Source organism: Zingiber officinale, chromosome 5A (genome assembly GCF_018446385.1).
Source record: "Zingiber officinale cultivar Zhangliang chromosome 5A, Zo_v1.1, whole genome shotgun sequence".
NCBI classification, from domain to species: domain Eukaryota; kingdom Viridiplantae; phylum Streptophyta; class Magnoliopsida; order Zingiberales; family Zingiberaceae; genus Zingiber; species Zingiber officinale.
In genome coordinates, this window is record NC_055994.1 from 72,985,027 (window position 1) to 73,057,115 (window position 72,089).

The 72,089-nt window shown below is 41.0% G+C and overlaps 1 pseudogene; it reads left to right on the forward strand.

Moving 5' to 3' along the window:
- The first annotated feature begins 38,915 nt into the window (after positions 1 to 38,915).
- Positions 38,916 to 47,184, forward strand: LOC121979634 (annotated as a pseudogene).
- The last annotated feature ends 24,905 nt before the right edge of the window (positions 47,185 to 72,089 follow it).

Here is a 72,089-nt window from a genome sequence, read left to right on the forward strand (position 1 = left end):
ATGTTGATCTAGGGTCTGGATCTACCCTCATGTAGGTCGGATCTATCAGATCATCACTGGATGGCCCAGATCGGCCCAGTCTTCATTGAACGACCCAGATTAAGTCGGGCTGGATCAATGGCTAGATGAACTCCGATCTGGATCAAAACTTTTGGATCTTCATCAATGGCTCAGATCTGATCCCCATTAGGTTGGATCGGCCAGATCTTCAACAGATGGTTCAGATCTCTCCTATTCTTGATGAACGACCCAAATCAACCCAAAGCTTGATCTTCTCGTTTAAATTCCGATTCGAGCCCAATTTCGGTCCAAATAGATCTAAATCTAAGATCCTTTGATGCCTACAAAATAAGAACCAAATATTAGCATCAAATAGCACAAAAATAAGATAATTTGCAATTAAGTCCAAAAATACACACTATGCACAAAGTGTGATGTAACCATGATTTAAACCTATAAAATCAACATCAAACCATGCATATATGAATCAAAATAATGCAGTAAAATCATGGTTATCACACATCTGCACCCAAGGATCAAAGAACTCATTACTAGACTCACAAATCTCAGATAAAGGTAACGAACTGAGATTCATTAAGGTATGCTTTAAATGCATTCCCTAGGACACCTGAGTGGACCTCTATAGTCAACTCATTTTATATATCTAAGGACCTAGAAGTTAGTTCATTAGAAAATCTTTTTCCCACCTTTGAACTTCACGAATCTAGATGTGTAGAAATGAAAAGGAAGCCTAGTCAGAACACTGCCCTGAAGGCAAGAACGGACAATCCAGACTCAGAAGCATCAATCGACGAAGATGATTTGACGCTATTAGTAAGAAAATTTAATAAATTTCTTAAATATAATAAATTTAAATAGCAGACGAGAAAGCATTATCGAGATAAAAGGAAGGTTCGATGTTACAACTGCAATGAAGAAGGGCACATCAAGGATGACTACCTAAAATTGAAGAACATGGACAAGGAGAAGATCAAGAAGCCAGTCTGGTCAAGCATAATCTAAAGGGGATGTGGGACGACACGTAATCCAAATCTGAAATCAAAGCCTACGTTGGACTAGCCCTAATGACAGACCATCAAAAAGAAGACGAAAGCAGCTCAGAGATGATCATCAATGAAGGGGGAGGATCATTAGAGGAAAGCTATGATAAAGAGGGAGCATCAGAATATGAGGTAAGTCAGGTACGTGCCTTATCTCCTGAAAAGTCATTTCAATTTATGAAGATACTTTCCAAGGATTTAGTAAAATTAGAAAAAAAAAATATAGACTTGAAAAGATAATTAGCCAATGCATGCCCCTTAGATTTGTTTGATAATTTAATAATAGAAAATAATAAATTGAAAAGAGAAATAGAATATTTAAAAAATCATGCATGCTCAAATAATCAAAATATTAAGAGATATACTAATTTAAATTAGTATTTTAAATACTATAATGGCCAAATTGGGAAAATATCATATAAATACATTCTTAAGAAATTTCTGATTAATTCTGTAGGGAAAAACCTATTTTGGGTTCCAAAATCATATCGATTAATTATTTTCTTAGGGCTTTTAGAACGAAAGTTAAATGTTTGGATTCTTTAAGAGCCTTTGTCTAAAAGTCGTTGATGATTCAATGACCAAGAAGACCTAGTATCTCGTTATCGCCTAGAAGTCAATTACTGATCGATCGGCTCGATCGATCGGCTGTTCGATTGAACTGAATCAATCGATCTGCTAATCGATCCTGAGACCTTCTGTTTGCGTATAACAGCTACCCAATCGATCAACCGATCGATTGGGAAGCCTCCAATCGATCGACTGATCGATTGGGGGTTTCTGATTTCGCAGCTGAGCTCTGATTTCAGCACTGATTCGTTCCTAAATCACATACATCAACTCTATAAGCATGAGATAAAACTACTAGGCATGACATTACTCTTGGAGTACTATCTAATATCAAACTGAATGCATACTACACAAACAGTCTAAAAGGTAGAGAAGTAACTAAAATTAGAAATGCTAAGTTTCAAGTTCGCTAGTTTCCAAGCATCTTTATTCCAAGTTCCTTATTCCACACACATCTTCATTGCATTGTCCTCTAGCCTCCGCTAGTCCATCTTTCCTTTACCCTTATCTGCAGTATAAGGAAAAGAAGTATCTGTAAGCTTTCGCTTAGTAAGAAACCATCTACCTCACAAAACATGCATACGATGGAATCATGCTTTTAAAACATGCTATTTGAAATACATGCTGACATGCTGAATATAAATACTGAAGTTATTAGTCATGTACACTAAAACATGGCATCAAAACTAGTCATGGAACATCAAGAGCTAAGCATGAAACTATCACATGTATCAATGGAAAGAAACTAAACTGATATAACACTGAGCTGAACTGAACTAAGATAATACTGAATTTAAATCATGTTCACATAACTGATTGTGAAATTTTGAAAACTATTTATAATAATAGATCAAAATACTAATCATGCTGCTGATGGAACCGGCAACTGTACTTGCTGTGCGCGCATTCCTAACTAGACCCGAGGTAGCAAATCCCAAATCTAGTAGGGTTACTAGGTTATCTAAACCTAGGGACGACTATGGGAGCCCAACCCAATGGAAATCTAGTCCAGCACAGTGCCACTGCTGAAAATAAAATACTGGTTATAACTGAATTTTTCTTATCTTGCTATTTCTAGGTTATCTGAACCTAGAGCTAGGTTATCTGAACCTAGAGGCGACTGTGGGAGCCCACCCATTGGACCGTAGTCCCATATAAGCTGTAATAAAACTGCATGTACTGAATAAATGCTTCTATTGCATTTAGCTAAGCTATTAAAATGCCCGTGGTAGCATTTAACTGAGCTACACATTTTATCAAACATATGGTGTGTACTAGTTCACACCCTACATACTAAAATTCTGCACTAGTAAACTAATCGAAACCTACCTACTACTGCAGGTGAGGGGTTTCTTACCTCGCTGCTAGATTCTTATGATTCTCGTCGCTAGTTTTATGGTGGAGAAGATCCCTTATGGCCATCTTGCCGTGCTTCTTCTCACGGAGAGCTCAGATCCTTGATCCAGGATATCGACTACCTTCCGGCGGGGCGCGGCCGGGACCGGACGAACAAATCGATAATTACCTATCGGTTTGATGACTAGCCACAGCACCACGAGGTCCTTCGGCTTTGTTTGTCACTCCTCGCACTCTGGAACTTCTCGTGAGGTCACCCATCCATCCAGTTCTCGGCCCCTGGCTTTGGAGTTCTTAAGTTTGGACTTCGAAAAGAAGGTGCACTTTGGTGATATGGATAGTACCATCTAACCTTTTAAGTCGTAACTTAACTCGAATCTCAGGGTATTACAATCACCCCTACTTAAAGACAGTCTGCTGTGTTGTAATAAAATCACCACAAACAAATCCTTCAATCTCCTCGCTAGGTGGTGCCTGGTGCTCCTACCACAGAGCGCACTCCGGTCAAGGTCGCCCGATACCATCTCGCCTGTGCGTGGCCCGGACGAACCGACCGGCAGACTACAGACCGACCTATCGGTTTGATGATCTAGCTACTCACAACCACCGGAGGTCCTTTCACGGCTTTGCTTTGTCCTCACTCGCACGCACCACGAAAACTTCGAGGTCACCCATCCTCAGTTCCGCCAAGCCAACACGCTTTGGGTCTTTGGACTTGACAGAAGGGAAGGTGCACCTTGGTGATATGGATAGTGCCATCTAACCTTTTAAGTCATACTTAACCAAAATCTCAGAACCGAGGTATTACACCTACGCTCCTCAAGATGGAACCCTAGGTCTCCTTGAGGTTGGCGCCGAGAGATGAGGGAGAAAGAGAGAGGGTCGGCGGGTGAGGTTTGAGGGAAAAGCTTTCTCGTTTAAGAAAAATAACAATTCCTCACTTAAATTCCCTATTTATATTAAGTGGGTAATCCGGCCCAACTCAAATATAAATATAATTGTTCCCCTTTCCTTTCAGCACGGCCCTGCTGGGTTCACTTGGTTACTAAATCTATCTAAAGGTTACCGGACTCGATAGGTCCCGGGTTTGATTCCCGCTTAAGCCATTTTACGTTTCTATTTATTTTTGCTACTTCCGCTACTCTAAAAATTCTGTAAAAATATCCTAAAATTCCAAAAAAATCATAGAAGATTTCTAATATAATTTTGAGAATTTTTCGGGAGTTACAAAATAAAATATTTAAAAAATCGTGCATGCTCAAATAATCAAAATATTAGGAGATATAATAATTTAAACTAGTATTTTAAACACCATAAGGGTAAAATTAAGAAAATATCATAAAATTATATTCCTAAGAAATTTCTAATTAATCATATAGGAAGGAACTTATTTTGGGTTCCAAAATTATATTTAAATTAATTACTTTCTTAGGGCTTTCAGAAAGAAAGTTAAATATTTAAATTCTTTAAGAGACTTTATCTAGAACTAGTTGATGCTCCAATAACCAAGAAGGCCTAGTGCCTCACCATAGCCTAAAAATCAATTATTGAATTGAATATTTAATTGACTTACTGTGAAGTATTCAACTAATGCTTTAAATTTTTGCTAGAAAAAATTATTTAAAAAGGTCTAATCATTAAAATTTGTTCAAGTTAATCTAAACAATCTTTTGAAATTTTTTTCTCGTTAGAAATTTTTATAAATTAGTGATCAAAATGTAAATTTTTTAATTTTGCCAAAAATTCAACTTTTTGTGAAATTTTTTCTATTCAACCTTCATTAAAGTTTTTATTATTAAAGGATTTTTTTTTAAATAAAAGTTTTTTTAACTCTTTATATTTTTTTTTGTTTTTTTCCTTAGACTTTTTAGACCTTCTAAGTAATATGTTTAACGTAGCCCATTTTCAATGTGATCAAAAGGGGGAGTAGTAAAGATTAAGTCTTGGGGGAGGTAGTAAAATTTTAATCTTTTTTTATTTTTGTACTTAATTTCTGTACTTGTAATTTTTTTTGCAAAAATTATAACTATTTGTTTATGGTTTACCACCCTAACTTAACTTGGATTTGATCACATCAAAAAGGGAGAGATTGTTAGTACCCCAAGGTAGTTTTGATGTGATCAACTAAATCAGGTTAGGTCCTGTTGGTATTTAACCCCTGTGTCTAAGTGTACAGAAACTTAGGAGCACAGGAAGTCGAGCGAAAGACGCAGTTAGCGAGAAGGACAATATGGAAGAGAGCCGACGGGCTTGGTGCGTCTGAGGGATGAGGTGCTGCAGAAGAGTACGCGGGCAGACGAGAAGGAGGCGCGTGACATTTCTGAGGGACGAGAAGCTGGAGTAGAAGATTGCTCAAAGGCCAGAAGTTGGGTTCAGGTGAGTTCTATTTCGGATGGTCGAGATCACCCAAGCAAGCGAAGCCAGAGCAGAAGATCCTAATAGGGGTATAAATAAACTAAGCCGCTCATAAGATATTCGAAACTCAATTCGATAAAAGTTCATTTAAGCTCGTTTAATGAGGCTTGTTAAGATAAATAACCCAAGCTCAAGCTTCCCAATACTCGGCTCGTTAGCTCGTGAACATGTTCGTTAGTAAGCTCATGAATAACTTTTAAATGAAAAAAATAATAGTTTTGATATTAAATTTATAGATTTTAAAATTTACTTATGAAAAATATAGACAAATATATTAAATTTATTTATTAAAATAAAATTATAAAATTTAATAAGAATATTATAATTTTTTATAAATATATAATTTAATTTTTTATGAATATTTAAATTTATAATTTATAATTATTAAGTTTATTTAGGCTCGATAAAAGTTTGAATAAGCTCATGAGTCATGAATATATTCGTTAAATAAAGCTCGAGCTCGGTTCGATTATAAACGACTCAAACTCAAACATTCAAGAGTTCGGCTCAGCTCGGTTCAATTACACCCCTAGATCCGGATCAATACGAGCGGGACCGGAGCGGAAGACCTGGACCAAAAAGTCAACTAGAAGTTGACTTTTTGGTCTAGGCGCCTGGAGTCCGGGCACCCAGAATCAAAAGTTATTTGGAACATGATGTGGCACATTATGTTGCAATGGGGATAAAAGTTTATCCCCTTCTAGACACTCGGATCCCTTCTAGGCACCCCGACTAGGGCTATAAATACAACCCTAGTCCCAGAAGCTTACATAGAACACTTGTAAATGATTTCTTTTGTTGAGCTTTCTAGTTGTGAGATCTAATTGCTATAAGAGGCTTCTTTATCCAGAGGATAATTTTAGTGTGCCTTACATCTTCCTTGGATTAACAACCTCCCAGATTGTAATCAAGTAATTTCTTCATGCCTCATCTTTTTTAGTCTTTTAATTATTTTATGCAAGTGATGATATTTATTAAGGTATAAACTTCGAGGAAGGTTCTTTTTACTTGTAGGGCTATTCACCCTCCCTCTAGCCGACCGCTAAGGATCCTACAAGATCACACTATACCTAACTTTAATTCATTTGTCATTCATCAAAATTAGATTTGACCATTGGTATCAATTTGTAAAGACCCGCCTTCTACCACTAGGCTGTAAGGCTGATCGTCACATTATGCTGTGCTAAACTATTCCCTGACCATTTAGTAAGTCTAGATGCGGAAGCTGTACTAATTAAAATTTCACTAAAACACTGACATTTCTTGGTTCTATACATGCTAAGGAAGGTAACTAACTACTCATAACATGTCTCACCTTCCCCATGGCCAAGGAACTGGACTTAGACACTTCCCTGCGATACGGACCTCCCAATCGATCCACGGATCGATTGGAATAGTCGGATCGATCCAGGGATCGATCCAGACGTCTACTGTATGCGGGACATAAGTTGGATCGATCGGCTGATCGATCCAGGATGATCAATCGATCCAGTGATCGATCCCAGAGCTCTCTGTTCACGACGGAAATGGCTGGATCGATCGGCTGATCGATCCAAAGGCCTACTGTTCGCGGAGCAGATTGCCCAATCGATCACCGATCGATTGAACCCTCGAATCGATCACCGATCGATTCGAGTTACTGATTTCGTGCCAAATGTCTGATTTTAGCATTTCGTGCCAAATGTCTGTTTCAGCACTGTTTCGTGCCTCAACCACATTACAAGTACCAAAATGACTAAGAAACACTCTAATGACAACAACTAACATTCTAACAACATAAAAGAGGTGTTCTAAGCATAATAAAGTGCATGGTTAACTAATTCGTAATGAATAACATACTAAAGTGCAAGATGATAAAAAGAAACACTGAAAAGTTCTAATGTTTGAAATAAAGCTTGCTAAGGTTCCCTAAGATCTTCTTCCAGGTTCCATCCACACACATCCTTATCAATGCATTGACCTCCAGCCTCCGCTAGTCCATCTTTCCTTTACCTTTATCTGCAGTATAAGGAAAAATAGAATCTGTAAGCTTAAAGCTTAGTAAGAAACCATCTACCTCACAAAATCATGCATTCGATGCAGTATGCTTTTAAATCATGCTATTTGAAAATATGCACTGAACTTACTAAGACATGGTATACTGAAATCATAAGGCATAACATATAAGCATGGCATAAGCACTGAATCATGGCAAAGCAACCCAAAGAACACTGAACTGAATATAGGCTAAATCTGTAACTGGAAACAAACTCAACTAGCATAACTGATTTTGAGTTTTGAAATCTAATACATAATAAGTGAAAATACTAAACATGCTGTTGGGCCCGGCAACTGTACTTGCTGTGCGCGCATCCCTACTAGACCCGGGGTTGCAAGTCCCGAATTTAGCAGGGTTGTCTAGGCTATCTGAACCTAGGGACGACTGTGGGAGTCCAACCCAATGGATATCTAATCCAGTACAGTGCCACTGAAAATAAAATACTGATATCTATAGCTAACTGATATAACATGCTGTTTCTAGGTTATCTGAACCTAGAGCTAGGTTATCTGAACCTAGAGGCGACTGTGGGAGCCCACCCATTGGACCGTAGTCCCATAAAACTGAACTAAACTAATGTGCTGGTTTAAATGCCTCTAATGCCTTTAATTGAGCTATTAAACATAACTGAGGTGGTATTTAGCTACACTAACATTTTACCGAACACTTGGTGTGCTTCAACTCTCTCCTCTAATAGGGAGATCACCTCTAGGCACCCGACAACGTCTAGAATCTCCAACTAAAGGAGAACGACGTGTCCGGCCCGTCCAGAGGTGTTCAACTAAATCCCTAAATCCTCGAGGAGGGTTTAACATACCCTATGTGCCGGAAAAACCTGCATATAGCTAAAACTAATGCATAGGAAACCAACCGGAGCTATTATACTGCAGGTGAGGGGTTTCTTACCTCGTATGCTAATTTTCTTACAATTCCCTTCGCTAGAATTCCGGTGGAGATGACCTTCTCGACGATCCGATCACGTCTTCGCGTTCCTCTCGCGGAGAAGAACCTCTTTCGTGTTGGAGTGGTCGCCGGAAGATGACTCGATGGTCCTTGGGCTTGGGCGCCGAGAGAGGAGGAAGAGGAGGTGTGGGCGGCGGTGAAGTTTTGGAAGAGGAATAGGTCACGGTGAAAATAAAACCCAATAACTCTTCACCCTATTAATCTTCTTATTTAAATCAAGTGATTAATTCAGCCAACCCAACTATAAATGTACCTGATTCCCTTTCCTTTCAGCACGGCCCTGCTGGGTTCAACCGGTTACTGACATTATCCCGAAACCATAGGTCTCGGGTTCGATTCCCGCCTAAGCTATTTTGCGGTTCTAATTATTTTTGTTACTTCCACTACTCGGAAAATTTCGGAAAAATATCTAAAAATTCCAGAAAAATCATACTATATTTCTAAAACAGTTTTGAGAATTTTCGGGCTTTACAATCCCCCATACCTTATAAAAAGTTCATCCCCGAACTTAAAACAATTATGGGTACTTCTGTCTCATGCTGGCCTCTGTCTCCCAAGTCGCCTCTGCTGCTGTGTGATTTTGCCAGCTGACCTTGACTAATGGTACTTCCTTGTTCCGTAATTTCTTTTTTCGGTCTATTATGAATAGGCCGGATCATAGCTGAGATCATCACGGACTGTACCAGGGGCTCAATCACACCGGTGGCGTGCGGGATATGCTTCTTCAAGATGGAGACATGAAATACGTTGTGGACGGTGGCGTCTCCGAGGTAGCTCTAGCTCATATGCTACCTTGCCCACTCTCTTCGTGATAGGGTATGGTCCCACATATTTGGGAGCTAGCTTGCCCTTCTTCCCAAAACGCACCCTCATGGGAGCTACTATGAGGAAATATCCCCAACTGAAAACTCTAGGGGTCTGCGTCGTGTAGCATGACGGCTCTGAGCTGTCTCTATCCTCTGGCGAATCGACATGTCACTGTGGTATCCGCCACTAGATCCGTCTCAAGTTCTAGCTCCTACATTCACCACTCTCATACAGAGTTGGTGATTTGCACCTCCGCCCATAGAGTGCCTCATAAGGTGCCATGCCGATGGCTACGATAACTGTTGTTGTATGCAAATTCCGCTAAGCTCGGATATTTGCACCAACTTCCTTGAAGTCTAAGGCTCGGAGCATATCTTCGAGTACCGATTTACTCGCTTCATCTCAGTCTGAGGATGGAAGGCTCTGTTGAATTTCAATTTGGTGCCCAATGCTGACTGTACACACTCCCGAAGTGTGATATGAATCTCTCTGTCTGAAATGATGGTTCGTGGGACTCCATGTAGTCGGACGATCTCCTAAGATACAACCGAGCTAGCTTCTCCATGGAGTAGGATATCTTGATAGCTAAAAGTGGGCTGATTTAATCTGTCGACTATTACCCGGATGGCATCAAAACCATTTGTGGTTCGGTAGCCCCACTATAAAGTCCATCGAGATATCCTCCCACTTCCATTCCGGAATCAGTATAGGCAGAACACTCCTCCTGGTCGCCGATGTTCCGCCTTGACCCTCGACAGGTGAGGCGGATGCTAACATATCTGGCGATGTCTCGCTTCATCCGGGCCACCAAAAGCGTTTCTTCGTGTCTTGATACATTTTGGTGGAGCTGGATGCATCGCATAAGAGTCTGTGAGCCTCATCTAAAATCTCTCCGTAGCTCCTCCCGATCCGGGACCTGAGTCTATCACCAAAATACAACACCCATCTCGGACACTCAATTATCTACTCGATTCTGTTAGCCCTTGCTTGATTTTCTGAATTTCAGGGTCCCGCACCTGAGCCGATGAATATCACCAAGCAAGGTAGACTCTAAGGTCATAGTAGAGAGCTGTCCGACGATGAGTTCGAGACCAAAATCCGTGATCTCCTTCTGTAGGGGTGGTGACATGGCTGCTAGAGATAATAAGGTGCCGATTTCCGCCAAGTGCATGCTACCCTATTGGCTTTCACAGGTGGTAGAGGATGTCTATGTCATAATCTTTGACTAGCTCTAGCCCACTGCCGCAATATTCAGATCCTTACGGTGAAGAAGTACTCAGACTGATGATCAGATACACTCTGCGAGCTCCATACAAATAATGTCTCCAAATTTTGAGAGCGAACACTACTGTTGCAAGCTCAAGATCATGAGTGGGTAGTTCTTCTCATAATCCTTGAGTTGTCTGGAGGCATAGGCGATTACCTTGCCATCTTGCATCACCACTGCTCCTAATCCCAATTTAGAGGCGTCACTATATATATCAAGCTCTGTATTTTCTGGAAGGTCGAATAGGTGCACTAGTCAATCTCCTCTTGAGTTCGCTGAAGCTGTTCTCGCATCCTCATCCTCTCCGAAATTTCTTGTTCTTCCCGGTGAGAGGTCATGGGGAGGCTATCTGGAGAAGTCCTCTAAACTTTTCTCAATATCCTGCTAATCCCGAGCTCCCAGATCATTCGGCGTTCCTAGGTCTCCTCCATTTACCGCTTCTATCTTCTTGGGATCTACCACAATACCATCCTTTGAGATTACGTGACCCGGAAGGACACACGTTAGCCAAACTCACATTTCGTGAACTTGGCGGTATAACCGGATTCTCAGCTGCCAATACTAGTTTCAGTGCTGAGTGTTCTTCCCGAGTTCTGAGTAGATAAGAATGTCATCGATAAACACAATAACAAACTTATCTAAATACTCCCATACACCTGCTCATGAGATCCATGAATGTAGTGGAGCATTTGTCACGCCAAAAGGCATGACTACGAACTCGTAATGTCCATATCTGGTCCTGAATGTTGTCTTCGATATATCACCCTCCTTGACTCGACTTGGTGGTATCCCTGATCGAGGTCAATTTTGAGAACACTGCTCCCTTTAATTGGTGAACAGGTCATCTATTGCGGAAGGGATACTGCTTGATCGTGACCGATTCGATTTGCTCTCAGTAGTCTATACATAGTCGCATGCTTCCATCCTTCTTCTTCACGAATAGCAAGCGCTCCCCATGGTGAGTGACTAGGCGTATGAAGCCTTGTCAAGTAGCTCTCGTAGCTACTCATGAAGTTCCTTCATTCTGCTGGAGCCATGCGGTAGGGCGCTTTGGATATAGGATTGGTGCCGGAAAGAGCTCTATCTCAAATTCAATCTCTCTGACGGTGCTAGGCCTGGTAACTCTTGAAGAACTGGTAGTCACATACAACTCGGACCTCTGCTAGCTGTTGGTCCTCGTCATGGCTGGTATTGACTACATGTGCTAGGTACCCGCATCCGAATCCATCAACCTCTGTGCCTTCATAGGAGAGAAATTTTCGGATTTTCTCTTGGTTCTCTACTCGAGTATCAGCGCTTACGCTTTGGTTGGAATCGACTTCTCGGCGACTCTATGGAAGCACCGTGTTTGATCGTAAAGTCCATCCCAAGGATGACGTCGTGAGTCATCATTTCGGCGAGGATCGGATCACGTAAGAGTTCCTGTCGCTATAATGGTAGCCTGCCTCCGAGCCAGTGCGTGGATGCCATGACCTCTCCTGAAGGTAGTGCCGTCAAAAAACCGACCACCGAGTACCTCGGGGTATTTCTAATTTCTCGGAGAACACGGCTATATATGAATGGGTTGCCCCAATGATCAGAATAGAGCACTATGTCAAAAATGCTAATCGACTGTGTCCGAGGCATTTGCTCGTCCTCCCGGTGAGTGAGTAGATCCTCGTTCGCCATAGGCGGAGGGCTTCTAATCGCCCCGGTGATAAGTGGACCTTCTAGAGATGGCGATGTATGATGTATGACCTGCGTATATTGGATCTCTGTGGTGAGGAAGACCGGTCTTGTTCTGGCACTGCTTGGCCATGTGCCCTTCTTGTCCACATTCAAGCATCCTCGTGTGCCCTTGCGACAAACCCCGGTGGAATTTCCCACAAGTGGCACACTTTGGATAACTAGGACGCTTGCTAGATGGTCCTCCTTTGAGTCACTCCACGATTTACGCTTGCTGTTGGAGTTCTTCCGATTAGAGCTGTGGCCTTGCTGTTTTTGAGTGTGAGAGTTCCTTGGCCCTTGGACTCGAGGAGGCTTGCCTCGCCGCTTCATGCTGTCGTAATGCTCGTGGTCAAGGCACCGCTCACTAACTCCTCGTGGTTTGTGGCCTATGTATGCCACCACCGCCACGTTCACTGCTATCTCCGGCCTCGGCATCTTGAGCATCAACCCTGATCCGTTCCTTTTCGTGACTAACTCGGGCACAGACGAGCCAAACTGTTGAATTTCTTCACGGCTTCCTCAGCCGATAGGTTGCCCGAAACTCGGTGAACTCGTCATAGTGGCGGTTTGTAACCCGCATATGAAAGAATTCCTCGAAGAACTCCTTCTCGAGTTAGCCCATGTCATCTGGTTCCTTCGGGCGCCGTTCGATTCTTTCCACCACATGCGTGCGTCTCCTATCGTCGAGGAGGCACACTTCACCTTCTCGTGTTCCGCGGAGCTCCATCGTGCTCCATCGTCTCCAGGTTTTTGAACTGTGCTTGTGCATCCCATGGTTCACTAGCCTGAAGTTCTCCTTGACTCGACGCCGCACCAGATAAACTTTCTTGGCTCACTTTGGGGCTCACCGTCTGTGTCAGTGCCGTGTTTAATTAGTGGTGGAACCTCTAAGACTGAGGTCGTCTGGATTCTCGATTGGACTACTCGTGTGATTACCTTTAAGGTGGCTATTCTTGTCTTTATTCGCTGCATGGCTCGTTCTACTTATGCTGCTGTTGTAAAGGACGGAGGAGGCAGGAACGCGCCTTCGGGCTCGATAGCTAGTGCCCTCTTTCTGGTCGTGCCATTTCTAAAGACATAGAGAACATAACACTATCACGGTTATCTAACTACTGATATCATGGTTAAACTATCACATGCTAACAAGCAGTAGGTATATAAACATGAGCTGTAATAATAACCAAGAAGCATAAATAAAGTAGAGGTGTTCTTACTTGGAAGCTGTAGGTACAATGCTGATGTGTGTGTAGGAAGTATGGAACACCGCTCGATACCACTCTGTAAAGACCCGCCTTCTACCACTAGGCTGTAAGGCTGATCGTCACATTATGCTGTGCTAATCCCGACCATTTAGTAAGTCTAGATGCGGAAGCTGTACTAATTAAAATTTCACTAAAACACTGACATTTCTTGGTTCTATACATGCTAAGGAAGGTAACTAACTACTCATAACATGTCTCACCTTCCCCATGGCCAAGGAACTGGACTTAGACACTTCCATGCTGATACCAATCGATCCACGGATCGATTGGAATAATCGGATCGATCCAGTGATCGCTACTATATGCGGGACATAAGTTGGATCGATCCGATGATCGATCCGGCATGCTTCGGGGCGCTAATTGGATCGATCGGTGATCGATCCAGGTGATCAATCGATCGATGGATCGATCGGGAGGTCTGTTATCAGCGGGAAAATGTACAGCAGCCCAATCGATCGGTGATCGATTGAAACCCTCCAATCGATCGGTGATCGATTGATCGTGCCAAATGCACTGTTTCGTGCCTCAACCACATTACAAGTACCAAAATGACTAAGAAACACTCTAATGACAACAACTAACATTCTAACAACATAAAAGAGGTGTTCTAAGCATAATAAAGTGCATGGTTAACTAATTCGTAATGAATAACATACTAAAGTGCAAGATGATAAAAAGAAACACTGAAAAGTTCTAATGTTTGAAATAAAGCTTGCTAAGGTTCCCTAAGATCTTCTTCCAGGTTCCATCCACACACATCCTTATCAATGCATTGACCTCCATCCTTTATCTGCAGTATAAGGAAAAATAGAATCTGTAAGCTTAAAGCTTAGTAAGAAACCATCTACCTCACAAAATCATGCATTCGATGCAGTATGCTTTTAAATCATGCTATTTGAAAATATGCACTGAACTTACTAAGACATGGTATACTGAAATCATAAGGCATAACATATAAGCATGGCATAAGCACTGAATCATGGCAAAGCAACCCAAAGAACACTGAACTGAATATAGGCTAAACTAACTGAAACTGAATCTGTAACTGGAAACAAACTCAACTAGCATAACTGATTTTGAGTTTTGAAATTTAATACGTAATAAGTGAAAATACTAAACATCTTTGGGCCCGCAGCTTACTGTGCGCGCATCCCTACTAGACCGGGGTTGCAAGTCCGAATTTAGTGGTTGTCTAGGCTATCTCAACCTAGGGACGGTTGGGGAGTCAACCCAATGGATATCTAATCGATGCAGTGCCACTGAAAATAAAATACTATCCATAGCTAATTATAACATGTCTTTTCTAGGTTATCTGAACCTAGAGCTAGGTTATCTGAACCTAGAGGCGGGGAGCCCACCCATTGGACCGTAGTCCCATAAAACTGAACTAAACTAATGTGCTGGTTTAAATGCCTCTAATGCCTTTAATTGAGCTATTAAACATAACCGAGGTGGTATTTAGCTACACTAACATTTTACCGAACACTTGGTGTGCTTCAACTCTCTCCTCTAATAGGAGATCACCTCTAGGCACCCGACAACGCCTAGAATCTCCAACTAAAGGAGAACGACGTGTCCGGTCCGTGTTCAACTAAATCCTAAATCCTCGAGGAGGGTTTAACATACCCTATGTAAAAACTGCATATAGCTAAAACTAATGCATAGGAAACCAACCGAGCTATTATACTGCAGGGGTTTCTTACCTCGCACGCTAATTTTCTTACAATTCCCTTCGCTAGAATTCGGTGGAGATGACCTTCTCGACGATCCGATCACGTCTTCGCGTTCCTCTCGGAGTTGGAGTCGTCGCCGGAAGATGACCCGATGGTCCTTGGGCTTGGGCGCCGAGAGAGGAGGAAGAGGAGGTGTGGGCGGCGGTGAAGTTTTGGAAGAGGAATAGGTCACGGTGAAAATAAAACCCAATAACTCTTCACCCTATTAATCTTCCTATTTAAATCAAGTGATTAATTCAGCCAACCCAACTATAAATGTACCTGATTCCCTTTCCTTTCAGCACGGCCCTGCTGGGTTCAACCGGTTACTGACATTATCCCGAAACCATAGGTCTCGGGTTCGATTCCCGCCTAAGCTATTTTGCGGTTCTAATTATTTTTGTTACTTCCGCTACTCGGAAAATTCCGGAAAAAATATCTAAAAATTCCAGAAAAATCATACTATATTTCTAAAACAGTTTTGAGAATTTTCGGGCTTTACACAATTGTACCAACAATCTTTCTCTTTTTGATGCAATGACAACCTAAGTTAAAGTTATAAAAATAAGCAAAAAGAAATAGAAATAAAACATGATTTAAGAGAACTTAAATATTGGATTTATATTTTATTCTCTTGATCATGTTAGGGTTAAATTTTTCAAAATTTCTTAGTTTTCTTATTTTTTCTTACTTAAACCCTTACCCTTCCCCTTTGACATTCATAAAAAATTATGCAAATAAGTACACCAAAAATATGAAAAAAGTTAACAAACTAACTTATTTCAGGAAAGGGTTTTTTTTTTTCAAATAGGTTTTTCAAACCACTTTTTAAAGTAAGTTTTGCAAAGTAATTTTTTTAAGTGCTTTTACAAAGAAAATTTGAAATAGGATTTTGCAAAACATTTACCAAAATAATTTCAATGCAATTTTAAAATATATTTCAAAATATTTTTTGAAGTATTTTTCAATGAGTTTTTCAAGAAAATTTCAAGTATTTGCAAAAAATTTCAAAGACTTTGCAAGAATTTTGCAAAGTGTTTTCAAATAAATTTGACAAAGCAAAATATTTTGGAAATATTTTCAAAGTAGTTTTTAAAGCGCAGAAATATAAATAAACATGTTTTAAGAGAACTTAAATAATTTGGATTTGTATTTTATTCTCTTGATCATGTTAGGGTTAAGTTTTCTTATTTTTTATTACTTAAACTCTTACCTTTCCCCTTTGGCATTCATAAAAAATTATGCAAATAAGTACACCAAAAATATAAAACAAGCAAACAAACAAAGTAAATTTAATAAGCATTAAAGATAGGCAGTGTAACACCCCACCCTCCTCACTATTGGACTATGAGGGCGGAGCATTACTGGACTACTAACTTTACTTAACTATCCTTGTTCACATGTTGATAGAAATTCCTAAAACTCTCGGAGAACTCAAAACATACAATTAACTAGCAGCGGAAGACTAAATGACTCATCTAATACATTCTACTCAACTCTTTGTTAATAAATTCTTATGCTAAATCCCAAGGCTTCTATAGTCCAGGCATCACACATCCATCCGCACCTCCTTGTCGCCTTCCTTTACTATAGCTTTTCCTTTCCTTTATCTGCAGTAAGAGGAAATGTATCTATAAGCAAAATTGCTTAGTAAGCGCTATCTAACTCACAAAACTCGAGTATGCATGTAAGCTGAAAGAAATCTAGAAACTGAATGCTCATCTAATAGCAAACGAAACATAGCATACTGAAATACTAAACATGTAAGTAATCTAAACAACATGTCAGTATATAAGAAAGCTAAATTTGCTGAATTTTAAACTTATGTGAAGCTTATTTCTTTTGTTTGAAAACTTATACTTTAATACTTCAAAATAATAATCAACTTCTCTTGGGCCCAGACTTAGTACCATCTTATGCGCGTTCCCTAATAGGTTGGGGTAGCGAGCCACCAATCCTAAAAGAGCAGACCTTGGTGTACCAGGGCCAAGACCTTGGAATTGGACACCTGGATTTGTTTAACGACAACCTTGGAAGTCGGGTACTAGCCTCTTCAAAGTAAAATATCTTATTATCTTAATTACTTCTTCTTTAAATGCCTTGGCATTTTAATAAGCACCTTGTGTGCCAAAATCCCTAAAGTCTTGACTTTGGGATCTACTTAAGGCCTTGGCTTTTTTCTTTTTTTTTTCTTTATCTTTCTTATACTTGTTAATACTTCTAAAAGAATGCTTCTTTAAAAAGAAACTGAAATGTTTAAGCAAATTCTAACTTTGAAATGCTTAAACAAAAATCTGCATACTATGGTAATCAAAATTCTGCATACTATACTAATCAAGATTCTGTATTCTATGCTACACTATTTCTGCATACTATGCAAACATAAATTCTGCACTATAATACTTAACCAAACTGCACTATAATCTTTTTCTTTAAAAACTGCACTATAAGTTCCACCAAAAATCTGCACTACAAGTTCCACAAAAAATCTGCACTATAAATTCCATCAAAAATCTGCACTACAAGCTTAATTAAAATCTTTACTATAAGCTTACATAAAAATCTGCACTATAAGCTTAATTAAAATCTGCACTATAGGCTTAATTAAAATCTGCACTATAAGCTTAAATAAAAATCTGCACTATAAGCTTAATTAAAAATCTACACTATAAGTTTAATTAAAATCTGCACTATAGGCTTAATTAAAATCTGCACTATAAGCTTACATAAAAATCTGCATTATAAGCTTAATTAAAAATCTGCACTATAAGCTTAATTAAAATCTGCACTATAGGCTTAATTAAAATCTGCACTATAAGTTTAATTAAAATCTGCACTATAAGATTACATAAAAATCTGCATTATAAACTTAATTAAAATCTGCTCTATAAGCCTACATAAAAATCTGCACTATAAGCTTAATTAAAATCTGCACCTATAAACTTAATTAAAATATGTACTATAGGCTTAATTAAAATCTGCACCTATAAGCTTAATTAAAATCTGCACTATAAGGCTACATAAAAATCTGCACTATAAGTTTAATTAAAATCTGCACTATAGGCTTAATTAAAAATCTGCACTATAAGTGCTTCTCATGCTTCGAATTCAAGAAGAACAAAGGTCCGAAACTACTCCTACTGCAGGTGAGAAGCACTTACCTTGCTTCTTGGACTCACAACCGAACAAAAAGGGCTTCTAGGACCTTGGCCGGCCGGCGGAGATGATGCCCTAACTCCCTTTCATTTTCTGCCCGAGCTCCGCCATCATACGCAGAAGAGAAGGAGAGAATGGTTTAAGTCACGGGAAAACAGAGCATCATCTTATCCCTTTTTATAACTTAATATTTCTGTTAACTCCTGTGAGATCTCGGAAAATTGAATAAATAGGGTTATTTCAGAAATAGCCTTATAGAATTTTTTCGAAATTTTTAGAAATTTTCTGGGAATTTTTCGGAGCTCGTACGGAGGGTTTTGAGGGGATCAACTTTGGGTTCGGAGGAAGCCTAGTGGGAATACCTGTTTAAGTGAGGAAAAGTTTTAAATATAAATACTTTTCTTTTTCTTATTCTTTCCCTAAACCTATCGCCGATCCCAACTTCTTCCTCTCCTTCTCCGATCCCCTCTGCTCCCGCTGCCTCTCGCTCGCGGACGAATCGGCGCCGATAGGAACGGAGCTTCGACCTCCGGCGATCTTCCTCCGCCGGCATCGACGCCTAGTAAGCCCAGATCCAGCCGAGGCCCTTCTCCTTCTAGCTCTGATCTCTTCTCCTCGCCACTGGTTCTCTCACGGGAATGAGCCGACGCTATTGAATCGAGCCCGATCCACTCGACCGCCGGTGTGGAGGAGGCATTTAGGGCTTCGGTGGTAAGAAACCGAACCTTCTTCTTCTATTCCTCCAACTCGTGCCCTAGCACAGCCGCCCATTTCTTTCTTTCCCTTTGATGCCGATCCTTCTCTGTTCTTGAGTCTCATGTTCTTCGCGGCTGGATTAGGTTACGGATTTGGAGACATTGGGGATCAGTGAGGTAAGATTTAGTTGTTAGATAAGCTGTTGTTTGATTCTTGGATTTCAATATTGATCTGATCAATGAATCCCTGCTTGATTCCTGTTGTAATCCGATTGATTCCTTCGTGATCCAGTTGTTTCCAGTAGATGATGAGGTGCTGTTACGTGGTGTTCTTGATCTCACTTGAACCCAATTGAGTAGGGAAGGATTTCAGGAGGATTATGTTCTGTGGAATCAGTGAGGTTCTGTGTTGTTGCTGTAGGGTTGTCTTGGTCCGGCAGCACCCCAAACAGTAGCTCTCTTGGTTTCTCCAATCAACAATGGCTGTTAATGGAGGTTATTACTTGATTCCAGCATCCAGTAGTTGAGATTGAGGTAAGAAACAGATAATTGATATATGATGTGTAGGTTTTGTGCTTTGTTGTAGATGATTGATCTTAGTGTGGATGAACTAGGGTTATGATCATGTTGAATTAGGTATTTTTGGATTACTAGTTGTTGATTGTGATTAGATTTATTTACTTAGATTAAACTAATGGAATGATTAGGGTTAAGACAATTAACCCTAGTCAACTATTGGATTTAATCTAAGTTTAGATTTCTAATCTAATTGGTGATTAGGGGTTAGGTAACTAACCCTAATTGACTGTTAGATTTAACTAGGTAGGGTGTGATTGTGTTGATTAGGGGTTTGCCCTAATTTAGTGTTAGAGATTTTATTTAGCTATTCATGTGGATTTAGCTAAATAAAATATATATGTTGTTTGACACAGGATTCTGATTCGAGACAGGCGTCTCGACGTTGACTTCGGATTTGGGATTGTACCTTCTATTTGAGGCGGGTACCCTTTGACTTATCTTTTGATAATGTCTTATGATATGTGTAGCTTCTATATATATTTACTAGTGGTAGATAGTAGATTATTTCTTCCCTGGTTTTAGCTAGTTGATACCTATCACATGCTTCATCTGCTAGTTGCTTTACTTCAGGATTGGATATTATATCTCTTGCCATGTGTATATATGATCATAGAGATGCATATCTATAGTGCTCTACTCTACTGCATTAGTTGCTTTACATGTGTGATACATGCTCTTGGATTTATGATACTTACATCATTGTTATATGTGATGTCTTTGGATTTATGCTGTTTATTATCATCGTTATATATGTGTTTGTCTGTTTGGCATCTACACATATGGAGGATATGTTCAGGTATGATATATTGTAGCCGCATGCACCATATCGCATGATTGCATGCTGGGCGATTGACGACTCCATTATTGTTGAGCTCGTCGGCTGGCTACATTGACCTGCGCACCACGTGACCACTGCATGGGTAGTGGCACAGCACACAGGGTGTGTAGGTTGCTCGGTGGTGCTCCGCTGGAGGCTCCACTCATGGGTAGTGTGATAGGCAGCGTGGTAGCACACCGGGGTCCCTCCCCGTCATTGTGTACCGGGAGATGAGAGCATGGCGCTCCCTCCTATAGTGAGGTTGGAGTGTTAGGACCAAAAGTAGCTAGAGGGGGGGGGGGGGTGAATAGCTCGTCGCGTTCGCTCGGTGCTCTTTGTTGCTTGTTTCTTCTTGGATGTGCAGCGGAAAATACAGAAACAAACACAAACACGCTAACACTAGGATTTTACTTGGTATCCACCTCACAAGAGGTGACTAATCCAAGGATCCACACCAACGCACACACCCTCCACTATGAATAACACTCCTTTATGGTAACTACCAAAGGCGGAGAAGCCCTACAACACTCTCAATACAAGAAGAAGAAAGGGAAATACAAGTTAAGCAAAAGCTTACAAGATGTGCCGTAAAAACCCTAACCCTAACTTCTTCCTCTTGCAATAGATCCGCCTCTTGACTTGGAAAGCCTCCAAGAACCTTCAAGCTGGCGATCACGTGCTTGTAGAGAGTCGTGGAGGAGCGGAATGAATCGAGAAGAGCTCGTGAAGAGATGCCGAAGACCACGCTCGCGCTGCGGCTTTAAACCCGACGCAACGGTCGATCGATTCGAATGTTCCGAATCGATCGGGAGGCTTTGGATCACGGATCGATCCGAGCGCCTCTGTTCGCGGGAACTACCGGATCGATCCACGGATCGATCCGGCGCTTATCGCGCGGATCGATCGGTCGATCGATCGGTCGATCGATCGGGATCATTCGGATCGATCGCAAGCTTCTGTTCACTGGGAAGAATCTGGATCGATCCACCGATCGATCTGCTGGATCGATCCACGGATCGATCCGGGTTTTTGCCCAAAACCAAGTTCCAAACCTCTAACCAACATCCGGTCAACCTTGACTGTTGGTACATCATGCCGCTGGTCACTCCCTTGACCTGCCAGGACTCCCCACCAAGTGTCCGGTCAATCCCTTTGACCCACTTGGACTTTTACTCGTCGTGCCAAGTATCCGGTCACTCCATTGACCTACTTGGACTTCCACCAGATGTCTGGTCAACCTTGACCCATCTGGACTTCCTTCCTTGCCAAGTATCCAGTCAATCCTTTGACCTACTTGGACTTCCCAGCACCAGATGTTCGATCATCCTTGATCCATCTGGATTTTCCCTTGCCTGGCTTCACTCACCAGGGTTTTCACCTAGCTTCACTCACTAGGGTTTTCCATCTGCCTAGCTTCACTCACTAGGACTTTCTTCTGCCTGGCTTCACTCACCAGGACTTTCACCTGGCTTCACTCACCAGGGCTTTCACCTAGCTTCACTCACTAGGGTTTTCCATCTGCCTAGCTTCACTCACTAGGACTTTCTTCTGCCTGGCTTCACTCACCAGAACTTTTCTTCTGCCTGGCTTCACTCACCAGGACTTTCATTTTGCCTAACATCCCAGTTAGGACTTCCCAGTCAAGTATCCAGTCAACCTTGACCTACTTGACTCTTCTTCAATCAATATCTTATTGTCAAACATCTAAACCCAAACCAAGACTCAGCTTGGTTACCCAGGTCAACCTTGACCTGAGGGATATTGCACCAACAATCTCCCCCTTTTTGATATTTGACAATACCACAATAACACTTACAATCCCATATGTAAGTTAGGCTAATCCCATAGCCTCCTTCTTCATGCCACTAGGTAATGAAAGCATAAATTAAGCTCTTCATTCTCCCCCTAAGAGGGCAAACTCCCTCTAGGTAATGAAAGCCTAACTTACTCCCTTTCATGAGTCCTTTCATTCTCCCCCTATGACCTTCCCATAGGTAATGAAGGACTAAGCTTAACCATACATTCTCCCCCTATTGGCACACATCAACCCATCGTTGGACACACATCAACCGATGCTCCAATTCTGGGCACACTCCAACAAATCCATTTGTTGAAGACTCTCCCCCTGAAGAGTTGCTCATCGTTGTTCACAACATCACTCGTTGTGATCAACACGATAATGAAGGTCCCATACCCTTCATTTATCCTTAACTTCTCCCTCAATGTAGACAACTACCCAACCTTGAGCATTATCTACCACATGAGTGTCCACTTGAAATAATGAGGATATCCACTCCCCATTTCTCCCCATTTCAAGTTTAAATGCTCAACCTTGAGCAAGTTCACAACAGAAGGTTAACCACCTTCCAAGGTTCGTGAAAAATAATTTTCATGTCTTTAAAGAGTCCCTCCCCCTAAAGACATGGTGGTAACTTCTGTCATTGCACCAACAATGACTTGGAATCCCTAAACCTTTAGGAAACCCAAATTTAGAAGTTTTGAGGTTCAAATATTCAAAATTTGAAACAACCTCAACCGAAACTTCTACTTAGTCTTCGTTAACCAATCCATCCTTGTTTTCAACATGAAAACACCCTTTGTATGTATACAAATGTATTTAAGGGGTTTGGAATGGTTACCTAGACTCAAAGAGGTTCAAAGATGCTGAAATCAGGCCTTCCCAGCCAAAATCAGCAACTTGGATCGATTGGAGTTGGGTTCCAATCGATTGAACCTTTCTGAATCGATCCACGGATCGATTCAGACTCTGGATCAATCGGCTGATCGATCCAGCGAGCTCTGCTCGCGAGAATTGCCGTTGAATCGATCCATGGATCGATTCATGGAACTCAATCGATCCGGATCGATCCGCGAGTTCTGCTGAAATTCCATTTCAGTCAACTTCAGAAACCCCTAGAAAATTCTACAAAAATCCAAAAATTATGAAATTTCGTGTAGACATTATTTAGGCATACTTAATCATGGAAAATAGCTTTCTATGAAAATACATCATATTTTCAAAGATTGACACAAACTTGAAAACTTGCAAAACTTTAGTGTTTTCTTCAAGTTTGTGTCTAACTATTCAATGGTGATTACTATCAAAAGATAGCCTTCACCAAGGTTTTCCAAAAACATTTTAAAACATTTTCAAAACCAATATCCCATCATGTTCCTTGGGCATAATGCACATGACTTGTACATTAGCTTTCCCAATGATGGGAAAACACATAACTATGTGTTTTGATGAACCTAAAACTCAAAAGAATGCACTAAATCAACATCTTGAGTTTTGTTCATCATCCTAACATCTCACTTGTATCTAATGTGCACTAAAACACATATAAGTCACCTTATAGTCTTTGTGAGATGTAAAATTTGGTTTTGCCCTATTCTAGGGATCATGCATATCTATCTAGGCATTTTAGAAATGTTAGACATCCACCTAGGATGTCACTTGTCAATAAGTGTCGTTAAATGTCATTCGTCCTTAATTACAAGGAATTAAACTTAATGCATGATTATGTTATGGCATACATCAAAATAAAATAGCTTTCAAAAGAAAGATTTCTATAACTACATGATGTATGTATGGCATGACATGGTATTTTTGTATTTTTCATGATAAGTCATGAATGCAAAATCCAAATAAGATAAAATATGATGTCATGGCATATTATGAGCAAACAATCATGGCATGGTTTAGCATAAATAAAATATACCTAGATTACCTATCTAAGTATCATTAATCTTAGCTAATCCTAAAACTTAAACCCTAGATTGCCCTAAAGTGCTTCAAGAAAATGCCAAAGCCTAAGTTTGCATTTCTTATTCCCTTGATTAATTTATGCCAATTAAAATAAACATGTCCTCAAATGTTGGCATATTCCATTTTTCCTCAAGAGTAGCACTTTTAAATTTAAGGCCCGGATTGCCTTAAATTGCCTAAGAACATACCACAAACCCAACTTGATAGTTCTTATTAATTTTCCAATATGTGCCATTTAAGATAAAATCAATACTTCTCAAATTTGACACATTTACTCTTTCAAGGAGTAATCAATAATTCCATTTCATTTTCAAAGGTTAACAAAAACCTTGAAAATGCTCCTTGAGTGTCAATTTCCTCAAAGTTGGGTTAACTACCCTTCTAATCGGAGTTGACACTCTCTAACCCATCTATGGGGTAGAGAAGATGCTCCTAGGAACCCAACACCTATTGGTGCTCCTTGGATGCTCTAGGTACTCACTAGGGATAACTTCCCTAGATACCTTCCTAGTGACCTTGTTGGGCTTCTTAGAAGCCTTGGTCACATTTTCTAGGTCAACTCTAGGGATAACCTCCCTTGTGACCTTGTTTGTGACTTTCTTAGACTTCTTAGAAGTCTTAGTCACATTTATTGCAAAAATACTCTTAGGGATGACTTCCCTAGTATTCTTGGCTTGACCACTAGACCTAGGGTTTGTTCCATAACTATATGGAACTCTATGGTAAGAGGGCACATCCTTCTTAGCCTTTGGTTTGTATCCCAAACCTCTATGGCCATTGGATGACTTTTGTACCCCTAAACCTAGGTTATGCTCATTTTGCCCTAATAGGATATTTTCCATCCTTTTTAGGGTCTTTTCCATTTTATCAAGTCTTGACCTCAAGACTTGATTTTCCATCACTAAGTCCTTAGTTTTTGGTTTTCCATTAAGTTCATGAGCATTTTTGTTTCTAGGCTTGTATCTTACATCCTTAGAGTTATCGCCTAGGTTTTTACCTACATTCCTAGCCTTTGGGATAGTAGTTTTGGCATGTAGGGCCACATGCTTTTCCTTAAAGCCCTCATGCTTCCTATTCTTATGGTAAATCGCATTAAGATGATAAAAATTTGACCTAGCATGCTTTTTACCATTTTGCAAGGGAATAGGCTCAATGAATGTTACCTTCTTCTTTACCTTGGAGGCTCCCCCTTGATTAGTGCCTCCTTGAGCCTTGACCATCTTCTTCCCCTTGGGGCATTGACTTCGGTAATGCCCTTTTTGTTGACACAAGAAGCACACAATGTGCTCCTTACTCTTCTTTGTCCCGGGGGTGGTCTCCTTGGGCTTCTCCTTGCCCTTTTTCGTCACTTGACCCTTCTTCTTGGCCAAGTTGGGACACTTGCTCTTGTAGTGCCCACTTTCCCTACACTCAAAACATATTATATGATTTTTATTTTTAATTGAAACATTTATACCTTCTTGTGTAGGGATGGCACTTGCTCCTCCATTTGCTATTTCTTGAATTTCGGAGGTGGCACCATCTTCTTCTTCTTCACTTGACCCGGATGTAGAAGCTTCTCCTTCTTCTTGATCCGGCGTCACCAAGGATTGCTCCCCCTCAATCCTAGAGGTGGAGGCTTCATCATCTTGAATGTGAAACAAGGAGTATGCTCCCTCCTTGTTCCCTTCGGTGCATTCCCTTGAGGATGAAGCTTCTTGGATTTCCTCTTCTTCGGAGATTGAGTATCTCTCAACCTCGGGGTCCTCCTCTTGGTCTTGCTCCAAAGAGTCACCCTCTTTGGATTCTTCATGATCTTGTACAGTGGAGGGGATCTCTTCATGAAGCTTAGCCAATTTGCTCCAAAGCTCCTTGGCATCTTCGAATTCTCCAACTCGAGCCAAGATGTGGCTAGGCAATAAATTGACCAGAAGCTTGGTCACTTTGTCCTCGCCCCTTTGAATTTGCTCTGAGCTCCATCTGCTTTTCTTTAGAAGCTTGCCCTTGGAGTTTGTTGGAGCTTTGAAGCCTTCCATTAGAGCAAACCATTGCTCTATCTCCATCATAAGAAAATTTTCGATTCTTGATTTCCAAGAATCGAAACTCGTAGAAGTGTATGGTGGAGCCACCCTTGTATCAAATCCAAGTCCATCTTGGAATTGCATCTTGAAGTTGAGCTTCTTGAATTCTTTGACTTTGATGAATTTGCTTCAACTTCTTCACCCTCTAGATTTGTTGCCCCTTCCGGCGATGATTCCGGTGAAGAACAACCTTGTTCTGATACCACTTGTTGGGACCAAAATGTAGCTAGAGGGGCGGTGAATAGCTCGGCGCGATCTTGTGCTCTTTGTTGCTTTGTTTCTTCTTGGATGTGCAGCGGAAATACAAGAAAACACACACACAACGCTAACACTAGGATTTACTTGGTATCCACCTCTACAAGAGGTGACTAATCCAAGGATCCACACACGCACACACCCTCCACTATGAATAACACTCCTTTATGGTAACTACCAAAGGTGGAGAAGCCCTACAACACTCTCAATACAAGAAGAAGAAAGGGAAATACAAGTTAAGCAAAAGCTTACAAGATGTGCCAAGAAAACCCTAACTTCTTCTTCCTCTTGCAATAATTCGCCTCTTGACTTGGAAAGCCTCCAAGAACCTTCAAGAACTGGCGATCACGTGCTTGTAGAGAGGCGAGGAGCTGGAATGAATCTGAGAAGAGCTCGTGAAGAGATGCGAAGACCACGCCGCTGCGGCTTTAAACCCGACAGCCGGTTCGGATCGATCGATTCAATGTTCCGAATCGATCGAGGCTTGATCGATCACGGATCGATCCGCAGCGCCCGTCGTCAGAAGCGCTGGATCGATCCACGGATCGATCCGGCGCTATCGCTGGCAAGCATCGCCCGATCGATCGGTGATCGATCGGGACCTGATCGATCCACGGATCGATCCGAGCTTCTCGCTCACGGAAGAATCTAGATCGATCCGCGATCGATCCTACCTGGATCGATCCACGGATCGATCCAAGACTTGGTTTTGCCCAAAACCAAGTTCCAAACCTCTAACCAACATCCGGTCAACCTTGACCTGTTGGTACATCATGCCTCGGATCGGTCACTCCCGACCGGGACTCCCACCAGTGTCGGTCAATCCTGACCCACTGGACTTTTACTCGTCAGTGAAGTATCCGGTCACCCATTGACCTGCTTGGACTTCCACCGGATGTCCGGTCAACCTTGACCCATCCGGACTTCCTTCCTTGCCAAGTATCCAATCAATCCTTTGACCTACTTGGACTTCCCAGCACCAGATGTCCGATCATCCTTGATCCATCTGGATTTTCCCTTGCCTGGCTTCACTCACCAGGGCTTTCACCTAGCTTCACTCACTAGGGTTTTCCATCTGCCTAGCTTCACTTACTAGGACTTTCTTCTGCCTGGCTTCACTCACCAGGACTTTCACCTGGCTTCACTCACCAGGGCTTTCACCTAGCTTCACTCACTAGGGTTTTCCATCTGCCTAGCTTCACTCACTAGGACTTTCTTCTGCCTGGCTTCACTCACCAGGACTTTTCTTCTGCCTGGCTTCACTCACCAGGACTTTCATTTTGCCTAACATCCCAGTTAGGACTTCCCAGTCAAGTATCCAGTCAACCTTGACCTACTTGACTCTTCTTCAATCAATATCTTATTGTCAAACATCTAAACCCAAACCAAGACTCAGCTTGGTTACCCAGGTCAACCTTGACCTGAGGGATATTGCACCAACATGGAGGATAGGTGTACTCCGGTGCATCCCGTCCACTCGGTCACTCTTCAGGGGTAGTGACGGCAGAGTGCACGGTGTCACAGCCCTACCCACGCGGTCTCACCATTGTGTGTGAGATTCTGATTGGCGTCAGGGGTGACCATGTCATTTGCATCATATGCACAGATTGCATTAATTATGATTGATGCATTTTGGTGATTGCATATGATTGACATGCATACAGGTTATATGCTTTTGCTCTGACTATCTTTATCTGTGTATGTTTACAGTCAGTTGCACAAGCCTCGCAGGTGAGTACAGTTTATTTCAGTTATGCATTTTCTTATTATTCTTGCTATAGACTGTACCTTATGCCTATTGCTGGTTACTACAGTTTATTTCGGCTATGCATATCTGTTATTCTGTTAGGAGACTATACCATAGGTTGTATGGTTAGAGAACTGTACTCTTGATCCCATGGTTTAGGAGACTGTACCTTAGGCTATTACTGGTGGTTATATGTTGCTGTACATATCTATTGGATTACCTGCTGAGTTCTTTGAACTCACCCCGTTGTTACTATTTTTCAGGTTGAGGCCGTCGGGAGATATTCCAGTCGCTAGCCCCATTAGCGCGAGGATTTTCTTTGTCGGATTTATTCTGCTTTTGCATCTTATATACTTGTATTGTGGGTTGTATTGTGGACATTGAACATTCGGGTTTACTACTATTGTTTTCCGCTGCAGATATTTTCATTACTTCGTGGATTTGGTTTTCTTCGATGTAGTGGAGTAGGATGTTTACATATATCTTCGAGATTCTATATCGTCTTTCCTTATTAAACTGCGTGGATTGATTATATGTTGAATTATGTGGAATGTTGATATAAACTGCGTGGTTTGTTCTTATTTGTATTGTATTATTCCGGCCGTGTGTGGCCGAGGTATGGAGATATATGTATTCGAGATTCATATTGTCCGCCGTACAGGGGAGATGCTGTCGAAATTTCTTCGGACAGGGACTACCTGGGGCGTGACAATTTATTTGGTATCAGAGCCAGGCTCACGATACTTGCTCTTCGTTTTGGATTTTCGAGGTTTATCTGATACCAATTTATTTGGTATCAGAGCAAAGTTTTGCTATACCTACTTGTCGGGATTCGGATTTACGAGGCTTACTTTCGTAAGCATTTCTCGGTATTTCGGATTGTACGGATTTTCGTCGATTTTATCGTTTCGGAATTTCGAGGTATTTTGACGCGGTTTTATTGGTTCTATTTGGGGCTAAGTAGCGACAGGATATCTCCAGACGGCAAATAGGTAATTTAGGTAATTTTTCAGCTCTTATACTTGTAGTGATATCTGGGTAACATTTTATTTTATTTTTACATATATGATACGTGTTCTAGTACTTAAACGTGGTCGCACATGTATGAGGGCGATCGATTCTCTAGAGACAGAGTCTCCAGAGAGTTCTGTTAGGGTTGAGCCTGTCCGTCAGGGATAGACTCCTCAGGGTATTGTGACCACGTTAGACTGTCAGATCCTGACGGTTCCGACTTCAGAGGTACCTACCTCGCCTGTATCGCCAGTAGTACCTACAGGGTACTCGGCACCTTCTCTAGTCGTGCCTACTGCGTACTCGGTACTACCACAGACATCTGTGCTGGTTACTACATACTCGGTACCTGCACCAGCAGTACCGGTTACATCTTACCCGGTACCGCCCATCGTACCTTTAGTCGTCCCTACTTATGCCTACTATGTAGTTCCACTAGTGGTTCCTACCCTGTTTATGTGGCAGCACCAGTGGTACCTCTTCCAACCTATCCATCAGTACCACCCATAATATCAACTCCAGTGATTCTGCCCAGTACCGCAGCGATATCTACGGATATGGTTGTGGCACGAGCATGGATCCCAGCCTTGGCGGAGTTGGTGAAAAGCCAATTCACGCTATTTCGCGGGGAAACTGATCCGGGCGTGGCTCAATCTTGGATAGAGTCTATGGAGCAGACATTCTTTTACATGGCCTGCTCCGAGTGGGAGAAGGCTGAGCTGGCTGCTTACCACTTACGAGACGGGGCAGAGATCTGGTGGGACACACAGCGCTCGATTATAGGCGAGCAGCATGTTATATATACGAGATTTAGAGAGGCATTCGAGAGTCAGTGTTTTCCCCGGGCGTATCAGATGACACGTCGGCGGGATTTCCTGAGTCTTCAACAGAATAACCGCTCAGTGATGGAGTATAATGCCGAATTTAACCGGTTGGCCGGATTCTGTCCTGAGTTGGTTGGCGATGACAGATCTCGTATGCTTTAGTTTGTCCAGGGACTGGACGAGCATCTTCAGGTGTAGATTGCCGATTTTGGTCATTCATCATATACAGAGGATCTGGATAGAGCTCTTATGATTTAGGCAGCTCAGTAGAGAGCAAATACAGATAAGAAAAGAAAGCAGACTGATCGGACTTCCGGACGGATCCAGCAGCCACAGACTACTGGGCAGCAGCAGAGAAATCACCCTCAGATGGGTCAGAGTACTTCTAGGTCATCTGGCCGACCCCAGAAGTCAGGATGCTGTTCATCAGGATGTTCCTGGCCTTCTCAGCAGAACCGGAAACAGTCTACTGGTGACTCTTAATGCACTTGATATGGATCCCTAGATCACATCACCTCTGCATGCACCCTGAGACAGTCAGTTTGCTATTATTGCAAACTGCCTGGGCACTTGAGCCGAAACTATTCGCTGAAGGCTCAGCATGTAGCGTCTGGAGTTTCTGTTCCGAGAGGACAGTTTAGTCAGTCCAGGAGATCAGCAGTTTCTTGGGCTTGGCTGGATATTACCGACGATTCGTTGAGGGTTTCTCCAGTATTGCTATGCCGTTGACACGTCTGACTAGGAAAGGCGTGAAGTTCACGTGGTCAGAGGCTTGTGAGACCAGCTTCTAGGAGCTGAAGCGGAGATTAGTATCAGCACCAGTTTTGGTTTTACCTTCTGGTGATGATGGATTCGTACTTTACACAGACGCATCTCTTCAGGGCTTGGGCGCTGTATTGATGCAGCACGGTAGGGTAGTCTCCTATGCTTCTCATCAGTTGAAGGAGCATGAGAAGAACTACCCAGTGCATGATTTAGAGCTAGCTGCTATTATCTTTGCTTTGAAGATTTGGCGACATCATCTTTATGGTATTACTTTTGAGATTCTTACTGATCATAAGAGTCTCAAATATATTTTCACACAGAAGGAACTCAATCTCCGACAGAGGAGATGGATGGAGTTCCTGAAGGATTATGATTGTACTATTAGCTACCATCCGGGTAAAGCTAATGTGGTTGCTGATGCACTGAGCAGGAAGTCCAGAGGGACTTTAGCTTGTCATCGAGTTACAGTCACGGACTTGATTCAGGGATTCGCCGAGTTGGGCCTTGAGGAGCAGGGACGGATAGAGCAGGGTATTCTTGTTACCATGGTTGCTCAGTCATCGATCAGGATGAGGATTCGAGAGGCCCAGGCCGGAGATCAGCATTTACGGTTCATTAGCAGCCAGATAGCTTCCGGACAGCAGACCGAGTTTACACGAGATGATGAGGGGATTGTTTATTTCCGAGGCAAATTATGTGTACCTCAGTCTCACCCGGTCATGGAGGAGTTACTTCAGGAGGCGCATCGTTCTAGATTTGCTATCCACCCAGGTGGGACCCGTATGTATCATGATTTGAGACGTTCCTATTGGTGGAACGGCATGAAGAAAGACATCCCAGATTTTGTAGCTAGATGTCTTGTCTGTCAGCAGGTAAAGGCCGAGCACCAGAGACCTGCTGGATTACTTCAGAGGATCCCTATTCCCGAGTGGAAGTGGGAGCACATTACTATGGATTTCGTGGTTGGTTTGCCTAGGACTAGTCGAGGCCATGATGCGATTTGGGTAATCGTTGACCGATTAACCAAATCCGCACACTTTTTAGCGATCCGGAAGACTGATTCTCTGGATCAATTAGCTGAGTTATACTGTCGAGAGATTATCAGATTGCATGGAGTTCCGTTGAGCATTATATCGGATAGAGACCCACGGTTCACGTCCCGATTCTGGCAGAGTCTGCAGCAGGCCTGCTTCGTTTCAGTACGGCGTTCCATCCGCAGACAGATGGGCAGTCAGAGCGGACTATTCAGACATTGGAGGACTTGCTGAGGTCTTGTGTCATGGACTTCGGAGGCAGTTGGGAGGACCACCTGCCATTAGTGGAGTTCGCCTACAACAACAGCTATCATTCGGCTATCCAGATGGCACCGTTTGAGGCGTTGTATGGTAGGCCTTGTCGGACACCCACCCTCTGGGAAGAGGTTGGGGAGGCCTAGTTGATAGGACCTCAGAGAGCTCAGCAGGATGCAGAGTTAGTTCGCACTATTAGGCGGAGGATGTCAGAGGCTCAGGACCGTCAGAAGAGTTATGTTGATCAGAGACGGAGACCCCTGGAGTTCTCTATTGGTGATCATGTATTCTTGAGAGTTTCACCCACGAAAGGGGTGAAGAGATTTGGTCTCCGAGGTAAGTTAGCTCCACGATATATTGGACCATTCCAGATCCTGGAGAGGATTGGAGCAGTAGCTTACCGTCTGGCGCTACCACCATCTCTAGCTGGCATTCACGATGTATTCCATGTATCTATGCTGAGGAGATACGTATCCGATCCAACACATGTACTATCAGATATATCAGTTCCCATTCAGCCTGACGTTACGTACGAGGAGGTTCCGGTGCGGATTCTGGACCATAGAGAGCGTCAGCTGCGGAACAAGACTGTCCGACTGGTTAAAGTCGGATGGCAGCATCATTCTGACGAGGAGGCTACTTGGGAGCTGGAGGATATGATCCGAGCTCGATACCCTCATCTTTTTATTTGAGGTATGTGGGTTGGAGTTTCTTTCAGCATTTATACTGTTTGGTTATATTATAGTGTTTGCTGTTGGTTATAGCGAAATTTGGCGACCAAATTTTTATTAGTAGGGGAGGATGTGAGATCTCGGAAAATTGAATAAATAGGGTTATTTCAGAAATAGCCTTATAGAATTTTTCCGGAATTTTTAGAAATTTTCTGGGAATTTTTCGGAGCTCGTACGGAGGGTTTTAAGGGGATCAACTTTGGGTTCGGAGGAAGCCTAGTGGGAATACCCGTTTAAGTGAGGAAAAGTTTTAAATATAAATACTTTTCTTTTTCTTATTCTTTCCCTAAACCTATCGCCGATCCCAACTTCTTCCTCTCCTTCCCCGATCCCCTCTGCTCCCGCTGCCTCTCGCTCGCGGACGAATCGGCGCCGATAGGAACGGAGCTTCGACCTCCGGCGATCTTCCTCCGCCGGCATCGACGCCTAGTAAGCCCAGATCCAGCCGAGGCCCTTCTCCTTCTAGCTCTGATCTCTTCTCCTCGCCACTGGTTCTCTCACGGGGATGAGCCGACGCTATTGAATCGAGCCCGATCCACTCGATCGCCGGTGTGGAGGAGGCATTTAGGGCTTCGGTGGTAAGAAACCGAACCTTCTTCTTCTATTCCTCCAACTCGTGCCCTAGCACAGCCGCCCATTTCTTTCTTTCCCTTTGATGCCGATCCTTCTCTGTTCTTGAGTCTCATGTTCTTCGCGGCTGGATTAGGTTACGGATTTGGAGACATTGGGGATCAGTGAGGTAAGATTTAGTTGTTAGATAAGCTGTTGTTTGATTCTTGGATTTCAATATTGATCTGATCAATGAATCCCTGCTTGATTCCTGTTGTAATCCGATTGATTCCTTCGTGATCCAGTTGTTTCCAGTAGATGATGAGGTGCTGTTACGTGGTGTTCTTGATCTAACTTGAACCCAATTGAGTAGGGAAGGATTTCAGGAGGATTATGTTCTGTGGAATCAGTGAGGTTCTATGTTGTTGCTGTAGGGTTGTCTTGGTCCAGCAGCACCCCAAACAGTAGCTCTCCTGGTTTCTCCAATCAACAATGGCTGTTAATGGAGGTTCTTACTTGATTCCAGCATCCAGTAGCTGAGATTGAGGTAAGAAACAGATAATTGATATATGATGTGTAGGTTTTGTGCTTTGTTTTAGATGATTGATCTTAGTGTGGATGAACTAGGGTTATGATCATGTTGAATTAGGTATTTTTGGATTACTAGTTGTTGATTGTGATTAGATTTATTTACTTAGATTAAACTAATGGAATGATTAGGGTTAAGACAATTAACCCTAGTCAACTATTGGATTTAATCTAAGTTTAGATTTCTAATCTAATTGGTGATTAGGGGTTAGGTAACTAACCCTAATTGACCGTTAGATTTAAATAGGTAGGGTGTGATTGTGTTGATTAGGGGTTTGCCCTAATTTAGTGTTAGAGATTTTATTTAGCTATTCATGTGGATTTAGCTAAATAAAATATATATGTTGTTTGACACAGGATTCTGATTCGAGACAGGCGTCTCGACGTTGACTTCGGATTTGGGATTGTACCTTCTATTTGAGGCGGGTACCCTTTGACTTATCTTTTGATAATGTCTTATGATATGTGTAGCTTCTATATATATTTACTAGTGGTAGATAGTAGATTATTTTTTCCCTGGTTTTAGCTAGTTGATACCTATCACATGCTTCATCTGCTAGTTGCTTTACTTCAGGATTGGATATTATATCTCTTGCCATGTGTATATATGATCATAGAGATGCATATCTATAGTGCTCTACTCTACTGGATTAGTTGCTTTACATGTGTGATACATGCTCTTGGATTCATGATACTTACATCATTGTTATATGTGATGTCTTTGGATTTATGCTGTTTATTATCATCGTTATATATGTGTTTGTCTGTTTGGCATCTACACATATGGAGGATATGTTCAGGTATGACATATTGTAGCCGCATGCACCATATCGCATGATTGCATGCTGGGCGATTGACGACTCCATTATTGTTGAGCTCGTCGGCCGGCTACATTGACCTGCGCACCACGTGACCACTGCATGGGTAGTGGCACAGCACACAGGGTGTGTAGGTTGCCCGGTGGTGCTCCGCTGGAGGCTCCACTCATGGGTAGTGTGATAGGCAGCGTGGTAGCACACCGGGGTCCCTCCCCGTCATTGTGTACCGGGAGATGAGAGCATTGCGCTCCCTCCTATAGTTGAGGTTGGAGGATAGGTGTACTCCGGTGCATCCCGTCCACTCGGTCACTCTTCAGGGGTAGTGACGGCAGAGTGCACGGTGTCACAGCCCTACCCACGCGGTCTCACCATTGTGTGTGAGATTCTGACTGGCGTCAGGGGTGACCATGTCATTTGCATCATATGCACAGATTGCATTAATTATGATTGATGCATTTTGGTGATTGCATATGATTGACATGCATACAGGTTATATGCTTTTGCTCTGACTATCTTTATCTGTGTATGTTTACAGTCAGTTGCACAAGCCTCGCAGGTGAGTACAGTTTATTACAGTTATGCATTTTCTTATTATTCTTGCTATAGACTGTACTTTATGCCTATTGCTGGTTACTACAGTTTATTTCGGCTATGCATATCTGTTATTCTGTTAGGAGACTATACCGTAGGTTGTATGGTTAGAGAACTGTACTCTTGATCCCATGGTTTAGGAGACTGTACCTTAGGCTATTACTGGTGGTTATATGTTGCTGTACATATCTATTGGATTACCTGCTGAGTTCTTTGAACTCACCCCGTTGTTACTATTTTTCAGGTTGAGGCCGTCGGGAGATATTCCAGTCGCTAGCCCCATTAGCGCGAGGATTTTCTTTGTCGGATTTATTCTGCTTTTGCATCTTATATACTTGTATTGTGGGTTGTATTGTGGACATTGAACATTCGGGTTTACTACTATTGTTTTCCGCTGCAGATATTTTCATTACTTCGTGGATTTGGTTTTCTTCGATGTAGTGGAGTAGGATGTTTACATATATCTTCGAGATTCTATATCGTCTTTCCTTATTAAACTGCGTGGATTGATTATATGTTGAATTATGTGGAATGTTGATATAAACTGCGTGGTTTGTTCTTATTTGTATTGTATTATTCCGGCCATGTGTGGCCGAGGTATGGAGATATATGTATTCGAGATTCATATTGTCCGCCGTACAGGGGAGATGCTGCCGAAATTTCTTCGGACAGGGACTACCTGGGGCGTGACAACTCCTTAAATAAATTCGCTACCTTTTTTAAACAGACAAATCCAACATCAACTTATCCCTTTTATAATATTCTGTTAACTATCTTAAATAAATTCACTACCTTTTCTAAACAGACAAATCTAACATCAACTTATCCCTTTTATAATATTCTGTTAACTATCTTAAATAAATTCGCTACCTTTTCTAAACAGACAAATCCAACATCAACTTATCCCTTTTATAATCCAATATTCTGTTAACTATCTTAAATAAATTCGCTACATTTTCTAAACAGAAAAATCCGTTTGCACACCTGGTCATCCTGGTTTTGACTGAGTCAAAGATCGTGGGTTCAATTCTCGGCTTGGACATTTTTTTGTCGAAACTTCCTTTGTTTAGTAAAAATACCAAACGACCTCTAAAAATTACATAAAAATACTCTAAAAATTTTTAAAATTCCCTAGAATATTTCTATAGAATTTTTAAATATTTTTAAATTACTTTTAGGACTCTAATTGAGGAAATTTGGGGTGTTACAATTCTCCCTACGTTATAAAAAGTTTATCCTCGAACTTAGAATAATTCTGGATATCTCTGTCCCATACTGTCCTCACGCTCCTAAGTAACTTCCTCGTGCTTTTGGTTCTAAATGACTTTCACTAATGGTACTCTTTGTTCCTTAGTCTCTTAACTTCTCGGTCCTCTATTATTCATATCGCATCGTACCCTTTAGTGGTCTTTGGAAGTATTGATATCTTCTCTATTTCAGGGAGGATTTTTTTTTCAAATAGGTTTTTCAAGACACTTTTTAAAGTAAGTTTTGCAAAGTAGTTTTTTAAAGTGCTTTTGCAAAGCAAATTTAAAACAAGATTTTTCAAAACATTTACCAAAATAATTTAAAGGTAATTTAAAATATATTTCATTTTTTTCAAAGTATTTTTCAATGAGTTTTTCAAGAAAATTTCAAGTATTTGCAAAAAAATTTCAAAGACTTTGCAAGAATTTTGTAAAACATTTTGCAAAGTGTTTCAAATAAATTTGCCAAAGCAAAATAATTTGGAAACATTTTCAAAGCAATTTTTAAATTGCAGAATTTTTAAAGTAAATTTTGCAAAGTAATTTTTTGAAGACTTTTCAAAGCAAATTTTGTAAAGTATCCTTGAAAGAAATATTTGAAAGATAATTTTTCAAATTAATTATGAGAAAATTTTAAACCCCATTTTCCAAATTAAAATATTAAAAATATATATAAAGGTATTTTCAAGCTATTTTCAAAGAATATTTTATAAAATTTTTTGTAAGGATTTTAAAATGGGGGTTTTAAAGCAATTTTGAGAAAATTTTCAAACATAAGCTAAAGAATTTTATGAGTATTTAAAAGTGTCTAAGTAAATAAATTTCAACTTTTTATAGTAATGGTTTTCAAAGTGGAAAGCAATTTTTAAAATAGTTTTCAAAAATTTCAAAGTAATTTTAAACCGTTTTGAAAATATATTCTCCTCCTTAACTTGATATTACCTTAAAACTAATAGTCATCCAAAAATTATCCTTAAATATTTAACCTTTAGTTACCAACTAACTTCTAGAAGATAACAATGTTCATTTGGTTAACAAGTTAAGTACATGTATCCAACTAGTTATCTACTAAAAAGGACTACTTAACTTGATCACTATATTTTTATATTTTTATTCCCAGACTTATTTTAATACACTGATATAAGCATCTAAAGTTCATACAAGGTCATATGCATCTCATGTCATTCTATGTTTTTGAATATGCAAGCAAGGTAACCCTAGTGGTGTACTTGTGATATGCTGGCTGCTGAAAACTATATGATCATGTTGTCTAAGGGAAAACCTAGACTAAGTCCATAATAATTTTTGAAAACTAGAAAAATGGGGAATTTTCAAAGTAGAAGTAAAATAGGAGCAACCTAGAAGTTTAAAAATTATTTAAAGAACAACACATCGTATCCTTTAATTAGATATTTAAGGACTATTAAAAATTATCAAAAGCAGGTAACTAATGAGTAACTATTAGGCATATATACTGAATAAGTCAAGTCAAGTCAATATATATAAGTGCACAAAAGAAAATAACATATAATCATCATTTGCAGGTGGAGGTGTAGGTTGGACTGTCACATGTAAGACCTAAAGAATGGCCTTCATTTGTTGATCTATCCTCCAAAATCTAGTAGTCATCTCATCATAAAGAGTAGTCACCTCGTCACAAAGAGTGGTGAAACCCACAGAGGTTGATTGCTCAATCTGGGCGGAAAACTCCTCCAATCTAGCAAGGCACTCATCTATAGATAGTGAGGTTGAAAGCTGGGGCGGGTGTGGAGAAGATGTAAACATATCATCAAATGTAAACTCGGGCATCTCCTCCTCTGCGGTCTCAGTTGGTCTGATTGCCTCGTCGTCCTCGACGGGTACGACTGGATCGAGTTGGATACCTCCTCTCCAATCCAAACCCCCATGAGCAATGACCTCTATATGAGCTAGGGCTAATTGACGCTATTCAAAACTATCGCACTCACTCAAAGGAGTGAGTACATCTTGGGTGACATCAACCCTTATAAATAAAAAGATGGCAGTTAATACATGGCAATAGGGCATATCGATGCATCCCCTAGTGACCATACTAGATGCATGAATGATATTATGAAATATATGCAATGCAATATCAATGTCTAATTGTTGGCACAACGCATAAAGAAAAAATGAGTGGAATGGTTGTATCATCGCAACATCGTGGGATGTGACCAGAAGGATGCAGGTGGTGAGGACTCTATATAATACATAATCCTGCACCCGTAAAGATAGGGATCTAAAATCTATGGTAGTGGGGACCCCCCGATCCTCCCCAAAAAGGTATAGATGGATGATATCTAAGGTAATATAGGAGTAGGGTTTGCCAAATGGAAAGTCCCTACTAGGGTAGCATAAAAATGGATAGGCTAACTATCATATGCCTAAGCAGTCAAAAAGAAGGGTAAGGAAAAAACTAATATCTCTATCAACTACTTTGGTATAGTAGGTCAAGTCATCAACCTTAACCAGGTTATTAAAAAAATTAGACACATAGATATAGATTAACTGCCTGGTCATAGTAAACTAGACCTAAGTTATAGTAATTGATTATTTCTATTATATTTGGACAATAACGGGTAAAGAAAGCCCTATTTAAATATCCAGTCTTAAGGGCCACATATGTACGCTCAAGAAAATGTAACTTAAGTTACTCAGTAGGGAACCTAACATTAGTAGACGGGTAGTAATAAGTGGATTAACAACCCACCTTTTCCTAAACAATTTATAGATATACACACAAATTCAGGCAAAATATAGTAAATAAACAAAACTAGATTGAGGGGTTAGATTTAGAGGATACTTAGGAGACATATTTTGAATTTAGGACGTAAAAGGGGAAGAAAATACAGCTAGAAGGTGAGTCGAAGGCACTTGGCAAACGAACACAAATAACGTTAAAACCTTTCTGTCACTACAAGAAAAACCCTTATAGACATCGGTGGAACAACATCGATTTTAAGCAAAAATCGATGTCTTTGAGTATTTTACACCGATTTTTCCAAAAATCGATGTCTATGAGCGTAGATTTTCGCTCATAGACATCGGTTTTTTAGGCGATGTCTATGAGCGCATTTTTTTCGTTAATAGACACCAATTTTAACAACGGTTTTTAAAATCCGGTGTTAATGAACCCAAATAAAATATTTTAATTTTCCCACCAGCCAAAATTTGCAATACTTCACAAAGTTCCCTCCAAACCTAAACCTATATCGCGCCCCTTCCTCTGACCATCTCTCTCAGCCTAAACCTAAACCTAAACCTAAACCTGACCATCTCTCTCAACCTCATCTCCCTCTTCCCCTTCCGAGATTGACGCCCCTTCCTTCTCCATCCAACCACATCACATCTCCTCCAACTCCTCCCTTTGGGTGAGAAGAGGAGACCTTCTTCGCATTCTTGTAGCTTTTCCTTCCCCGTCTCCCACGCATTCCCTTCCCCAATCCACACCCATGCTCTATCCTCTTCCTCGGCGTACCATCCTCAGCGAGGACGGCTCCAATTCGTCGCCGCCACCGCGAAGAAGAAGAAGAACCCTTGGCTCGACCCCTTTGACTGCGGAGAGGACCCCGACATCGAGTACGAATCCCTCTTCGCCGACGGAAAGCAGGAGGAGGACCCTCACCCTCTCGACAACTCCTCCAACCCCTACGACTTCCTCAAGTTTCCCATGGGATTCAACGTCGAGCTCACCTCGCTCACCTCCAAGGTCCACGACGACGTGCACCTCTGCTGCTGCATCATCTCCAGCGGAGTCTACGAGAACCTCCTCTTCTTCCCCGTGATCCAGCTCATCAAGGATAGGTACCCCCGGCGTGCAGATCGATGTCGTTGCCTTACCAATGGGGAAGCAGGTGTACGAGGTGAACAAGAATGTGAGGTGGGTGAATGTGTATGACCCCGACGAAGATTTCCCGGAGCCGGTGGAGTACGTCAACATGATCGGTCTGTTAAAGGTACAAATGAAAGGGGGGAAACACATGATCCTTGAAATGGAATGACAGCAGAAATCTCACTGGTTTTTTATGAATTTGTTGATAGAATCGATACTATGATTTGATCTTATCGACCAAGCTTGCTGGACTTGGCCATGCGACATTCTTGTTCATGATATCTGCTTGGGACAAAGTAAGCTACGTGTACCCTAATGTCAATGCAACATGTAGTTGCAGCGGAGGCCGGCAAGAGAGGGGGGTGAATTGCTGAAAACAAAAAATAAAACTACCCTCCTCGGATTTCAACTCAATTAATGCAATAGTAAATATAATAAAGGCTGAAATAAAAGCAGAAACAGAATTTAACCTGGTTACAACCAAGAGGGTTGTTAATCTAGGGTAGTAAGAAAGCACACTAAGAAAATTCTCCTTTGCTGAAGGCGGAGAAGCCTTTTACACTCTAATGGCTCAGAACTACTGCTAGGAAATGCTTACAGAGTTGAATATAGAAGTTGTTGTTAATTCCTAGCTCCAGGGGTCCTTTTATAGCCCCTGGAAATTCTATCCCGAAGCTCCAAGGTGCCTCTATTGAGGGTCTAAGGCGCCTCTAAGTTGGGTCAATGGATAAAACTTTATCCACGCACGAACGGTCTGTTTGACCAGGTTGAAGGCGCCTTAAACAAGGCTGAAGGTGCCTTCAACCAGCTTGAGGCGCCTTCAACTAGATTGAAGGCGCCTTCAACCAGATTGAAGGTGCCTTCAAGCTGGAGGCGCCTTCAACCATGTTGAAGGCGCCTTGAGCAGTGATTCCAGCACTGCTTCTTTCCGGCTTTGGCTTCCGATGCTCTGATCTTTTGGGTGATTGTGGCCAACCGGAATAGGGCTCACCCGAACCCAATTCCCGGCCTTCTCCTCGAGCAGCCTTCCGTCCCGACTTAACGTCCCTCGAATGCCGCGCACGCTCTTCACGCCCACCAAAGTACTCTTCCGCAGCTCTCTCGTCCTTCGGACGCACCGAGCCCGTCGGCTCCCTTCCCGTGTCGTCCTTCTTGCTAGCTACGTCTTCCGCTCGACTTCTTGTGCTCCTAAGCTCCTGCACACTCAGACACAGGGATCAAACACAAAGCAGGACCTAACCAACGTGGTTGATCACATCAAAACTACCACGGGGTCTAACAATCTCCCCCTTTTTGATGTGCATCAATCCAAGTTTAAGTTAGGGTTAAAATAGACATAAATAGTAATTTTAAAGGAAATTACTAAACTAACATATTTAAACATAAATTTGCAATAAATAAAATTGTAACACAGTTTAGAAAAAATATTAAAAATTTTTAATTTTTTAATTTTTCCGTACTCCCCCTAAACTTGTACCTTTCTCTCCCCCTTTGATCACAGCAAAAATGGGGTTCCAACAAGAGAATATTAAGGTAGAAAAATTCTGAGAAAAAATGAATTTTTAGAAAAAATTTCTAAGTTAAATTGAATTTTTTTAAAAAAATTTTCTAAGCAAAAATGAATTTTTAGAATTTTACAAAAAAAAATTCTAAGTTAAAATGAATTTTCCCAAAAAAAATTCTAAGTCAATTAATTAAAAAAATGGTTGATAAACTTTCAAAGCATTATTTAATTCTTGTTTTTAATATTTTTTCAGAAAGTTAATTAAACATTTTCTTTAAATATTTTAGTTTCCTGGTCGTGGCGAGGCACTAGGCCTTCTTGGTTATTGGAGCAACAATCACTTCCTTAGACAAAGCTTCCATAAAAAATTTCAATGTTTAATTTTCTCACTGTAAGCTTTTAACTAAAAGATAAATTTAAACCAGCAAAGATTTTGGAACCCAATAAAGGTTCCTTCCTACAGGATTAGTCAAAAATTTAGGGGGTATATAATTCTTAGGAATTTTCCTAAGTTGACCCTGATGTTTCCTTATATACCAGTTTAATTTTCCATAAATTTTAAGTTTTGATTTTGGAAAAACATTTATCTTTAAGCATGCATCAGATTTCAATTTTTCAATTTCCAATTTCAAATTTTCATTTTCTTTTTCTAATTTATCTAATTCTTTAGAAAGAGCTTTAATAAATTTAAAAGATTGAGTCGGGGTTAGATTGCGTACCTTACTTACCTGATTTGGTGACACTCCCCCTTCACTGCTACTTTCTTCTTCTGATGTTCCTCCCCCTTCATCGATGCTCATCTCTGTGCTTGAGTCTTCTTTCAGCTGATGGTTCGCCATTAGCGCTAACCCCGAGAATTCTTCGATGTCTGACTCAGAGGATGACGAATCTGACCAGGTAGCCTTCAGGTTCTTGTGCTTGGAGGGTTCTGGTTTCTTGTATTTTGACTTTTCCCTTTCTTTCTCCTTTCTCTTTAGCTTTGGGCAGTCATCTTTGATGTGCCCCTCTTCGTTACAGTTGTAGCAATGAACCGTCCTCTTCTTTCGATGATGCCTCTGCGATTTAAATTTATTAGTACTGAAAAACTTATTGAAGCATCTTACCAGTAGTGCCGCTTCGGATTCGTTGACTGAGGCTTCGGAGTCAGAACTATTCATTTTTGCCTTTAAGGCAATGTTCTGACTGGTCTTCTCTACTCCATTGGGCTCTGAAACTCGAGATTCGTGAAGTTTAAAAGTGGAAAACAATTGTTCTAAAGTACTTACCTCGAGGTCCTTAGAGATGTAGTACACATCTACTAAGGAGGCCCACTCTGGAGTTATCGGGAAGGCATTGAGCGCGTATCGGATGGAATCCCGGTTGGTTACTTCTTCTCCAAGGTTCGTTAGTTGCGTTATCAGCTCCTTGATTCTCATTTGGAGTTGTGCTACCTTTTCGCCGTTGTTCATCCGGAGGTTTGCTAGTTATGTCCGGAGGATGTCGCATCACGCCAGCTTCGCTTCAGATGTACCTTCGTGAAGCTCCAGGAATTTCTCCTAGAGATCTTTCACTGAGTCGTAGCTTCCGATCCGACTTACCTCCTGAGGTGGAAAAACGTTGTGGAGGTGGAATTCAGCTTTTCCGTTGGCGACGAAATCGGCTTGCTCCTTCTTGCTCCATGTGTTTTCTTCTTTGTCTTTAGGAGCTGCAAAACCATATTTCAAAGTAATTAAAATATCAAAGTCTGTTTTAAAGAATACCTCCATTTTTCGCTTCCATGTAGTGAAATCTCCGTCAAACTTCGGGGGATGAATGTTTGCTCCGACCATCGTCTTGATCGTAGTGCTTCAGTTGGCAGTTAGTCCTTCTGAGGTGATCTGGCTCTGATACCAATTGTAGGTGTAGCGGAGGCCGGCAAGATGGGGGGGGGGTGAATTGTTGAAAATAAAAAATAAAACTACCCTCCTCGGATTTCAACTCAATTAATGCAATAGTAAATATAATAAAGGCTGAAATAAAAGCAGAAATAGAATTTAACTTGGTTACAACCAAGAGGGTTGTTAATCCAGGGCAGTAAGAAAGCACACTAAGAAAATTCTCCTTTGCTGAAGGCGGAGAAGCCTTTTACACTCTAATGGCTTAGAACTACAGCTAGGAAATGCTTACAGAGTTGAATGTAGAAGTTGTTGTTAATTCCTAGCTCCAGGGGTCCTTTTATAGCCCCTGGAAATTCTATCCCGAAATTCCAAGGTGCCTCCATTGAGGGTCTAAGGCGCCTCCAAGCTGGGTCAGTGGATAAAACTTTATCTGCGCACGAACGATATGTTTGACCAGGTTAAAGGCGCCTTAAACAAGGCTGAAGGCGCCTTCAACCAGCTTGAGGCGCCTTCAACCAGATTGAAGGCGCCTTCAAGCTGGAGGCGCCTTCAAGCTGGAGGCGCCTTCAACCTTGTTGAAGGCGCCTTGAGCAGTGATTCCAACACTGCTTCTTTCCGGCTTTGACTTCCGATGCTTTGATCTTTTGGGTGATTGCGGCCAACCGGAATAGCGATCACCCGAACCCAATTCCCGGCCTTCTCCTCGAGCAGCCTTCCGTCCCGGCTTAACGTCCCTCGAACGCCGCACACGCTTTTCACGCCCACCGGAGTACTCTTCCGTAGCTCTCTCGTCCTTCGGATGCACCGAGCCCGTCGACTCCCTTCCCGTGCCGTCCTTCTCGCTAGTTGCGTCTTCCGCTTGACTTCCTGTGCTCCTAAGCTCCTGCACACTCAGACACAGGGATCAAACACAAAGCAGGACCTAACCAACTTGGTTGATCACATCAAAACTACCACGGGGTCTAACACAGCAGGCGCAGGCTTGCTGCTCACAGAGACCTTCACTTCTCCAACCATGAAGCTCTCCGAACGTGGATACCACATGTGAGGCAACCACCATTGATGCCTCAATTCTAAACAGACAAACAAAAAAAATCTTTTGTTGTTGTGGATTGTTCATTTGTGATACTTGTGGTGTTTCAGGTACGATGAAATGGAGTGTGCCAAGGCACCCAGTGTCAAGGCACCCAGTGTCTCCTCTCAGAGTGTCCATCTCAAAGAAGCTCAGGGCCTATGTGGAAGAAAAATACAACAAAGTCGGAGTTCGAAAGGGGGGATTTGTTGTCATTCATGGCATTGAAATAGATTCTGTGGCTTCAATGAGATCCAAGGGGGACAGTGATAGCTTGTTGCCGATCCAAGTTTGGGTTGAAATAGTAAAAGGTTTGAGGTATGTAGAACTTCTTTGTAGAGATACAAGTTTATAGAGTGAAGCCATGCTATCTACAATAAGTTCAGTCAAGTGGAAGAAACAATCAAGAACAAAGTATACATGGATGACACTACTGCCATCATGTAGAATCTATAATCTAGACATGAATGACACTTTACTAGATGTTAACTCATGTGCATACTTTAACTACTAGATCAGTACACATAAGATGGGTGATTTTCAGCTCATGAATAAAGAAGCCAAGACAATATAATCTTATAGTTCCCTTTGTGATGGTGGTAATGTATCCTTGCTTTGCATAGAAAATTTAGTTCACTATCTAATTCATACAGTTGTTGTTCTTGATGGTCTACAGAGGAATACTTACTCTTGGAAAGTGAATTTAGAATTCTGTGTCCTATTCTTATGGATATCAAATCTTCAAGAATTGATTTCATATTAGATACATCTTATTAGCTTGTGGAAACAGGGGTGTGAAGCCTCTCTTTGTCATCCCACATGAGAAAGTGAGGGAGGATGTAGAGGAAGTGGTCGGCGATGACACACATATCCTCTTCATTACCACTCCTGGCCAGGTATCCTAAATCTAATTACTTATCCTCTTCAATATTTCAAGTGCATTTAGTACTAATTTGCTTTGCAATTGCATCCTTAGCTAGCAGCTCTCGTTGATGATGCAATTGGAGTAATTGCCACAAACACTGCTGCCCTGCAACTCGCTGATGCTCACAACAAACCGAGGTCATTTTTTCTTAACTCTATGTTCAATCCATTTATTTGGTTATCTAGGCCTTTAAGTTGTGATTTAAGTAAAAGGTGTGTGAAGGATAACTATAAGATGAATATTGTCAGAGCCCCAATTAGTTGAACCTTTGGGATACAACACACTTTGAAATTGTATTACAACAATGTCAATGTCTTACAACAATTATAAGTTATTGGGGAATGGAGGCTCAAGGGCTTCCTTTATATATCTTTCTGAAAAAACAATCACAAAATTGCATTTGCTAACTATTTAGATCAATTATACACAATTTTGTGAGAACTTGTGGAAAGAATAATATTCTTGATGATTTGTTCAACATTGTTCAGAGTTCATAGTTAACACAAGCAGTACTTTAGCAGTTACATAAAAACAATGGACAAGAATAGAGAAAAATCACATCATGCGAAAATAATTAGGAATTTTAATATGGTAATACATCAAGCTAGAAGGGATCAAGGCAGAATTGGTTATGAATTAGACAACAATCACTTTAATCTTTCCTTAATATCTCCATAAACTGATGATACTGAATGCATATAAAGTTTGCATGACATATATCATGAGTTATAGCGCATAGGCATTGTTTTATATAGAGGCTCCATGGGAGGGTTGATGTGTTTGGTATAGAAAGTACCAGGGAAGAAGAGGGTGCCCTAAAGGAAATATACGAAAATGTTTGCTGTAAGATAAACCAAAGGAAGAAGAGGATTGATGTGTTTGAGAATTTTGGCTCTGGTACTATTTTTGATATTTTGTTAGGCATCGTTTGAAGTTTATGTCTAGTAAGATACTATGATGGATTGGAAAAGATATAGGATGAAAGAGATCAGCAAAATAATCTCTTTACTAATAAACCTTGTACAGTCAAAAAAAAAGTCTTTATCTAAATTCCCATCACCCTCAATATTCTAGCTCAATTTTATTTGATTCGTAAGTGGTTAATAACAAACATATCATTCTTTTGTTTGTGATAGTTGAGATGTTTTTTTTTTCAGTATTGCATTGTTTTCTTCTGAAGAAAAAGCAAAACCTTTGTTCCTAATGCCCCAGAAAAGAGGTGTTCAATCATTGCATCAAGCACAGGAAAGCTAATAGACATTGATGTTGAGTCTGTGAAGAACGCAGTGGGAATTTTTGAAGGCTCTAAAGTACTGATTAATTTTTGAACACAGTGTTTAATCATTGTTGCTACACCAGGACATTTGAATGATATTCTGAATATGAAAAGATTGAACCTCCATCAAGTACTGATTAATTAGATTGCAACTATGAGAACACAGTGGGAATTTTTGAAGGCTCTAAAGTACTGATTAATTTTTGAACGCAGTGTTCAATCATTGTTGCTACACCAGGACGTTTGAATGATATTCTAAATATGAAAAGATTGAACCTCCATCAAGTACTGATTAATTAAATTGCAACTATGAGAAAACTTTGTTGCAATAATTTCTGGTTTGGAATATATTAAGTTCCCAGGAATGATAGATCTATCACTATATGATGTGGTTGAGATAAATGATGAATGTGTCTCTTTTTAAGCATTCAAATTAGTCATCTTGTTACCTGGTGCTCTTACTACTTTTTCAACTATGATTTTTGATCTTGGTTTACTAATATATTATTTATGTGTTTTTATAGTTTACAAATCTCAAGTACTCTAGAGTTGAAATTGATGAAGTGCGGTTCGAGTGGGCTGAATGCATGCTAGATTACATTTGAGTAGGAAAGGTATTTGATTTTTGAAAACTTTGGATAATGCATGCATTTGCATGGAATGTAAATTGCGTATATTGTCCCATGTCAATTTCTTTCTGATGGTGATATTCTAGGACTTCTGTAGCATGTATAATTTTTCTGTTTTTGTTCTTTACTGTAGTTAAGTAGACCAAATGATACTTTTGTTTGACAGATTAGAACAGTGGATGTTTTAACTCAGAAAACTAGGCATTTAAAGGTGAAAAGTGGTGAGATTAGGGAAATGAAAGGCGCAAGAAGAATGGAGCAGTATAGCAAGTTGAACAGATTCTGATTCTCATAATTTAATGTAGCCTCAGCTTGATTTTTGACTCATGATGTTCTACCTTGATGTGTTGTTAAAAGAATGTTCTACCTTGATTTTGATATCTATTAGATTTTGATGTAAAAAGAATGTTTGTGTATTATATGGATACTGTTGTAAGAAGAATATTTATGTAATTTGTGAATATTTGTGTATTTTATGGATACTGTTGAATGAAGAATATTTGTATAATTTATGAATATTTGTGTATTTTCTTAGTTATTGTCGGTTTTTCACTATTTCAGAAATCAAATTTGTGTTGGTAAAAAATACTGATATTACATCGATTTTCCACCGCTGCAAAACCGATGTCATTAACTAATATTACATTGGTCGTATACCGCTGCCAAAACTGGTGTTATTATCATATAATATTATATCGGTTTTACACCGTTGATGAAACAGTGTCGTTAAGTGATACTACACCGATTTTAACCCGATGTCTAAAATGGCAGACCTTTTACATCACCTTCATAGACATCGGTCGAAAATGTAATAGACACCGGTGGAAAACCGATGTCTAAAACCGTGTTCATTGCTAAAAATGGGATTGGAGGCATTTTCAACCTGATGCAAGGTACCTCAAAGGCATATGAAGGGCGCCTTCAACGCGTTTTGGCAGGATTTTTGCTACCTTTTGTGTGAGGCATTTTTATTTTTATTTAACATTAAAAAAATAAGTTAGGGAATTTAGTTTAAATTATGAATTTTAATTAATTTTGAATTAATTTTAACTTAAAGTTTTAAGTTAAGTTTTAAATTTAATTAATTTTTATTTAAATTTTAGTTAAGTTTTTAATTAAGGTTAAATTAGATTTGTTCAAGTTTTAAATAAAGTTTAATAAAAATTTTAAATTTAAATTTTTATTTAACTTAATTTAAAGTTAATCTTAATTTAAATTTAATTTAATGTTAATGTTAATTTAATTTTAATTTAGTTTAAATTTAATTTTATTTTATTTTTAATTTTAATTAATTTAAATTTTAGTTTTAATTTATTTTTGATTAAAATTTTAGTTTTAATTTAATTTTAATTTTAGTTTTAATTTTATTACATTTTATTTTTATTTTTTATTTTTTTAATTATCTCACCCGATCTAGTTGTTCAACCAAGGTATTCCTACAGTTTTATGAGATGAGTTATGGTTATTATTTAAGAAGATCATTTGACTTTGTGTTAGATTTAGATTTAGCCGTCAGTCAATTAAATGTATATTTCAAAAATCGGCTTCCAGACTATGACGAGGCACAGGGGCTTTCTTGGGTATCAGAGCAACGATTACTTCTAAACAAAGCTTTTTTTAATAAATTAAACATTTAATTTTCTATTGATAAATCTTGGTCTAACTAGTCTAGTATTTGGCGAAGTAGCTTCGGTTAGTTTCACTTAGCTAAGTAGACTCTCTAAACTAAGCTTCTCTAACGTACTATCATCTCGCCCCACCCTAGTACTATAATGACCCAATTCCCTATTTTGAGTTCTAAATGTCCTTAAAAATATTTGGAAATGTTTTTAAAATATTCTAGAGAATTTTAGGAATTTTTAGAGTATTTTTATGCAATTTTTGGAGGTCGTTTGGTATTTTTACTAAACGAAGGAAATTTGGAAAAAAAAATATCCAAGCCGAGATTCGAACCCACGAACTCCAGCCGAACCAAGTCTTAAGCAGATTCAGCGGACCAAGTGCGCTAGCGAGTGATGTTGTTTAAATAAGGGATGATAAATATTTAAAGGGTAGTGGATAATAGGAATAGTTAGTTATTAAAGGGAGAACTTTAGGGATTATTTTCAAAAAAAAAACCTAAACTTTTCCTCACCCTTCTCTCCCGATGACGTTGTTCTCCTTCTCGGGCGAAATCGCGGCAGCAAGCGATCACGTCTCCGGCGGCCGGCGAGGTTGTTCTCTGAGGGTTTCTTCACGGAGTGGTGGTCCTCACGTCGAGGAGAGGCCGTGAGCACAAGAAGGGACCGAGATCTTCATCTCTCCGAAACCCTAGATCTCCCTCTTCGGCTGTGAGTCCAAGAACACGAAAGGTAAGTCGCTTACTCACCTGCGGTAAGGGTAGCTCTCGAATTCTTGCTTCTTCTTGTTGTTTTCTTTGATATATGCCGCTAGGAGGGTGTCCTTGAGTTGCTGCCATGAGTTGTTAAGGAAGATGGAAGGGGTTCTTGATTGGATTAGATTTTGGACTTTGCTTATTCTTGTTTTCGAGTTTTCTGTGAAGATTGATGGTTAGGGTTTGCTGTCGTGTACTTTAAAAAAAATTATAGATTTCCTTCTGTTAGACTTAACAAAAGCTTAGTACAAAATTATTGATCTCTAACCTATAATGAACCATATATATTTGCCAAGTATAGGCTTTAGAGTTCCACGACATAATCTGCACAAGTTCGAAGTTACAAGAGACTATGCAGGCAGGCAACCTAAGTATGTGCTATTGGTGCATGATAAACCTAAGTATGTGCTATTAGTGCATGATAATTAACATGTGTTCCATGAGATAACTACTGACTACTAAAAGAATATGTGTCAGATCATGGAGACAAACTTATATAATTCTCTCTATATATATGGTCGGAAACTCAAATAACTATAGGTAGAGGCCACATCACCAGTTCAAAGTTCTTACAACACACAGGAAGTTAACTTGAAACTAAAATGTAGTGCTTCAAGAAACTTTCAGCTACAAACTATAACTGCCATCTGACTATTAAGTAGTCAAATTCAGTTTTCCTTGATTTATATATGTTGTAGCATGCTTAAAGAAGTTAGATTTGCTTTCCTTTGTTTTATTCTGTTGATATATACTTAAAGAATCCTGTTGCTCTATAGAAACTCTAGGATCTGCCTGTAGGTGGAAAAATAAGAGTTTTAATAAATTCTTTAGAGGTTTATAAGTAGTTATAAGAAAGAGAGACTAAGGTCTTAATAGGATCCCTAAGTTTAAGAATTGGGATCAGTAGCACACCAAGTGCTCAAAGAAATGGCAAGACATTTTATTATAAGAACATAAAAAGATAATAAGTATTTTATTTTAAAGAAAGGTTAGTACCTGACTTCCAAGGTTGTCGTTAAACAAATCCAGGTGACCAATTCCAAGGTCTTGGCCCTGGTAAGACCAAGGTCTTTACCCTCATAGGACTGATGACTAGCTACCACAGTCCCTATTAGGGAGCGTGCACTGGTACTAAGCCTGGGCCCAAGAGAAGTTGATTATTATTTTAAAGTAATAAAGTATAAGTTTCGAAACAAATGAAATAAGCTTCATTTATGCTTAGAGTCAGAAAGTTTAGCTTCTTTTAATTCGAAGCATGCGGTATTAGTTTTGTTTGTTTCCTGATTAGTTATTTAGCATGATTAGCTTTATCTTCCAGCATGCAGTTTTATCCTTGTGTAGCATGATTAGCTATTAGAATTACATGAGTAGATTCCTTAGCTTTTCTTTGCTATTAGTTTGACATGAGCAGTTATGTTTATGCTTTACTTTCTTTTAGAGCATACAGTTTCTAGTTCTTTCTGTATACATGCATATCTATGTTTTTGTGAGTTAGATAGTGCTTACAAAGTAAATTTTGCTTATAGATTGCATTTCCTCTTACTGCAGATAAAGGAAAGGAATAGATGTAGTAAGGAAGGTGACAAGGTGGTGCGGATGGTGTGTGATGCCAGGACTGTGGGAGAGAAATGGGAAGTTTTGAGTTTTCGTGTCTAGTGGATATGAAGTAATTGAGTTGTACTTTATAGTTGATGTCATTTGAGATTGTATTTTATATTCCAGGTTTTATTGAGTTTATTCACGTTTTAGAATGCATGCTGTGATGAGGTTCTATGTAATAAGTAGATATTATAGTTTTTGACTCTTATTAAACTGCATGGGTGTTGATACATGTTCCAGCTGCTTGTGGCTGAAGTATATATTTATGTATCTCAGTTTATGGTCACCGGTACAGGGGAGACTCTGTCGAAATTTTTCGGTACGGACTCCTCGTGGGTTCGTTCATACCGGTTAAGTAGAGTTAGTAGTTAAGTAACGGTCATCTTTAGAGAGTAGTATAGTATAGTAAGAAGGGTGGTCGTTACAATTGGTATCAGAGCAGTCCCCATTCTCCAACATCACACATCAGCACCAGCCTTGCCATATTCAAGTAAGAAAGTATTTAAGTTTTTCCTTTTATGCTTTCTTTATTATTTGCAGTATAGAGTATTTGCTTATATGCGCTTTAGTAAGATAGAAGTTTTGTTTCTCTTTTATCTATATACCTAAGTTTGTTTAGAAAGGATAGAGAATATATTAAGTCTTTTTTTTTCTCTGCATAATTAGATGTCAAGAAGAGGACGTCCCCGTACCGCTCGTACTGAGGACCGAGCACAGGGGAACGAGGAGCCCAGAGCAGCTGAACCAAATCTTTCTGAAGTTGTTGCTCAACTCCAGAGACAAGTAGTAGAGCAGCAACAAGTGATCGTCAATCTGATGGCGAATCAGTAGCCAGTCCTTCCCACTCCTCCAACAATCAATGTGGAGACTCCAGTGGTGACTGAGGTTACACCAGCCGCCCTGGAAGTCCCCACAGCACCTAGAAGACAAGAAACATACCTGATACAGTGGCTGAAACTGAAGCCAGAAAGTTTCTCAGGCACGACTGAGCCCTGGGATGCTCAGGCTTGGTTAAAGACACTGGAGAGCACCATGGAGCTTCTTGATTGACCAGAAGTTGAGAAGGTCAAGTGTGCCTCATTCTTCCTATATAGAGATGCTCGTATGTGGTGGGAGAGAGTTAAAAGCAAGAGAGCAGTCAATCAGATGAGCTGGGCTGACTTTGAAGCAGAGTTTTATGAAGAATTCTTCCGCCAGTAGATCACCAATAAGCATTATGAGGAGTTCATAGAATTCAGATAAGGTGACCTGTCAGTGGAAGAAGCAGTAAAGAGATTCAACAGGCTAGCTCGTCTCTGCCCAGAGCTAATAAGCACGGAGAAAGAACGAGTCAGACTGATGCTCAGGATGTTGAGGCCAATAATAGCACTTAATGTGAGTAGTGGGACTCACCAGCCCCAGACCGGCGAAGAGCTGGTCGGCAGATCATTAGTTGCTGAGCACTATCTAGACAGCATCAGGGCACAACGAGCGCAACATAAGCCAGTCAAGATCGAAGACAAGACAGCTAGGAGTCAGAAACCTCAAGCAAATAAGCAGTACTGGAAGGGCAAGGGTCACAAGAGAAAGCAGTGGAACTCAGGAGGTAACCAGAAGGGAGGACCAGCAGACAAGCAGACCAAGTTCCCTCCCTGTCCTAAATGTGGGAGAACACACCCAGGAGCCTGTCTTTTGGGTAAGACGGGATGTTATTCGTGTGGGCAGGAAGGACACATGGCGAAAGAATGCCCTAACAAGTTCAAAGCACCTCAGCCACAGCCAATACAATATGGAGACAAACCTCAACTACATTATATGCCTGCAACTCTGGAAGGACCTCAACTCAGTCAAGGAAGGTTGGAAGCCCCACCAGTTCCAGCCAGTGCCAGAGCATTCTCCCTCACTAAAGAAGAAGCTGCTAGTGCCTCCACAGTCGTAACAGGTCAAGTAGTTATTTTTCAGCATATAGCTACTACACTATTTGATACTGGGTGACCCATTCTTTTGTATCAGTACCCTTTGCCAAAGAATTACAGGTACCTATAGAAAGCATGAACTTTAAGTTCCTGACGACCCTACCTTCTGGGGAAGTCATGGAATCCAATCAGTGGCTTCGGGCTGTACCAGTCAGAATTTCAGACCGTGAGCTATGTGTAGATCTGGTAGTCCTCGCCATGCAGGATTTCGATATCATTTTGGGTATGGATTTCCTCAGCAAGTACAGTGCTTTAATGGTCTGCTGCAGAAGAAAAGTGATCTTTAGTCTAGAAGGTGAACCAACCTTTGAATTCACAGGAGTGCCAAGGAGGAGGACCCAGAAGCTTCTCTCTTCTCTGACAGCTCACCAGATGTTAGCTAAAGGGTGTGCTGGTTTTCTTGCGCACATTGTGAGTACAGAAGAACAAGAAGGACCCAAGCAGGAGGAAGTTTGGGTAGTCTGTAAGTATCCAGAGGTATTCCCAGAAGAGCTACCTGGACTACCTCCCAATAAAGAAGTGGAGTTTGAGATTGAACTAGTTCCTAGTACCGGTCCAATTTCAAAAGCTCCATACCGCATGTCTCCAGTTGAGCTGAAAGAGTTACAAGAACAACTTCAGGAGCTGCTTGACAAAGGCTTCATCCGCCCTAGTCATTCACCATGGGGAGCTCCTGTGTTGTTTGTCAAGAAGAAGGACGGATCTATGCGGATGTGCATAGATTATAGAGCTCTGAATCAAGTGACAATCAAGAACAAGTACCCCCTTCCCAGGATCGATGACTTATTTGATCAATTGAAAGGGGCAACAGTGTTCTCAAAGATAGACCTACACTCTGGGTACCATCAGCTGAAAGTGAAAGAAAGGGATATACCCAGAACGACTTTCAGGACCAGATACGGACACTACGAGTTTGTAGTCATGCCTTTTGGTGTGACTAATGCACCTGTAATTTTTATGGACTTGATGAACAGAGTGTTCAGAGAATACCTTGACAAATTTGTCATAGTGTTCATTGACGACATTCTAGTCTATTCCAGAACCTCAGAGAAGCATGACACACACTTGAGGATAGTATTGCAGACCCTTCAGCAAAAGCAGCTGTATGCTAAGTTCTCAAAGTGCGAGTTCTGGTTAGAGCAGGTGGCGTTTCTAGGCCACATCATTTCTAAAGAAGGTATTCAAGTGGACCCTGCCAAAATAGAAGCGGTCAACAACTGGAGTAGACCCAAAAATGCCAAGGAGATCATAAGCTTCCTTGGTTTAGCTGGGTACTACAGGAAGTTTGTGGAGGACTTTTCCAGGATAGCTTCTCCACTAACAACCTTAACCAGGAAGAACAAGAAGTTTGAATAGTCAGACAAATGTGAGCAGAGTTTCCAAGAGCTAAAGAAGAGACTGACCGGTGCTCCTATTCTGACGGTTCCAGAAAGTGACAAGAGTTTTGACATCTACAGTGATGCTTCCAAGATGGGCCTAGGAGCTGTACTCATGCAAGAAGGAAAAGTTATAGCTTATGCTTCCAGGAAACTCAAAGACTACGAGAAGAACTACCCCACTCATGATCTCGAGCTAGCAGCTGTAGTCTTTTCACTGAAACTCTGGCGACACTACTTGTATGGAGTTCAGTGCAGAATTTTCACAGACCATCAGAGTCTTAAGTACTTCTTCACTCAGAAGGACTTAAATATGAGACAGCGTAGGTGGCTAGAGTTGGTCAAAGATTATGACTGTGAAATCCTCTACCACCTAGGCAAAGCTAATAAAGTGGTAGATGCACTAAGCAGAAAATCCAGTGCATCCCTGATGTCTTTGTCATCATTAGCCCTACCACTGCAGAAGAAGTTGGCAGACTTTGGTATGGAAATTATTTATGGGCAACTCTCTGCATTGACCTTAGAGTCAACCCTGCTTGAGGATATACAGAGAAAGCAAAGTGAAGATCCAAATATCCAGAAGATCAAGAAAGGGATACAGAAAGAAGAAAATTCAGAGTTTCGAATATCAGACAGGAGAATTTTTTATCAGGGGAGCCGCCTTTGTGTCCCCAATAATGAAGAGCTGAGAAAGAAAATTTTAGAGGAAGCTCATAGTACACCTTACTCCATGCATCCTGGTTCTACCAAGATGTACCAAGACATGAAACAGAGGTTCTGGTGGTCTGGACTCAAAAGAGATGTTGCTAAATATGTCAGTACCTGCCTGACATGTCAGAGGGTCAAAGCAGAACACTAGAGACCAGAGGAGTTCTACAGCCTCTTCCAATACCAGAGTAGAAGTGGGAAGACATATCCATGGACTTCATAACAGGTCTCCCAAGAACCACAAATGGATATGATGTGATATGGGTAATAGTAGACCGATTGACCAAGTTTGCTCATTTTCTAGCCATCAAGGTGTCCCACTCTATAGAGCAGTTGACACAGTTATATGTTAAGGAGGTGATCAAACTTCACGGAGTTCCTAAATCTATTGTGTCTGATAAAGATGGGTGCTTCACCTCTCACTTTTGGGAGTGTGTTCAGAATGCACTAGGCACCAAACTCAAGTTCAGCACAACCTTCCATCCTCAGACTGATGGACAGACAGAGCGAGTAAATCAGATTCTAGAAGATATGCTCAGAGCTTGTGCACTAGATTTCAAGGGAAGTTGGTGCAAGTATCTGTGCTTAACTGAATTTGCCTACAACAATAGCTATCAGACCACCATCAAGATGGCACCTTATGAGGCGTTGTATGGTAGGAAGTGCAGATCACCCATTTGCTGGCAAGAAGCAGGTGAAAGGAGAGAAATGGAAGTAGAGCTGGGCATTCAGATAGAGTTGATAGATGAGACTACTCAGGCTATTCAGAAGATCAGACAGAGAATTGAGACTACCTAGAGTAGATAGAAGAGTTATGCTGACACACGCCGTAGGCCACTTGAATTCCAAGTAGGGGATTCAGTCTTTCTCAAGGTTGCTCCGATGAAGGGATTGATGAGATTTGGTAAGAAGGGCAAATTAAGTCCTCGTTATATAGGACCTTACCTGATCACAGAAAGGATTGGGAAAGTAGCTTACAAGCTGGACTTACCACAGGACATGTCAGCAATACATAATGTATTTCATGTCTCTATGCTAAAGAAGTGTATTCACGACCCTAGCCAAGTGATTTAGCCTCAGTCAGTGCAGATCCAAGAGGATCTTAGCTACGAGAACAGACCTACACAGATAGTGGACAGAGCAGTCAAGAGACTAAGAAACAAAGAAGTGCCACTAGTGAAGGTCATCTGGCATAATCAGAAGCACGAGGAAGTCACTTGGGAGTGGGAGGACAATATGAGACAGAAATATCCAGAGTTGTTCTAAGTTCGAGGATGAACTTTTTATAAGGTATAGGGGATTGTAACGACCCAACTTTCCCTATTTCGAGTTCTAAATGTCCTTAAAAATATTTGGAAATGTTTTTAAAATATTCTAGAGATTTTTAGAAATTTTTAAAGTATTTTTATGCAATTTTTGGAGGTCGTTTGGTATTTTTACTAAACGAAGGAAGTTTTGACAAAAAATGTCCAAGCCAAGATTCGAACCCACGAACTCCAGCCAAACCAAGTCTTAAGCGGATTCAGCGGACCAAGTGTGCCAGCAGGTGATGTTGTTCAAATAAGGGATGATAAATATTTAAAGGGTAGTGGATAATAGGAATAGTTAGTTATTAAAGGGAGAACTTTAGGGATTATTTTCAAAAAAAAAACCTAAACTTTTCCTCACCCTTCTCTCCCGACGGCGCTGTTCTCCTTCTCGGGCGAAATTGCGGCAGCAAGGGATCACGTCTCCGGCGGCCGGCGAGGTTGTTCTCCGAGGGTTTCTTCACGGGGTGGTGGTCCTCACATCGAGGAGAGGCCGTGAGCACAAGAAGGGACCGAGATCTTCATCTCTCCGAAACCCTAGATCTCCCTCTTCGGCTGTGAGTCCAAGAACACGAAGGGTAAGTCGCTTACTCACCTGCGGTAAGGGTAGCTCTCGAATTCTTGCTTCTTGTTGTTTTCTTTGATATATGCCGCTAGGAGGGTGTCCATGAGTTGCTGCCGTGAGTTGTTAAGGAAGATGGAAGGGGTTCTTGATTGGATTAGATTTTGGACTTTGCTTATTCTTGTTTTCGAGTTTTCTGTGAAGATTGATGGTTAGGGTTTACTGTCGTGTACTTAAAAAAAAATTATAGATTTCCTTCTGTTAGACTTAACAAAAGCTTAGTACAAAATTATTGATCTCTAACCTATAATGAACCATCTATATTTGCCAAGTATAGGCTTTAAAGTTCCACGACATAATCGACACAGGTTCGAAGTTACAAGAGACTATGCAGGCAGGCAACCTAAGTATGTGCTATTGGTGCATGATAAACCTAAGTATGTGCTATTAGTGCATGATAATTAACATGAGTTCCATGAGATAACTACTGATTACTACTAAAAGAATATGTGTCAGATCATGGAGACAAACTTATATAATTCTCTCTATATATATGGTCGGAAACTCAAATAACTATAGGTAGAGGCCACATCACCAGTTCAAAGTTCTTACAACACATAGGAAGTTAACTTGAAACTAAAATGTAGTGCTTTAAGAAACTTTCAGCTACAAACTATAACGACCATCTGACTATTAAGTAGTCAAATTCAGTTTTCCTTGATTTATATATGTTGTAGCATGCTTAAAGAAGTTAGATTTGCTTTCCTTTGTTTTATTTTGTTGATATATGCTTAAAGAATCCTGTTACTCTATAGAAACTCTAGGATCTGCCTGTAGGTGGAAAAATAAGAGTTTTAATAAATTCTTTAGAGGTTTATAAGTAGTTATAAGAAAGAGAGACCAAGGTCTTAATAGGATCCCTAAGTTTAAGAATTGGGATCAGTAGCACACCAAGTGCTCAAAGAAATGACAAGACATTTTATTATAAGAACATAAAAAGATAATAAGTATTTTATTTTAAAGAAATGTTAGTACCCGACTTCCAAGGTTGTCGTTTAACAAATCCAGGTGACCAATTCCAAGGTCTTGGTCCTGGTAAGACCAAGGTCTTTACCCTCGTAGGACTGATGACTAGCTACCACAGTCCCTATTAGGGAGCGCGCATTGGTACTAAGCCTGGGCCCCAAGAGAAGTTGATTATTATTTTAAAGTAATAAAATATAAGTTTTGAAACAAATGAAACAAGCTTCATTTATGCTTAGAGTTAGAAAGTTTAGCTTCTTTTAATTCTAAGCATGCGGTATTAGTTTTGTTTGTTTCCTGATTAGTTATTTAGCATGATTAGCTTTATCTTCCAGCATGCAGTTTTATCCTTGTGTAGCATGATTAGCTATTAGAATTACATGAGTAGATTCCTTAGCTTTTCTTTGCTATTAGTTTGACATGAGCAGTTATGTTTATGCTTTACTTTCTTTTAGAGCATACAGTTTCTAGTTCTTTATGTATACATGCATATCCATGTTTTTGTGAGTTAGATAGCGCTTACTAAGCAAATTTTGCTTATAGATTGCATTTACTCTTACTGCAGATAAAGGAAAGGAAAAGATTTAGCAAGGAAGGCGACAAGGTGGTGCGGATGGTGTGTGATGCTACGACTGTGGGAGAAAACTGGGAAGTTTTGAGTTTTCTTGTCTAGTGGATATGAAGTAATTGAGTTGTACTTTATAGTTGATGTCATTTGAGATTGTATTTTATATTCCAGGTTTTATTGAGTTTATTCACGTTTTAGAATGCTTGCTGTGATGAGGTTCTATGTAATAAGTAGATATTATAGTTTTTGACTCTTATTAAACTGCATGGGTGTTGATACATGTTCCAGCCGCCTGTGGCTGAAGTATATATTTTATGTATCTCAATTTATGGTTACCGGTACAGGGGAGACTCTGTCAAAAATTTTCGGTAAGGACTCCTCGTGGTTTCGTTCATACCGGTTAAGTAGAGTTAGTAGTTAAGTAACGATCATCCTTAGAGAGTAGTATAGTATAGTAAGAAGGGTGGTCGTTACAAGTACTAGGTTAGATAAAAATCATGTTACCTTTTAAATCTTGTACTAATAACCCAGGCAGATAAACTATTATTTTTGAGGTGCCAACTAGTTTGGTGTCTCCCTCTAAATTATTGAATTTGAGTTTAAGTTTTAGGTTTTTGTCGATTTATTTAATAATTGTAGTAAACTTGATTATAGCCTGAGTTTGAATTTGATTTGTTAAAATTAAATTTCTAGTTTACGTTTTAGTTTGATTTATTGAATTTATAGTGTAAAATATTGAAATATGGTGAATAGTGTCAAGGGAATTTTCTGGAATTTTTAGAAAATTTTTAGGAATTTTTCAGGAATTTTTCGGAGCTCGTATGGACGAGTTTACGGGGATAAAAACTGGCCCCAGGAAAGCCTGTTTAGGCTACCCTGTTTTAACGAGAAAATGTTTATTTTCTTTAAATCCTTTTCCTTTTCTTTTTCTTTCTTATTTCCTTTCTCCGTTTCCTTCCCCCCACGTGTCCGCGCCCCCTTTCCTCAACCGACCCATGCCCTACGGCGCCGACGCTGCCCCACCGACGCGTCACCGCTGCTCTTTCCCGCCGTTTCTCCTCCTCCGGTATAAAAGCTGTGGCTGAGGGTTTTTGCAACCCTTTCTCTCCCTCTTCCCCTGTGGTTCCTGCGACGCCGAAGCTTCTCTTTGCCTCTGCCTGATCCCCCTTGCCTCGACTTGGAGCCCTAGAGCTCGAGCCACCACCCGATCGCCAGAAGGAAAGGCCAACGCTATCTCTTATCTCGCTGTGCCCTAGCACCAGCCGTGATTTCCTCTGCCCGACGCTGAGCCCTAGCATCTCCATCGCCCTCTAATCTCCACTGTTCTCCTCTTCTGCCCTTCTTTTGGTTGTCACGGAATCCCCAAATCGCGCTGAGCAGCATCGCGCCATCTCCTCCCTGCGCCGATTGACATCTGGGTAGTGTTTCGCCTCACTGGAGCAGTGGTGTTGTCGTCCTTGTTGTGCCCTAGCCGGAGTCACCCGTGCCTTAGTCTTGCGTACACACTGCCTTCCACTCGATCGCTGTGGAAACAACTGCTGCCGGGGGCTGCCGTCACCAGAAGGGAGGAGTTGCTGAAGGAAATTGGGGATCTCCTACTGACCTCATCCCTCTGTCCTTGCTCACACTCACGGAGCTAAGCTTCCCTCACGCTCCTTGCGGCCGGGTTCAAGGTAATCACCAGCCTTGACTACTGATTTAGGTAAGTGGATGTGGAATGGTTGAATTGAGTTGATAAAATGAATTGTATTAGTTGAGATTGTTCTTGAGTTATAACAATTGGGACCACTTGAGATTGATTCAATTTGGGTTTCCTTAATCGGAAAGGAAATAGGTTTATTTATTTGGTCCTGATCTTCAGTTAGCTAAATGATACTTGTTAGAGTAGCTAAATTGAATATTTGTATGCAGGACCCTGATTACGGGACGATTGTTCTGATGTGAGGATTGTTTAGCACAGACTACAGTTAAAGGCGGGTACCTCTTGACTTATCTTTTATGATATTGTCAATTGGATATGCATAGTATTTTATATCTACAAGTAATGATCATGTTTGCCTTTGGAATGCCACGGTTTGATACCCATAGCATGTTCTGTTTTGTCGCTTGTTATGTATCCATGTTTATATCTCGTGAATATTTCCATGAGTACCTTAGTTCCTAGAGTAAGTGACATACCATGCTTTACTGAGTTTAGGACTAGATTCTGGATTTTTTATTATCTGGCATGTGTACCTATATTTTTTTATCATATCTGATCTATGTACCTAAATCCTTTTGCTTTGATCCATGTATATTGTTGGTACATATTTTATGGAGGTGGATATGTTCAGGACCTAGGTTGTTATACCATAGAGGATCTGTATACCCTAGATCTGTGGATTTGACTTACTGGTACTAGGGTACACATTTTTATATATATATGGATTGGTTCAGGATATTGTCATGCTTATTATCATGCACCATTTGCATGATTGCAAGCTGCGTGATAGTCTGCTCCATTATTGTTGAGCACATCGCGAGTTACATCACTGTCGGCACTCCGTTGGTCCGCTCATGGGTAGCGTGACACAGCGTAGTAGCACGTCAGTTTGGCTCTGTCGGTGCTCCGTTGGTCCGCTCATGGGTAGTGTAACGCAGCGTGGTAGCACGTCAAAGATCCCTCCCCGTCATGGTGTACCGGGAGATGAGAGCATTGCGCTCCCCCACTTATGATTTGGGGTAGGAGGACAAGTGTACTCCAACAACATCCCGTCCACTCAGTCACTCATCAGGAGTAGTGACGTCGGAGTGCACGGTTGTCACAACCCTACCCACTCGGTCTCACCATTGTGTGTGAGATGGCTGACTGGCGTCAGGGGTGACCATGTCATTGGCATCATACGCATTGATGCATTTATTGCTTGTGCTTGCTACATTTATTTGCTGCATTTGGTTGGATGCATATGTTTGACATGCATACAGGATTTATGACACTCTCGGTTTAACGATCCTTTTGTTCTGAATAGGAGTTCCTGGTGAGTACAGCTTCCTTAGTTACCTTTCAGTTTTGCATTTTTCCTATATATGATTAGGAAGCTGTATTCCATGTTTATTGCTGTTAGATATATCTTACTAGGCATGTCTATTGGTATTCGCTGAGTTGTTGAACTCACCCCCCCGTGGACATTATCTTTTTCAAGTACCAGGTTGTTTATGGTGTCGCTTGGAGTATCCTACCTGCCAGTCCCCACGTCACATCAGAAGACATGTCTCCATTTTTTTTTGTTTATTTTATCGTGGTATATGATATGTGTGTATTTAGCTTGTGTGTTCCGGTTTTGTTCCGGAGTGTTGTGTTGTTGTGTGGTGTAAGCCTAGCCGGCTAGCAGTGTTTTGTTTTGTTTTGTATAGGCTTTTATTTATGTTTTTCCGTTGTGTTGGTTTTGATTTCAGCTAAGTGGGCTGATAAAAATATATATAACTGCGTGGTTGTTGTTATATTTGTCCAGCCGTGTAGGTTGAGATTATTAACTGCATGGTTTTGTATATATTCCAGCCGCATGTGGCTGATGTATATTGTGTCTATATAAATACTTAAGATTATCAGCCGTACAAGGGAGGTACTGCCGAAATTTTCTTCGGACAGGGACTCCCCTGGGGCGTGACAATTTAGTGGTATCGGAATCAGGTTTACGATACTTGCTATGTGTTTTGGACTTTCGAGATTTATTTGATACCAATTTATTTGGTATCAGAGCACAGTTTACAGGTCGTATTTCCTGTGTTTCAGATTTTGGGATTTGGTTTTCTTGATGTGACTTTTTGGGTTTTGGGACCTGGCAGCGGCAGGACATCTCCAAGCTATAGGAGGTATGTTGGTGTATGTTATCCTACCTTTTTGGTTAGTATATGCACGGTTGACTATTATAGTTTATGACATGTATTAGTATTCTTTATTAGTACCTATCTGGTTGTTGTAGCACATATTACATGTGATGGGTTAGCCACTGATCTTGATCGACCTTTATAGAGATTAAGGATTTTAGGCTCTGGTGATTTTTCATATCATACCCCCAGTAGTTTTAGCTTCTGTTACGATTAGTTGGTTAGAAGATCGAGGCACGTACCAGCTTCTGGTATTATTGGCTATGTAGTGGATAGTATCTACATATTCATGTTGACATAGCCAGTAGTGTACCATTTTATCTTAGTTAATTTCATTAGTAGATAATTGATCTACTCTTGTTAGATCGGTCAGTAGAAGTCTGATTTACACTTGTTGATTTGGGTAGTCATGGATTGATTTACCATAGTTGCTTGAAGAGGATTAATGTAATCTTGATCAGTTGGTAGATGACCGATTTAGTTTTGTTGGTCCGATCAGTAGAGGACCATCATACTCTATTTTATAGAGATGCTGATCTTTGGGTTATTCGTGCTTAGTTGGATATCTTGAGCACATAGAGTACATGGCTTGTACTGACGTGGGGAAAGATTGAATTTGTCGTATACCGTTGTCAGTTTGGTCAATCTATATAGGATCGATGTATCCTATTCCATGGGTACGTTAATTTTTGACTGTATGTACCTAGTTGGATAACTTAGAAGGTAGTATAGGGAATATCAAGTTGATTGGATTAAATATGCTGATTCTGCATATCTATGTGGTGTGTACATATGATTGTTATGTGTTGTAGGAGTGTTATGATGGACGGTCTAATTGCATGTAGTGGGTGTATACTTTTCCAGTTATGATTGTTGTGGGTTTCTAGTAGATTATACCCGAGTGGTCTGATTGGTTTATTGGAGGTATTTTGTCGATTAAATCTATGTTGTGAAATATGCACATGTGTTTGAGTGTAATATTTAAGGTATCTTGTTCATTATATTTGTTCTGTGTGTACACTCGTGTCGATTATGATTTGTTGGAAGTATTGCGTTGATTATACTTTTGACATAGGTGTATATATGTCATGTGAGTGTTGTTTGAGGTGTATTGTCGATTATACCTATATAGATATGTGCACACGGGTTCGGTATGCATTGTTGGAGGTATCACGATAATTTATACCTATGTTGTGAGTATGTTTGGTGTGTACTAATTGGAGGATTATGTCTATCATACATATGTTGTGTGTGCATATGTGCCAGGTGTATGGTTGGTATCATCATGATGATTCTACCTATGTTGAATGTAGAATGTTGAGTGTCTACATTATGTTATTGGTTGTATTACCCTGTCAACTAATTCTCCTATTAGTGGGTGACCGACTCACTAGGATGATGATAGAGTTGACTATGGATTTGATTTGCTTACTGGGTTGTTATACCCTAGGATACCCACAATGATCTGTGGTAGAGAGATATCGTGCAGTCTCTAGCTGGATAGTTAGGTGCCTTGGGCACTTATGTATTGGTTGTGGTGGAGCGTTGCTCCCACACATGTTATGGATTGTTTTTGGTGGAGCATTGCTCCCACATATTGCGGATTGCTTGTAACGGAGCATTGCTCCCATATTTATTGCAGATACATATTTCGGATTTTTTTGTGGTGGAGCGTTGCTCCCACATATGGAGGATTTCTTATGGTAGAGCGTTGCTCCCATCTATATGGTATTTCGTGTGATGGAGCGTTGCTCTCATACTGGAAGATCTATTACTTGGTGTTTATTGTTGAGGATCTTATGGTTGAGGATGTTTGATTTACGGACATTATAAGTTCTTGGTTTTATCATTTAGGCTAATAGTGCCCTAGATGTTATCATGGACTCGATGATTTGGTATTCCTAGGATGTTGGATCGGTTTCCATTGTCTTTGTTGACAATGTTATGATCTATTTCAGATCCGAGGTGAGTCACGTACACTATCTTCACATAGTTCTAGAGATGTTTTGACGAAAACATTATATGTGAATACAGTAGTGCATATTTTGGTTGTCTTCTGTGAGATGTTTGAGACACACGGTCACCAATAGGAGTATACCATGGTTCCACAGGAGATAGAGGTTGTTACCATTGGGAGTAGACGGAGTCTATAGAGGAGGCTCGCAACTTCCTTTGTTTGGCTCGATATTTCCAGAGATAAATTGAGGGTTTCTTCCGCATAGCTATGTCACTGACACGCCTGACCAGGAAAGGAGTGAAGTTCACTTGGACTGAGGATTTCGAGACCAGCTTCCAGGAGCTGAAGCGGAGACTAGTGTCGGCTCCGATTTTGGTTTTACCTTCTGGAGAGGACAGATTCGTGCTCTATACCGACGCATCTCTACAGGGTTTGGACGCTGTTCTGATGCAGCACAGCAGGGTAGTCTCCTATGCTTCTAGACAGTTGAAGGAGCATGAGAAGAACTACCCAGTATATGATCTGGAGTTAGCTGCCATCATCTTTGCTCCGAAGCTTTGGCGACATCATTTATACGACATTACATTTGAGATTCTCACTGATCATAAGAGTCTCAAATATATTTTTACTCAGAAGGAGCTTAATCTCCGACAGAGGAGATGGATGGAGTTCCTGAAGGATTATGATTGTACCATTAGCTACCACCCGGGGAAAGTTAATGTGGTTGCCGATGCACTCAACAAGAAGTCCAGAGGGACTTTGGCTTGTCACCGAGTTTCAGTTACAGACTTGGTTCAGGGTTTCTCCGAGATAGACCTTGAGGAGCAGAGACATACAGAGGAGGGTATTCTTGTTACCATGGTTGCTCAATCGTCGATCAGGATGAGGATCCGAGAGGCCCAGGCTGGTGATCAGCATTTATAGTTCATTGGTAACCAGATAGCTTCTGGGCAGCAGACCGAGTTCACACGAGACGAGGAGGGTATTATATACTTCCGAAGCAGATTATGTGTACCTCAGTCTCATCCGGTCTTACAAGAGCTACTTCAGGAGGCTCATCGCTATCGATTTGCGATCCACCCAGGCGGGACCCCCATGTATCAAGATTTGAGGCGTTCCTACTGGTGGAACGTTATGAAGAAATACATCGCAAAATTTGTAGCTAGATGTCTTGTCTGTCAGTAGGTGAAGGCTGAGCACCAGAGACCTGTCGGTTTACTTCAGCGGATTCCTATTCCTGAGTGGAAATGGGAACATATTACTATAGACTTTGTGGTGGGTTTGCCGAGGACACGACGAGGCCATGCCGCGATTTGGGTAATCGTTGATCGATTAACCAAGTCCGCGCACTTCTTATCGATTCGGAGGACTGATCCCCTGGATCGATTGATAGATCTGTATTGCCGGGAGATTATCAGATTACATGGTGTCCCTTTGACTATCATTTCGGACAGAGACCCCTGGTTCACGTCTCGTTTCTGGCAGAGTCTGCAGTAGGCCTTGGGCACTTAGCTCTGATTTAGTACAGCTTTCCATCCGCAGACGGATGGATAGTCGGAGCAGACTATTCAAACTCTAGAGGACTTGCTGAGATCGTGTGTATTGGATTTCGGAGGCAATTGGGAGGACCACTTGCCATTGGCAGAGTTCGCCTACAACAACAGCTTGCATTCGGCTATCCAGATTACACCGTTTGAAGTGTTGTAAGGTAGACCTTGTCGGACACCCACCCTCTGGGATGAGGTTGGGGAGGCCCAGTTGTTGGGACCTCATAAAGCTCAGCATGAGGCAGAGTTAGTCCATACTATCAGACGGAGGATGTTAGAGGCGTAGGACCGCCAGAAGAGTTATGATGATCGGAGACGTAGACCCTGGAGTTCGCTACTGGCGACCATGTATTTCTGCGCGTCTCACCCACAAAAGGGGTGAAGAAATTTGGCTTCAGAGATAAGTTAGCTCCACGATACATTGGACCTTTCCAAATCCTGGAGAGGATTTGAGAAGTAGCTTATCGTCTGGTACTACCACCGGCCCTAGCTAGCGTCCACGACGTATTCCACGTATCTATGCTGAGGAGATACGTACCCGACCCGACACAGGTGCTGACAGATATATCAATTCCCGTTCAGCCTGACGTCACTTATGAGGAGGTTCCGGTACAGATTTTGGACCGGAAAGAGCGTCAGCTGCGGAACAAGACAATCTGACTGGATAAAGTCAGATGGCAGCATCTTTCCGACGAGGAGGCTACCTAAGAGCTCGAGGATACGATCCGAGCTCGATAACCCCACATTTTCACTTGAGGTATGTAAGTTATGGTTCCGTTCAGCATTTATACTATCTACTTGTTGTTAGTACTTGCTGATGGTAGATGATGAAATTTGGGGACCAAATTTTAATTAGTGGGGGAGAATGTAAAATACCAAAAAATGGCGAATAATGTTAAGGGAATTTTTTGAAATTTTTAGAAATTTTTCGGATCTCGTATGGACGAGTTTACGGGGATAAAAACTGGGTCCGGGAAAGCCTATTTAGGCTACCCTGTTTTAACGAGAAAATGTTTATTTTCTTTAAATCCTTTTCCTTTTCTTTTTCTTTCTTATTTCCTTTCTCCATTTCCTTCCCCCCGCGTGCCCGCGCCCCCTTTCCTCAACCGACCCGTGCCGTACGGCGCCGATGCCGCCCCACCGACGCGTCGTCGCCGCCCTTCCCCGCTGTTTCTCCTCCTCCGGTATAAAAGCTGTGGCTGAGGGTTTTTGCAACCCTTTCTCTCCCTCTTCCCCTGTGGTTCCTACGATGCCGAAGCTTCTCTTCGCCTCTGCCCGATCCTCCTTGCGTCGACTTGGAGCCCTAGAGCTCGAGCCACCACCCGATCGCCAGAAGGAAAGGCCAACGCCAGCCCTCATCTCGCTGTGCCCTAGCACCGGCCGCGATTTCCTCTGCCCGACGCCGAGCCCTAGCCTCTCCATCGCCCTCTGATCTCCACTGTTCTCCTCTTCTGCCCTTCTTTTGGTTGTCGCGAAGATCCCCAAATCGTGCTGAGCAGCATCCCGCCATCTCCTCCCTGCGCCGATTGACATCTGGGCAGCATTTCCCCTCACCGGAGCAGTGGTGTTGCCATGCTTGTTGTGCCCTAGCCGGAGTCGCCCGTGCCCTAGTCTTGCGTACACACTGCCTTCCACTCGATCGCTGTGGAAACAACTGCTGCCGAGGGCTGCCGTCACCAGAAGGGAGGAGTTGCCGAAGGAAATTGGGGATCTCCTACTGACCTCATCCCTCTGTCCTTGCTCACACTCACGGAGCTAAGCTTCCCTCATGCTCCTTGCTGCCGGGTTCGAGGTAATCACCAGCCCTGACTACTGATTTAGGTAAGTGGATGTGGAATGGTTGAATTGAGTCGATAAAATGAATTGTATTAGTTAAGATTGTTCTTGAGTTATAACAATTGGGACCACTTGAGATTGATTCAATTTGGGTTTCCTTAATCGGAAAGGAAATAGGTTTATTTATTTGGTCCTGATCTTCAGTTAGCTAACTGATACTTGTTAGAGTAGCCAAATTGAATATTTGTATGCAAGACCCTGATTACGGGATGATTGTTCTGATGTGAGGATTGTTTAGCACAGACCACAGTTAAATGCGGGTACCTCTTGACTTATCTTTTATGATATTGTCAATTGGATATGCATAGTATTTTATAGCTACAAGTAATGATCATATTTGTGTTTGGTATGTCACGGTTTGATACCCATAGCATGTTCTATTTTGTCGCTTGTTATGTATCCATGTTTATACCTCGTGATTATTGCCATGAGTACCTTAGTTCCTAGAGTAAGTGACATACCATGCTTTACTGAGTTTAGGACTAGATTCTGGATTTTTTATTATCTGGCATGTGTACCTATATTTTTATATCATATCTGATCTGTGTACCTAGACCCTTTTGCTTTGATCCATGTATATTGTTGGTACATATTTTATGGAGGTGGATATGTTCAGGACCTAGCTTGTTATACCATAGAGGATTTGTATACCCTAGATCTGTGGATTTGACTTGCTGGTACTATGGTACATATTTTTATATATATATGGATTGGTTCAGGATATTGTCATGCTTAGTATCATGCATCATTCACATGATTGCATGCTGCACGATAGTCTGCTCTATTATTGTTGAGTACATCACGAGTTACATCACTGTCGGTGCTCCGTTGGTCCACTCATGGGTAGCGTGACGCAGCGTTGTAGCACGTCAGTTTGGCTCTGTTGGTGCTCTATTAGTCCGCTCATGGGTAGTGTGACGCAGCGTGGTAGCACATCAGGGATCCCTCCCCGTTATGGTGTACCGGGAGATGAGAGCATTGCGCTCCCCCACTTATAATTTGGGGTAGGAGGACAGGTGTACTTCGACAGCATCCCGTCCACTCGGTCACTCATCAGGAGTAGTGACGTCAGAGTGCACGGTTGTCACAGCCCTACCCACTCGGTCTCACCATTGTGTGTGAGATGGCTGACTGGCGTTAGGGGTGACCATGTCATTGGAATCATACGCATTGATGCATTTATTGCTTGTGCTTGCTGCATTTGGTTGGATGCATATTTTTGACATGCATACAAGATTTATGACACTCTCGGTTTGACGACCCTTTTGTTCTGGATAGGAGTTCCTGGTGAGTACAGCTTCCTCAGTTACCTTTCAGTTTTGCATTTTTCCTATATATGATTAGTAAGCTGTATTCCATGTTTATTGTTGTTAGATATATCTTACTAGGCATGTCTATTGGTATTCGCTGAGTTTTGAACTCACCCTCCATGGACACTATCTTTTTCAGGTACCAGGTTGTTTATGGAGTCGCTTGGAGTATCCTACCTGCCGGTCCCCACGTCACATCAGAAGACATGTCTCTGTTTTTTTTTTGTTTATTTTATCGTGGTATATGATATGTGTGTATTTGGCTTGTGTGTTCCGGTTTTGTTCCGGAGTGTTGTGTTGTTGTGTGGTGTAAGCCTAGTCGGCTAGCAGTGTTTTGTTTTGTTTTGTATGAGCTTGTATTTATGTTTTTCTGCTGTGTTGGTTTTGATTTTAGACAAGTGGGCTGATAAAAATATATATAACTGCGTGGTTGTTATTATATTTGTCCAGCCGTGTTGGCTGAGATTATTAACTGCACGGTTGTGTATATATTCCAGCCGCATGTGGCTGATATATATTGTGTCTGTATAAATACTTCAGATTGTCATCCGTACAGGGGAGGTGCTGTCAAAATTTTCTTCGGACAGGGACTCCCCCGGGGTGTGACATGTAGTTCAAGTTTTGATTTGATTTGTTGTAGTTTAATTTTGATTTAAGTTTATTTCATTTTGTTTTTAGGCAGTGAATTTTATTTTTGGGTATATAATATTGGTTGTATCCTACTTACTTGGTTAGACAAACTTTTGAAACACCACTCGAGCTTTATTCTATATCTTTATCTCTCACACTACTAATCCAAGACCTAATCTTGGAATTTCTCTTGTTGTTTCTTGTTGTGTAAGACTTTCCTTCTAAATGACCCAAACCAAAGGATACAATACCACTCGGCGACTTTCCATACTAGAATAAGCAAATGGAGGTGTACCTCAAAACCAATATCAACTAGTGGTTCTCCATCCGACGAGGATACACAACTCCAGTTGATGAAGTAACAAAAGTACCGCTTGAACCAGAAAACTAGAATCCAAACCAAAAGAACAAACTTAAGAATTTATCTTTTTCGATTTTGAAAACGAGCATGCAGCAGAATAAGACAACATAGAAACAAAAAGCAAGAACATGAACTCAAGGAGTTATTTGGTTTGGAGCCTTTGACAACTCCTACTCCAAGACTCACGATCTCTTCGATTGTATTGATGGAAAAACCCATTATAATTCTCTTCCAAAACCACCGAAAGAGGGAATCAAGTATAATAGTAAACTAAGGACAAGTGTAACAACCTACACTTTCCTTTACGCAGTAATTAAAAACTTAATTTAAAATTTTGTTATCCAACACATGAAGATTAGCTTGGTGTTGAACGACTTCTCAGTAGTAGTAGGATGTCACAGGGTTGCAGCACAGCTGGAGGATGAAGTTGGAGCAGCCGAAAGCCCAAAAGATCATGTATAGAAGTTGTGAATGAATTGTTCTTAATGCTTGGGCGAACAACCCTTTTATTCAGCATTGAGGGTGCCACCAAGTCCAATGAGGGTGCCTCTAGTAGAAAAAATGATCTCGAAAACCTCGGTCTTGATAAGCTTCGCATACTACAACTTCTATCTATGCGAGTGTACCTCTAAGAACTCTGAGGCTCCTTTAATGCACCTCGAAGGCGCCTCCAACATGCCTTGGAGGTACCTCCAGCTCCTCCAGGGTGCCTCCACGCCATGAAGTCTTATCTGGTACTCTTATCTCCTTGAGGGCACCTCCAAGCTCCAATCCGAGGCATGTCAGAGCACCTCTGAGGTGCCTCAGACATTGTTCATCCGTGGCTAATTTTTTCTCCTTTTATCTTGCAAAATGCATTAGTCTAAAAATAAAATGTAACCTGCAAGATGAAGTTAGCACAATAATAAAATAAAATTATTAATTAGATCATGTCTGTCCAAGAACAAAATCTACTCAAGGTCTCAGTTTAGGGATCCAAAATGGACCTAAATTGGACCTTTGCCTAAACTCCCTAATTGGGACTCATCCTCACTTGAACACTCTTCTCCAGTGACTTACCTTACTTACCATGCAAAATCCCTTGACCCTCTTCCGACCACCAGATCTTCCCGCTAGTTGTTAAGTTCGTAGGCTCAACTAGATTTCAGCTAGGTATTAGGTCCCGTAGATCCTGCTGGACTTCCCACCAGATATCAAGTCACTTATTGACCTATCTAGACTTCTACACTAGCTATCAGGTCCTCCAGACCTAGCTAGTTTTGACCCTAGTGTCAGACCCGTCAAATCCTGCACACTTGGTAGAAAGATTAGATCATACTACACCTAACTTTAATCCATTTATCATTCA